At 40.7% G+C, this 72,089-nt stretch overlaps 1 protein-coding gene across 2 annotated transcripts; it reads right to left on the bottom strand.

Moving 5' to 3' along the window:
- Positions 1-52,515: 52,515 nt before the first annotated feature.
- Positions 52,516-69,909, bottom strand: AKAP4 (A-kinase anchoring protein 4). Of its 2 annotated transcripts, none has more exons than XM_004755120.2 (6): positions 69,766-69,909; positions 67,379-67,474; positions 66,273-66,323; positions 58,710-58,811; positions 53,887-56,025; positions 52,516-52,879 (listed from the first exon to the last, which is right to left on the bottom strand). In XM_004755120.2, the coding sequence occupies exons 2-6, from the start codon at positions 67,472-67,474 to the stop codon at positions 52,724-52,726; spliced, it is 2,544 nt and encodes an 847-aa protein (XP_004755177.1). In that variant the 5' UTR covers positions 69,766-69,909; the 3' UTR covers positions 52,516-52,723. The 2 variants fall into 2 exon arrangements, with proteins under 2 accessions (XP_004755177.1, XP_004755176.1); XM_004755119.2 differs by lacking the exon at positions 69,766-69,909 and adding an exon at positions 69,054-69,197.
- Positions 69,910-72,089: the final 2,180 nt, after the last annotated feature.

Below are 72,089 nucleotides of genomic sequence, written 5' to 3'. Positions count from 1 at the left end.
CTCAGTGGGCTAAGCCTCTGCCTTCGGCTCAGGTCAGGATCTCAGGGTCCTGGGATCGAGTTCCGCATTCGGCTCTCTGCTCAACAGGGAGACTGCTTCCCTCTCTCTCTCTCTCTGCCTGCCTCTCTGCCTACTTGTGATCTCTGTCTGTCAAATAAATAAATAAAATCTTAAAAAAAAACCCTGATGAAAGAAATTGAAGATGACACAAAGAAAGAGAAAGACATTCCATGCTCATGGATTGGAAGAACAAATGTTAAAATGCTATGCTACCCAAAGCAATCTATACATTTACTGCAATCCTTATCAAAATGTCAACAGCATTTTTCAAAGAGCTAGAATGAACAATCCTAAAATTTTTGTGGAACCACAAAATACCCTGAATAGCCAAAGCAACCTTAAAAAAGAAAAACAAAGCTGCAGGCATCACAATTCTGGACTTCACGTTATATTGCGAATGTGTAGTGATCAAAACAGTATGGTACTGGGACAAAAATAGACACCTAGATCAATAGAACATAATAGAAAACTCAGAAATGAACCCACAACTATGTGGTCAGTGAATCTTTGACAAAGCAGGAAAGAATACTCCATGGGAAAAAGTCTCTTCAACAAATGGTGTTGGAAAAATTGGAGAGCAACATGCAAAAGAATGAAAATGGACCACTTTTTAGACTATACACAAAAATAAATTCAAAATGGGTCAAAGGCTTAATATGATATTGGAAATCATAAAAATACTAGAGGGGAATATAGTAACCTCTTTGACATTGGCCATAGCAACTTTTTTCTAGATATGTCTCTTGAGGCAAGGGAGACACAAGCAAAAGTAAACCATTGGGACTACATCAAACTGAATAGTTTCTACACAATGAAAGAAATAGTAAACAAAATAAAAGGCAAACCTATGGAATGGGAGAAGATATTTCTAAATGACATATCTGGTAAAGTGTTAGTATCCGAAATATATGAAGAGCTTATAAAACTCAATGCCCAAAAAATAAATAATCCAATTTAAAAATGGACAGAATACATGAACAGACATTTTTCCAAAGGAGACATATAGATGGCCAACATAAGAAAACATGCTCATCATCACTTATCATTGGGGAAATACAAATAAAAACTGCAGTGAGGTTTCATCTCACACCTATCAGAATGGCTAAAACTGACAACACAAGAAACAACAGGTGTTGGCAAGGTTGTGGAGAAAAGGGGAACCCTCTTGTACTGTTGGTGAGAATGCAAACTGGTGCAACCACTCTGGAAAACAGTATGGAGGTTCCTCAAAAATTAAAAAAATAGAAGTTCTCTAAGATCTATCAATGGCATTACTAGGTATTTACCCAAATAATACAAAAACACTAATTCAAGGGGATACATGCACCCTGATATTCACAGCAGCATAATCTACAATGACCAAATTGTGGAAAAAACCCAAGTGTCCATTGATTGATGAATGCATAAAGAAGGTGTGATATATATATATATATATGAGTTTTATATATATATCTCACATATATACATACATATATATGTAAGTATATACAGTGGAATATTACCCAGCCATAAAAAGAATGAAATCTTCCCATTTGCAATGACATGGATGGAGCTAGAGAGTATGATGCTAGGTGAAAGAAGTCAGTCAGAGAAAGACAAATACCATATGATCTCACTCAATATGTGGGACTTAAGAAACAAATGAATAAAGAGGGGGAAAAAGAGAGAAAGAGAAACCAGGAAACAGACTCTTAATTATAGAGAACAACCTGATGTTACCAGAGGAGATGAGTAGGGGATGGGTTAAATAGGTGATGGGGATTCAGGAGTGCACTTGTTGTGATGAGTACCAGGTGATATATGGAACTGATGAATCATTATTTTATGTACCTGAAACTAATATAATACTTACTCTATGTTAGCTATATTATTACATAACACTTATTATATAATAATAAAATATTTAACACTTGTTATATAACACTAATATAACACTTATAGTATGTTAGCTATACTGGAATTAAAAAACATTATTGAAAAGAAGTAGGTTAAAAATAATGTGTAAGAGGGGTGTCTGGGTGGCTCAGTCAGTTAAATGTTTGTCTTCAGCTCAGGTCATGATCTCAGGGTCCTGGGATTGAGCCCCGGATCGGGCTTCCTGCTGAGTGGGGAGTCTGCTTCTCACTCTCCCTCTGCATCCCCCACTCATGTGCTAGCTTTCTCTCTCTCTCTCAAATAAACAAAATCTTAAAAAAATAATGTATAGAAAAAGACACACTGATCAAAAAAAAAAAAAAGATACACTGATCAAAAAAAGATACACTGATCATGGTTATACTAATATCAGATAATGTGGACTGGGCCAGCTTCTGGAAAAACATGCACTGTCAAAACTCACCCAAGGTGAAATAGATAATCTTAATAGTCCTACAGTGATTAGAAGACTTTTTTGTTTTTAGATTTTATTAATGTATTTGATAGAAAGAGTGGGCAAGAGAGAGCTGAGCAGGGGGCAGAGGCAGAGGGAGAAGCATGCACCCCACTGAGCAGAGAGCCCGAGGCGTGGCTCGATTTTTGGACCCCAGGATCATGACCTGAGCTGAAGGCAACTGCTTAACTGAGCAGCCAAGGCACCCTAACTAAAAGACTTACCATAATCTTTAAAGCTTTGGACAGAGATAGCTTCAAGCCCAGATGGCTTTTCTAGAGTATGAATCCAAACACGTATGGAAGAATTAACATCAGTTTTAGAAAACCTTTTCCAGAAAATAGAAGAGGGGGAAGTGCTTCCCAATTAATTTTATGGGGCTAACATCACTCTGATGTCAAAACCTAAGATGATGCTTTTTTTTTTTAAAAAGGAAGAAACCATAGATCAACATCCCTCAGAACATAGACACAAGGCTTCATAACAAAATATCAGCAAACAGAATTCAGAAATACATGCAAATAATTATACACCATGATCAAGTGTAGTTTATACATGAAATGCAAGGCTCATTCAATACTTGAGAATCAATTAATGTAATCCACCTTATTTACAAAGAAAAAAAATCATATAATTATATTAATTGATGCAGAGAATGCATTTGACAAAATTTAACATTCATTTCTGATAAAAACTCTCAGAAAACTCAGAATAAAAGAGAACTTCCTCAACTTGATAAAGAGCATCTATATAGAAACTATAGCTAATGTCATACTTAATAGTGAAATACTGAATGCTTTTCACCTAAGATCAGGAACAAGTCAAAGAAGTAAATTTTCATCACTCTATCTTATCATACTACTAAAAGTCTTAGCCAGTGATACAGGCATGAAAAGGAAATATAAGGCATATGTATAAGAAAAGATGAAATAAAATTGCCCCTTTTTGTAGATGACATGATTTACTATGTGAACAAACCCAAGTAGTCTACAAGAACTCCAAGAACTAATGAAGTTTAACACCATCACAAGAAACAAGGTCAACAAACAAAAAGTCAATCTATTTCTTTATACCATCAATGAACTACTGGCAACCAAAATTAAAAACACAATTCACTTACAAACATTTTGCCAAAAATAAAATAAAAAAGAACCTCAAACATACTTAAATATAAATCTAAGAAAACATGAGCAGAATCTGTATATTGAAAGCTATGAAACCTTGATGAAAGAAATCAAAGAAGATTTAAATAAATGGAGATGTGCCATGTATAGATTGGAAGGCTCTGCATTGTAAAGGTATTAAATCTCCCCAAACTGATTTGTAGATTCATTGGATTTTTTGTGGATAAAGACAAGCTTATCTGAAAACCTATCTGGAATGGCAAAGATGCTAAAATATTTAAGACAGTATTGAAATGGAGAAATAAAGTTGAAGGAATCTCACTGTCAGGTTTTAAGGCTTATTGTACAGCTACCATCAACAAGACACTGTGGTATTGGATGAAGCACAGACCCACAGAACTATGGAACAAAATACAGAACCCAGAAATAGACACACACCAATACACTCAACTAATTTTTGACAAAGAGGCAAAAACAATCCAATGAAGGAAGGATAGTCTTTTTAACAAATGGTGCTATAATAATTAGACATCAACCCCCCCCCAAATATGAGTCTCTATCTGACTCTCTTATCTTAAACAAAGATGAACTCAAATGAATCATAGATTTAATTGTAAAATGTAAAAGTGTAAAATTTTTTAAAGAGACCACAGGAGAAAATCTTTGTGACTTGCATAAGAGGAATAGTTCTTAAATATGACATCAAAAACACAATACATTTAAAAATAAATTGACCTTTTTTAAGATTAGAAACTTCTTCTCAGTGAATAAACCATGTTAGGATGATAACAAGACAAGCTGTAAACTGGAAAAAAAATATTTGCAAATCCCAAATTCAACAAAGGACTTGTGTACACAATATACAAATAATTCTCTAAATTCACCAGAAGGCAATCTCTCTGATTCAAAAATTGGCAAAAGACTTGAGCAGACATTTTACCAAAGGAGATGATATGGATCTAAAAACTCATGAGGAGATTTTTAACATCACTATTTATTAGTGAAATGCAAAATAAAATCATAATGAAATATCACTACACACCTATTATAATGACTAACATGAAAAACACTGACAATACCAAGTGCTGACCAGGAAAAGGAGCCATTGAAATTTTTATGCATTCCTGGTGGGAATGGAAAATGTTAGAACTACTCTGGAAAACAATCTGGCATTTAAAATATATATATATATATATATATATATATATATATATATATATAATTTATTTATTTATTTATTTAAGAGAGCTAGAGAGAGAGAGAGAGAGCGCACAAGCAGGGAGAGTGGCAGAGGGAGAAGCAGACTCCGCGCTGAGCAGGAAGCCTGATGTAGGGCTCCATTCCAGGACCCCAGGATCATGACCTGAGCTGAAAGCGGACACTTAACCGACTGAGCCACCCAGTTGTCCCTACTGATGGCAGCTTTATGTGTAATAATAGCCCCAAACTGGAAACAAGCTTCCTTCAATGGGTGAATGATTAAATGAATTATTATACATCCATACACTGAATTACTATTTAGCAATAAAAAGAAATAACTACTGATGCAGGCAAAAACAGGGATGGATCTCTAGGGACTCATGCTGAGTAAAAGAAAGGTAACCCCAAAAGATTACATACTCTGTGATTCCATTCATACAACATTCTCAAAATGACAAAATTATAGAGATGGAGAACAGCTAAGAACAGATAGGGGAGGAGAGGGAGTGTGTAATTATGAAGTGGCAGCCTAAGGAGTTCCTTTATTGTGACAGAACACGTCTGTCACTTGATTGTGGTGACGATTATATCCATCTGCATATGTGATAAAATGTAATAGATTAGACACAAAGATACACCAAAAAATGAGTATGTGCAAAAACTGGTGAAATCTGAGTAAGAGCTGTAGTCTAGATAATTGTATTGAGCCAATTAATTTCCTGGTTTTGATATGCACTTTACTTATATAAGATGGCACGATTAGGGGAAACTGGGAAAAGGGATGCAGGATCTCTCTGTGCTAATTTTGCAACTTCTTGTGAGCCCGTAATAATTAAGAAATAAGAAGTTAAAAAAAGGAAAAAACCTAGAGTTGTTTACTTAAAGCTATCCCCTAATGTTCTAGCACTCATATGGCCTTTGTTTGCTAAAGATTATTTGCCCAATGGTGACTTTCCAGGGTGTAAACCTTGCTGCAAATGTCTCCATAGAGCTCTTGATTTTGAAGAACTACCAGACTGAAGAAATGCAACATTGAATACTTTGGAAAATTCTTTCACCTAAAATAAAGGCTTTTTTTTTTTTTTTAAGGATTTTATTTATTTATTTGACAGACAGAGATCACAAGTAGGCAGAGAGCAGGCAGAGAGAGAGAGAGCAGGGGAGCCTGATGCAGGGCTTGATCCCAGGACCCTGGGATCATGACCTGAGCCAAAGGCAGAGTGTTTAACCCACTGAATCACCCAGGCGCCCCTAAATAAAATGTTTTTAACCTGGTTCACGGACCAGACTTTTCAAGTCTGGAGATGACTTCTTTGATATTTTAGAATGGTGTTTTGGGGTTTTACTTAGAAGCTATAAGCACACATGATAAAATATTTGTGAAGTTCCTTTTTTTAAGATTTTATTTAATTATTTGATAGGGAGAGAGAGAGAGAGAGAGAGAGAGAACAAGTAGGCAGACTGGCAGGCAGAGGGAGAGGAGGAAGCAGATTCTCCACTGAGCAAGTAGCCCAACATGGGGCTTGATTCCAGAAGGCAGTCACTTAACTGACTGAGCCACCCAGGCATCCCACGTGAAGTTCTGATAAATAGAATTTAAAATGAAAATCTCCTACTCCTAGAACTCTAGTCTTTCTTTTTTTTTTTTTTAGATTTTTTAAAAAAATTTATTTATTTGACAGAGAGAGATCACAAGTAGGCAGAGAGGCAGGCAGAGAGAGAGAGAGAGGAGGAAGCAGGCTCCCTGCTGAGCAGAGAGCCCGATGCGGGACTCGATCCCAGGACCCTGAGATCATGACCTGAGCCGAAGGCAGCGGCTTAACCCACTGAGCCACCCAGGCACCCCGAACTCTAGTCTTTCTATCCTAATATAATTTTACTTAAAAAAAAGATTTTTAAAATTAATTTATTTAGAGTGTGAATGGGGGAAGGCGAGAGGCTCGATCACATGACCCTGAGATCTTGACCTAAGCTGATACCAAGAGTAAATGCTGAGCCTACTGAGCCACCCAGGCACACATCAAATGTAATTTTACTTTTGGCAGTCTTTGTATATTGTCCAGGGAGAAAAAAACCTCACAAATGGTATCATACTATAGTCATAGTCTCTTGCTTTTTATGGTTAAATATCCATCACTGAGATCATATCATATCTACACTGCAGCTCTACCTCTTATTTTTAAATAACTTCTTACTGTTCTTTATTTTAGTTTTAATTTAAATTACAATTAATTAACATATGGTGTAATATAAGTTTTGGTGTACAATATAGTAATTCAACACTTCCATATGACACCCAGTGGTCATTATAACAAATGTGCCCCTTAATTCCCATCCCCTATTTCACCCATTCCCCCTCCCCCCCCAAATACCTGTTTCTTGGTTTGCCACTCTTTCTCCCCCCCCTTTGGTCATTTGTTTTGTTTCTTAAATTTCAGATATGAGTGAGATCATATGGTATTTTTCTTTCTCTGACTGACTTATTTTGCTTAACATCATACTCTCTAGCTCCATCTATATTGTTGCAAGTGGCAATATTTCATTCTTTTTATTGCTGATTAATACTACATTGTGTATATATATGTATATATACCACTTCTTCTTAAAGATTTTTAAAAATTTATTTGACAGAGAGAGAGATCACAAGTAGGCAGAGAGTCAGGCAGAGAGAGAGGGGGAAGCAGGCTCCTCGCTCTGCTCAGCCCGATGCGGGGCTCGATCCCAGGACCCTGAGATCACGACCTGAGCCAAAGACAGCTGCTTAACCCACTGAACTACCCAGGCGCTCCATACCACTTCTTCTTTATCCATTAATCAGTTGATGGACACTTGGGCTGCTTCCTTACCTTGGACATTGTGAATAATGCTGCTATAAACATCAGGGTGCATGTATTTTTTTGAATTAATGTTTTTAAAACAATTTTAATAGGTTTTATTTATTTATTTGTGAGGGAGAGAGAGCATAGAAGGAGAGGGAGAAGCAGACTTCCTGCTGAGCAGAGACTGTGACTCAGGTCTCGATCCCAGAACCCTGAGATCACTACCTGAACTGAAAGCAGACGCTTAACTGACTGAGTCACCCAGGTGTCCCTGAATTAGTGTTTTTGTAGTTTTTGGATAAATATCAAGTAGTGCGATTACTGGATCATAGGGTAGTTCTATTTTTAACTCTTTGAGGAAAGTCCATACTGTTTTCCATAATGGCTGCACCAGTTTGATTTCCCACCCACAGTGCACGAGAGTTTCTTTTTTTCCACATTCTCACCAACACCTGTTGTTTTTTGTGTTGTTGATTTTATCTATTCTGACAGGCGTGAGGTGGTATGTCATTGTAGTTTTGATTTGCATTTTTCTGATGATGACTGATGGTGAGCATCTTTTCATGTGTCCACTGGACATTTGGATGTCTTCATGGAGTTTGTTCATGTGTTCTGCACATTTTTTAACTGGATTATTTATTTTCTGGGTGTTGAGTTATATAAGTTCTTTGTGTATTTTGGATACTAACCCTTTATCAGATATGCCTTTTGCAAATATTTTCTCCCATTCCATAGATTGCTTTTAGTTTGGTTGATTGTTCCCTTTATTAAATAGTGGCTTTTAATTTTGATGTAGTCTCAATCACTTGTTTTTGCTTTTCTTTCCCTTGCCTCAAGAGACTAACCTAGAAAGAAGTTGCTACTGGGGTGCTTGGGTGGAGCCATCAGTTAAGCATCCAACTCTTGGTTTCAGTTCAGGTTGTGATCTCAGGGTCATGAGATCAAGCCCTGCATCAAGCTCTGTGCTGAGGGCTGCAGGTCTCACTTTGCCCCTGCCTCCTCTAAAATAAATAAATACATCATTAAAAAAGAAAGAAGCTACTACTACTGCCAATGTCAGAGAAACTACTGCCTATGCTCTCTTTTAGGATTTTTATATTTTCAGGTTTCACATTTAGATCCTGGATCCATTTTTAAAAAAAAAAATTATTATTGAAGATTTTTATTTATTTATTTTGGGGGAGAGGGGCAGAAGGAGAGGGAGGTCCAAGCAGGTCCCATGCCCAGCATGGAGCCCAATGTGGGGCTCCATCCCACAACCCCAAGATCATGAACTGAACTGAAATCAAGAGTTGGATGCTTATCCAACGGAGCCACCCAGGTGCCCCAAGGTCCTTGATCCATTTTGAATTAATTTTTGTGTATGGCGTAAGCCAGTGATTCAGTTTCATTCTTTTGCATTTCCTGCCCAGTTCACCTAACACCATTTGTTGGAGAGACTCTCTTTTTCCCATTGCACATTCTTTCCTCTTTTGTCAAAAATTCCATGTATATATGGGCTTATTTCTGGACTTTTTACTCTTCTGTTCATCTATGTGTCTATTTTTGATTACTACAGTTTTTAAATATAACTTGAATTCTGGAATTATGATAACTCCAGCTTTTTCTTTTTCGAGATTGTTTGGCTCTTTAAGGTCTTCTGTGGTTCCATACCAATTTTAGGATTGTTTGTTCTAGTTCTGTGCAGTGCAGGGCCCCCCGTTCCCCAGGATCTGGCGCTTCAAATCTATCTCTTATATGTGTTGCTTTCATCCTGATGTATCTGAGCTGCTTTTTCTTTCAGTCCAGCCATCAGAACTGACCCTCTGCCTGTTGTGGGCAATCTTGCTCTCCATGGTGTTAGGGAGACCGAGGCCATCTGGTTTGAAGGGAGCGTCACCACAGGAGGGCTCAGGGACAAGGCAGCAGTATTAGCGAAATAGGCCAGATTCCCTGAAATGTGGTGGCCAGAGGCGATGTGTGTATGTGCAAGGTGGCTGTGCAGGGCATGTGCACAGTGTTACCAAAATTTGGACTGGTCTCAGGGCCAAGGTTACCAGGCTTGGATTATGGCAGGTTCTTAGGAGAATGTGTGCTTGGGGTGGCTCTGTTTTCATGCAGGTAGGCAGAGGAGAAAAATGGCACCTGCAAGTTCCTGTGTTCCTGGAGAAGTTCCCAAACATGCTCTAAAATCATTATAAACGTATCTTCTACTGTTTTCCCCCTGTGTTGTGCAAACTGTGCAGGCACCTGGTGTCTCTTTAAGGGCAGGGACCCCACTATCACTTGCCCTCTAGACTTGGGCAGTGCTGAGTCAGCTGACTTTTAAAGTTCCATGCTCCAAGTTCCACTGGTTATACAAAGTCACAGAATTCAGGTTCTGGTTTTTAAAACATGACTTTATGGGGATTTGTCAACCCCTGTGGGCTCCCTGGTGGGAGGCCCTGTTTCTCTCCCCTCTCTGCACCTGCAGCTCCCTCCCTCCTGACGGCTGCTTCTGACCATGTGTCTGCCCTTTCTAACCTCTAAGATGGGGCTTCTTCTCTTCATTTAGTTGTGGAGTTTGTTCTGCCAGTCTTCAGCTTAGTCTCTGGTATATTTACACAGATGTGAGTGATATCTAGTTGTAAATATGGGAAAGAGTAAGCTTAAGGTCCTCCTACTCTGCCACCTTTCCAAGCTCCTCCCCTATTTTTAATCTACTTCTATCATTATATTTGAAATGAGTTTCTTGTAAACATCAAATAGTCTTAAAAGAAATGAAAAATAGAAAGTCCCAAGCAAAGAAATCAAAATATAAAGAAAAGTCAAATGGAAATTTTAGAACTGAAAAATATAATAACAAATTTTTTTAAATCTCATTATAATGACAGAATGGGGACAATAAAGAGAAGAATCATTGATCTAGATCAATAGAAATCATCCAGTAAAACCAACAGAAGCAAGACAGATTTTTTTTTTAAACGGACAGGCATGTGGACATGTTCTACAGACATGTGGAACAATGATAAAAGTTACAACATTCATATCATCAGAGTCCCAGAAGGAAAAGCTAACAGTGAAGCTGAAAATATTAGAAGAAATTAATGGCTGAATTTCTGCCCCCTCCCCAATTTTGCCAAAAGATACAGCATACAGATTCAAGAAGCTGAGAGAGAACAAAACAGGATAAACGCAAAGAAACTCATGGCCAGACACTTCATAATAAAACTTCTGAAAACTATGGGGCACCTGGGTGGCTCAGTTGCTTAAGTGTCTGCCTTCGGCTCAGTTCATGATATCAGGGTCTTGGGATCAAGCCCCACATTGGACTCCCTGCTCAGCAGGGAACCTGATTCTCCTTCTCCTTCTGCTCTTCACCTCACTTGTGCTCTCTCCCCACCCCCATAAATAAATAAAGTCTTAAAAAAACTTTAGAAAACTAAAGACAAAAAAATCTTAAAATCTATATAAGATCATAGATTCAAATGATAGTAGAGTTCTCATCAGAAGCCATGGAGGCCAAAGGAAGTGGCCTAATACTTTTTAAGTTCTGAATAAAAAAAGATGATCAACACAGAATTATCTATCAAAAGTATCCTTCAGGAGGGCACTTACAGTGATGAGCACTGGGTGTTGTATGTAAGTGATAAATCACTGACTTCTATACCTGAAACTAATATTACATTGCATGTCAACTAACTGGAATTTAAATAAAAGCTTGAAAAAGTATTCTTTAAGAATGTAGGTAAAATAAAGACATTTTCAGATAAGGAAAGTTAACAAAATTTGTAACTAGGGGAACTGTCTTTCTTAACCCGTATGCCAGATTAGTGCTCATTGCCTTGTCTATCTCAGTCAGTTGCCACTATCTGGTGAAAAAATAACATTTCTTATTTATTTATTTAATTTTTTGAATATATTTTTTATTTATTTTCAGCATAACAGTATTCATTATTTTTGCACCACACCCAGTGCTCCATGCAATCCGTGCCCTCTATAATACCCAGCACCTGGTACCTCAACCTCCCACCCCCCACCACTTCAAAACCCTCAGATTGTTTCTCAGAGCCCATAGTCTTTCATGGTTCACCTCCCCTTCCAATTTCCCCCAACTCCCTTCTCCTCTCTAACTCCCCATGTCCTCCATGCTATTTGTTATGCTCCACAAATAAGTGAAACCATATGATAATTGACTCTCTCTGCTTGACTTATTTCACTCAGTATAATCTCTTCCAGTCCCGTCCATGTTACTACAAAAGTTGGGTATTCATCCTTTCTGATGGAGGTATAATACTCCATAGTGTATATGGACCACATCTTCCTTATCCATTCATCCGTTGAAGGGCATCTTGGTTCAAAAAAAGCAAAAATAAACTTTTGGGACTTCATCAAAATCAAAAGCTTCTGCACAGCAAAGGAAACAGTCAAGAAAACAAAGAGGCAACCCACGGAATGGGAGAAGATATTTGCAAATGACAGTACAGACAAAAGGTTGATAACCAGGATCTATAAAGAACCCCTCAAACTCAACACACACAAAACAAACAATCATATTAAAAAATGGGCAGAAGATATGAACAGACACTTCTCCAATGAAGACATACAAATGGCTATCAGACACATGAAAAAATGTTCATCATCACTAGCCCTCAGGGAGATTCAAATTAAAACCACATTGAGATATCACCTTACACCACTTAGAATGGCCAAAATTAGCAAGATAGGAAACAACATGTGTTGGAAGGGATGTGGAGAAAGGGGAACCCTCTTACACTGTTGGTGGGAATGCAAGTTGGTGCAGCCTCTTTGGAGAACAGTGTGGAGATTCCTCAAGAAATTAAAAATAGAACTTCCCTATGACCCTGCCATTGCACTCCTGGGTATTTACCCCAAAGATACAGATGTAGTGAAAAGAAGGGCCATCTGTACCCCCAATGTTTATAGCAGCAATGGCCACGGTCGCCAAACTGTGGAAAAAATAACATTTCTGGTCCATGTTTATGGGTTCAAGAATGCCTGAAACAGAATGTTTGGATTTGAGTTGTTATAAAAAAGGAGGTCAATGGCATCATGCATTAAAAAATGACCAAAAGAAGTTCTTATATAGAAAGGAAATGACAATGAAAGAAAACTTGGAACATCAAGAAAAAGAAATACAAACAGAACAGGTAAGTATAATAGACTATACATCTTCTTCTGAGTCTTAAAAATTATGTTTAGAAATACTTTTAAGTTTTAAGAAATTGATATATTATTGAAAACAAAATTTTATTGTCTGATATGGTTCACAATGTATGTAAAGGATATTTAGGATAACTTAATTATAAAATGGGAGCGTAATTGGACCAAAATGGACCTCTATTTCACTTGAAGTGGTAAAATGACAATACTAGGGAAATACAAAACTATAGTTATTTGTAAACAATATGATTGTTTACATTAAAAAATCCAAGATAATCAACTGAGAAACCATTAGAACCAATCAAAAATAATTAAGCAAAGTGGCAAAATTCAAGAGCAACATACAAAAAAGCAATAGTGTTTTCATATGCCAGCAATAATCTGCTAGAAAATATAATGAAGAAAAGATGTCAGTTACAATAACTCTTAGAACTATCAATTGCCTAAAGGGAGAAAACTAGCAATAAATGTATAAAGTCTAGATGAAGAAAAATATAAAACTTTACTGATGGACATAAAAGAATATCTGTACAAAGTGATAAAAATAATGTATTTCAGTATGGTATAATCAATATTATAAAGATGCCAACTACCTTCAAAAGTTTATAAATTTAATCCCAGTCAAAATCCTAATGATATTTTTAACAGAGTTCAACACATTGATTCTAAAAATCTCTTGGGATGAATATTAATTTAGAAAAAATAATTAAAAATCCCTTGGAAGGGAAAAATGTACAAGAATACCTGAGACAATTTTGCAAAATAACAATGGCAGGAGACTTGCCCTACCAGATAATCAAAATATACCATAGAGGTGTAGTAATTAAAAAGATGTGGGGGCGCCTGGGTGGCTCAGTGGGTTAAGCCTCTGCCTTCAGCTCAGGTCATGATCCCAGGGTCCTGGGATCGAGTCCCACATTGGGCTCTCTGCTCAGTGAAGAGCCTGCTTCTCCCTCTCTCTCTGCCTGCCTCTCTGCCTACTTGTGATTTCTCTCTCTGTGTGTCAAATAAATAAATAAAATCTTTAAAAAGATGTGATAATGAAGCAAAAATTGACAAGCAGATCAGTAGATCAGAATAAAGAGTCCAAAAAAATTACAAGTATATATGGGAATCTAGTTTTTGACAGGGCAGAAAGGATAAAGTACTCCATGAATGGTATTAAGAAAACTGGTTTTCCATTTAAGAAAAAAAATTAGAACTTCACCTCACAACTTTTATAAATGTAAATTTATAAATAGATTGATGGCCTGAACATAAAATATAAACTTATAAAAGGATACATAGGAGAGTATTTTAAGCCTTAAGGTAGGATAGGCATAAGACAGGGATAGGTAAATAAATTTGACTGCGTCAAAAACATAAGATAACTTTAAGACAAAAATATGAAAACAAAAGTGCCTCATAGTGACCAAGGACTTCAGATCACCCAATATTTGTTATTTTATGAGTTGAATATTAAAAATGATTTTGACCGATTTTGTTTTGTTTTGTGCTTTGCGGCAATGAAGAAACAATCTTTGCCTTATATTTTAAGACATAAATTCCTCTTTATTTCAGAGCTATTTGAAAATTGCACTATTTTTATGGATAAAGAATCTTGTACAATAATGAATAAACAATTGTAGAGACTTTCAGAATGGTTGAATGGGGAGCTTGGATAACTCTCCCTACAAAAAACAATGCTTTGCTTCTCAAAGACAACTCCTTAGGGACTCAAAGGTGACCAAAGGCAAACAACAAATTGAGAAGCATTAATTTAAGAAAATGTGGAACCTTGGTTAAAACAAAGGGAATTTGGCAAATATCACATGTAATCTGAAATCTCTGTATAGGCTGGAGAAAGCAACAGACTGGCAAACCAGCCAGAAATATAACAGAGGGATCTGAAGAACAAGACAGGCAGAGTGGGCTTTCACAGATTCCTGAAGTCTGTAAGACTGTGTACTTGCACAGACCTGCACACATGCTCTGAAGACACCAGACAGGGCCCCATTTATCCCAGGATGAGTATGAGGTCCTGCACACAAAGGAAATAAAAGCTTGGGCTAACTTGTAAACTGCCTGAATGTCAAATGTGTTCCTCAAACCCCACCAGATTGATTTGCAAAGGGTGGAAGTCTTAATAGCTAAAAATGTTTAAGCACAACTTCTGATCAATTACAGGCTGACCATTAAGCTATGCTTACTCAGTAGTAGCCTCTATGAAACGAGGCTTAAAAAGAAAAACAAAAGTTCAAAAAAAAAAAAAAAACTCAGCAGATATCAGCAGCTACACACTGCAGGAAAGACAGACTACAAAATGCATCCAAACAAATCACTAAATAAATGGGCAAACAGCAATGACAATGGCTGCTAGGGGTAGGAATCAGAATTCAGATTTGATGCAACGTATTATCTAAAATATATAGTTTTTAGCAAATAAATATTCAGTTTTCCCTATCAATCTACCTATCACCTATTTATTTATATTTTATTTTAATTCCAGTGTAGTTAACATAAAGTGGTGTATCATATATACAGTGTATATACACACTGTATATAATACAGTTCCATTTTTAATATTCTGAGGAACCTCCATACTGTTTTCCACACTAGCTGCACCAGCTTCTGTTCCCACCAATAGTGCACGAGGATTCCTTTTTCCCCACATCCTTGCTAACATTTGTTCTTTCTTGAGTTTTTGATTTAGCCATTCTGACAAGTGTGAGGTGATATCACATTGTAGTTTTGATTTGCACTTTCCTGACAATGAGTGATGTTGAGCATCTTTTCATGTGTCTGCCAGCCATCTGGATGTCTTCTTCTGAGAAGTCTGTTCATGTCCTCTGCCCATTTTTAAATTGGAATATGTGTGTGTGTGTGTTGTTGAGTTGGGCCAGTTCTTTATGTATTTTGGATACTAATCCTTTATCAGATATATCATTTGGAAATAGCTTCTCTCATTCAGCAGATTGTCATAAGTTTTGTTGGTTGTTTTCTCTCTGCTGTGTTGAAACTTTGTAACATAGTTTCAGTAGTTTATTTTTGCTTTTGTTTCCCTTGCCTCAAGAGGCATATCTAGTAAGAAGTAAGGCCTATGTCAAAAAGATTACTGTTTGTGTTCTTTTCTAGGATTTTTATGATTTCTTATTTCACATTTGGGTCCTTAATCCATTTTGAATTTATTTTTGTGTATAGTGGTCCAGTTTCATCCTTTTGCATGTTGCTTTCCAGTTTTCCCAACACCATTTGTTGAAAAGACTGTCTTTTCCCCATGGAATATTCTTTCCCATTTTGTCAAAGATTCATTGACCATATAGTTGTGGGTTCATTTTTGAGTTTTCCATTCTGTTCTATTGATTTAGGTCTATTTTTGTCCCAGTACCACACTGTTTTGATCACTACAGTTCACAATATAACTTGAAGTCTAGAATTGTGGTGCCTAAAGCTTTGCTTCTCTTTTTTTAAGGTTGTTTGGACTGTTTAGGGTCTTTTGTGGTTCCATGCATATTTTAGGATTGTTTGTTCTAGCTCTGTGAAAAATGCTGGTGGTATTTTGATAGGGATTGCACTAAATCTGTAGATTGCTTTGGGTAGTATTAACATTTAAACATTTGCTCTTCTGATCCATTTCATGTGTCATCTTTAATTTCTTTCATCAGTGTTTTATAGTTTTCAGAATACAGGTCTTTCACCTCCATGGTTAAGTTTGTTTCTAGGTATTATAGTATTTTTTGATGGCTTTATAAATAGCATTGCTTTCTTAATTTAACTTTTGACTGCTTTATTATTAGTCTAAAGAAATGCAGTAGATTTCTATATATTGAATTTGTATCACGCAAACTTACTGAATTCATTTATCAGTTCTAGTAGTTTTTTCTGGCAGCTTTAGGGTTTTCTCTATATAGTATCATGTCATCTGCAAACAGTGACAGTTTTCTTTCTTCCTTACTAATTTGGATGCCTTTTATTTCTTTTTCTTGTCTGATTGCTGTGGCTAGTACTTCCAGTATTAGGTTCAATAACAGTGGTGAGAGTGGACATCTTTATCTTGTTCCTGACTTTAAGGGAAAGGATTTCAGTATTTCCCCATTGAGTATGTTGTTAGCTGTGGGTTTTTCATATAAGGTCTTTATTATGTTGAGGTATGTTCCCTGTAAACCTTCCTTGTTGAGTGTTTTTATCATGAATGATGCTGTACTTCGACAAGTGCTTTTTCTACATATTGAAATGATCATGTGGTGTTTATCCTTTCTCTTATAGATGTGATGTTTCACTTTGATTGATTTGCAAATATTGAACTACCCTTGTACCCCAGGAATAAATCCCACTTTATTGTGGTGAATTATTTTTAAATTTTTAAAATTTTTATATTTTTTCAGTGTCAAAAAGGTAGTTTTATTAAAACATGGGGACCAGAGGCACCTGGGTGGCTCAGTGGTTAAGCCTCTGCCTTCAGCTCAGGTCATGATCTCAGGGTCCTGGGATTGAGCCCCGCATCGGGCTCTCTGCTCAGCAGGGTCCTGCTCCCCCACCTCCCGCCTGCCTCTCTGCCTACTTGTGATCTCTTTCTGTCAAATAAATAAATAAAATATTTAAAAAGCAAACAAACAAAAATCCATGGGCAGAAAGAGCTGCTGTGAATAATTTTTAAAAAGATATTGTCAGATTCTGTTTACTGATGTTTTGTTGAGGATCTTTGCATCTTTGTTCATCAGAGATATTTGCTTTTAGTTCTCTTTTTTTGTGGTGTCTTTATCTGGCTTCATAGAATGAGTTAGGAAGTTTTCCTGACTCTTCCATTTTTTGGAAAAGTTTAAGAAGAATAGGTATTGCATCTTCTTTTAATGTTTGCTAGAGTTCACTTGTGAAGCCTTCTAGTCATGGACTGTTGCTGCTTGGGAATTTTTTGATTACTGATTCAATTTCATTGCTGTTAATCTGTCTACTCAAATTATTTATTTCTTCCTGCTTCAGTTTTGTTAAGTTGCATGTTTTTAGGAATTTATCCATTTCTTCTAGTTTGGTCAATTTGTCGGCATATAATTTTTGATAATATTCTCTTACAAGTGTTTGTAGTTCTGTGTTATTGGTCATTATTTCTCCTCTTTCATTTCTGATTTTGTTTATTTGAATCTGCTCTCTTTCTTAATGAGTCTGGCTAGAGAGTTATCAATATTGTTGATCTTTTCAAAGAACCAGCTTCTGTTTTCATTGCTTTGTTCTATTATTTTTATAGGTTCTATATCATTTATTTCTGCTCCAGTCTTTATTATTTCCTTTCTTCTGCTTATTTTGGATTTTGTTTGTTCTTCAAAGCAGTTATTTTAAATATGTTAAAGGAACCAATAGAAACCATATTTAAAGAATTAAAGAAAGTATGATGACAATGTCTCATCAAATAGAGAATATCAATGAAAAGGTAGAAATTATATATCCATCCGTATGTATGAACCAGTGGAAATTCTGGAGTTGAAAACTACAATATTTGAAATGGAAAGTTCATAAGAGGGCCTAAAGTGTAGATGTGAGTTGGCAGAAGAAAGAATCAGTGAATTTGAAGATACACTGATAGAGATTATGTAACCTGAAAAACAAAGAAGATAACCCCCAATATTCCTTCTGATGTACACCCCTTATATAGTCCTCTTTCCTCTAGTACAAGCAGAACATGTAAACATGATGGGACATCACTCCTGTAATTAGGTTAGTCTATATGGCAAAGATTAAGGAATTTTGCCACTGTAATTAAGGTCCCTATACAGTTGATTTTGGTTTAATAAAAATGGAGATTGTCCTGGCTTGGCCTTGTCTTATTAGATGAGCCCTTAAAAGAGATAATCCAATGTTAGTGTTGAGGAAGTAAGCTGCTATCTTGAGAGAGGGCCTGTGGAGGGGGCCACATGGCAAGAGGGCCTATTAAAGATGGCTCCTAAGAACTGAGAATGTCCCTGGCAGACAACTAGGAAGAAAACAGGAATATTAGCTCTACAATGGCAAAGAAATACATTCTGCCAGTGTGCTTGAAAGAAGACCTTGAGCCTTAGATGAGATTGTAGTGCCAACCAATGCATTGATTATAGCCTGGTGAGACCCTGAACAGAGAGACCTTGTTAACCCATACCCAGAGTCTTTACCCTCAGAAATAATGAGACAATATATAGGTGTTGTCTTGATCTGCTACATTTGTGGTAATTTGTTATAAAGGAATAGAAAATACAGCCTTGAACTTACATCTTTCTTATACTTAGTCCACACACTTGACCATTGCACTATACAGCAAAGTTCAGAACCTGGCTGTTCATGTGCTACAAAGGCCTATAGACTTTTTTCTTGTTTGGCTCAGAAAGTATTTTAAAACGTTTTCTAAAATTAGCTGCTGATGTTAAAAAATCAGAAGATTACACATATAAGTCACATTTCTTCCTTCTCTTGAAAAGTTGAAAGACATGACATCATTGGGCTCATATTGCCACCTAGCAAGAACTACCTTGGAGATGAAGAGTTCTTGCCTTGTTTAGACAGTGTCTGAGCTGTGTAGTTCAGCGCAAGCTAGCTCTACCTAATTGGCATCATTCACTTAGGTTAGGTAGAGTGTGAGGCCCCAGTTAGGTATTTGAGTGTGGAAGCCCCAATATACAACTTCAAAGCTAATAACTGATCACCTCAGTTTTTCTTCCAGTGCAGTCACTTTTTCCATTAGATCTATATCTCAAACAGTGCTACAAGAGTTCGGTTTATGAATCCTTTAGGAATGAATGCCCAGATCAGAATTATGCATTTTTTATGGATTAAAATTTAGTAGAGACGGGGAAGCTCATCTTTTCGTCAAACTTCTGAGTGTAAGATTTCAATTAAAAAAATAAAATAAATTCTTGGGCACCTGCATGGTTCAGATGGTTAAGTGTCTGCCTTTGGCTCAGGTCATGATCCTAGCGTCCTGGAATCGAGTTCCGCATCAAGATCCCTGCTCAGCAGGGAGCCTGCTTCTCCCTCTGCCCCTGCCTCTCTTTCTGTGTCTCATGAACAAATAAATAAAATTTTAAAAAATACATTCTTTTGGAATATAAGGTAAAACCAGCAGTATGTTTTGTTTTGTTTTTTTCTTTTCTACTGTGGGCTGTAGGGGGACAAAAAGCTTGAGGGCCAGCAGATAGAAAGTCAGGCTCCATTGAGATAGTAATGTACAGGGAATGAATGTTTACGTTTTTGAGAATGTTGTAAATTAACACAAAGTTTAAAGCACATTTTGGATGATGGCATACGTCATACCAATTGTGGTAACTCATGATTTTATTTTTGCTTTGTTTAGATTTCTATTAAAAGTTAATGCAAATGACCTACATGAAGTTTAACACATGATCTTTGGACCTAGTTGTAAGCAAGTCTTTTGGGAAAAAAACATGTGAGTGATATGAAATATTTTTATGTGTATACACATATCCATACTAGCTTAGAATGGAATTCCATATATGTAGTTGGTTTTAAGAAACTGTTTTGAGTTTTAGGATTTATAAAAGTTTGAAAATGTTTTACCATTTATATTTAATGTTTTATTGTGCTAAAATTACTTCTACAAATCAATACAAGAATACCAATATCCTAATGAAAAAGTGAACAAAGAATATGAATTAGAAACTCACCAAGTAGGAAATAAAAATGACCAAAGGAATATGAAAACATGTTTAATTTTAATACTGATTAATGAAAGTCAAATTATAAATAATGAGATTCTCCATTAGGTTTTCAAAAGATTGCTTATATCAAGTACTGGTGGTAAAGAGAAGTGGATATCATATCTCTGCTGGGTATGTAAATTGGAGCCATCCTGAAGTGCAACTTGGCAGAAACTACTAAATTTTATGAGAATGTATTTATGCATTACTTGTGGAAAAAAAGTTTTAAAATAAAGAGCTGATTCTTCTCTGTTTCTTCAAACATTCCCTTTGGCCACAGTGGTAGGTTCACAAATATGATCTTAGCCCTGGCCTAAGTCAATTAACACCTAACAGTCACTTGGCCATAGTGATTGATTCAGATGTAGGGTTAGGACATAAACTAGTCCAAAACTGAACTTCTGCTGGGGATGCGGGTGGGACATTAACTCTTTCTTCTAGCCACGAAGAAGGAAACATAGCTTTGGGAGCTGCTAGTAACTTTCTTAGGACCGTTAGGGAACAACCTTCCAGAAATGGAGTCAATGTTAGGAAGCATTGACTTACTTAGACTTATCTTAAGCCAGCTCTGCCTCTGTTCCTATGAGCCATACATTTTCCTATTTTGTTTAAACCAGTTTGTTTTTCTGTTACTTGCAATTGGAGGGATCTTGACTGATACAGTAATCCTTGACAAATTTCAGTTATTAGGGTCTGTTACAAATTTTGTTGATTGACTCACTCAGCATCCATTCCAAGCCCCTCATTGTGTCCTTTCCCATATTTTGGAGGTTTGAAAATGCAAACCTTTATTTCCCACACTTACTGGCAGTTGCGTTCTTGATATGATATAAGATCTGCTAATCAGAACTAGCTCAAGACTTGAATTTGGATGTGCGCTTAGTGGGGAGAGAGGCAAGACTCAGAATCAAACATTTACTGGTGCAGATCATAGCAAACATGGTGCAGTCTGGGAACCAGTTTGCTATGGTAGTAGCTCCCCAGTTTGACAGGCAGCTTCTTGATTAGAGTGGGAGTAGCAGCCACATAGATGGCCCAGTGCTGTGGTGTGAATTTGGGAACATTCCTGGAAGCTCCACCTAGATCTTTTTTCTTCATACCACCGATGATTCTATAAGCCATCACTTATAAATAAATCTCTTTCTGCTGAAATTAGCTGGAGAAGATTCTGATATTTGAAAAGAAACTCTAATCATATAGGACTCAGGATTGTGAGAGCCAGACTGTGTAGCAGAAATAAACCAAAAATCTTTAAAAAAAATTGTGCTGGTTTCAGATTTCACAACCTGAAACTAAGATTTTTTATATCCTGTATGGGGAAGTCCTAACCAGTCTGGTATTTTAGGAATAACTTCTGTATAGTTCCAATATCCCTTCCCTTTGCTTGTACTTTCCTTTCAACCTCCACCCTCAATGGTATAACGGACTCCTTGGTTGAGAAGCATCCATCACAGTTACCAGCGAAAAGAATTATAGAGGATGGGGGACCGAGGAGGATGTCTGTGGAATCTGAATGTTCTCAAGCATTGATGAGACCCAAGAAATGTCATCTCTGCTTGGCTAGAAAAGATGATGCTAAGCAGTTATTTACAGGAACACGAATGTAGAAGTTTTAGTAAATGACTCACACAGATGAATCTTCCCTGCCAGAAACTCAGCATTGGATCATGCTTTCAATTTAGATTTTGCTTCTTTGTACTCCAGGGTAGGATGCACAGTGAGAAGTAAATTCATGTTATCTTAGATAACTGAATTTTATACCAGCTAAAAGTTCTAGGCTGATGGGGCTGGGACAGAGCCAAACTCTGGGTTTAGCCAATAAGCTAGTCTCAGAAGGCAGTTGTAAGAACAAGGCCATGAGAGAAGGATGACTTTGATAGCCCCAATAAAAGCCCATCATTCATTCAACAAACATTTACCAAATGTCAGCCACAAAATATTGATGATGCTGAAATGAAAAACACACCATTCTTCTCACAAGGAGTTCAGTCCAATATTGGGAGACACACAAAAAACACCTAATTCCAATTGATTGTGATCAGCACTGAGATTTGCAGAGCACAGGGAAAGGAACCATTAACTCTACCTGAAAGAGGACTGAAAGTCAAAAGACAGGAGTCTGAGCCAGAAGGCCTGTCAGTATTGTATCCAGTGATATGATATCATTCACCTAGGGCAATAATGGGTTATCTGCATAAACAGGTGCCTAGGGCATCAGCAAAGCAGAGGCATCACAAAAACTGAAATCAATTTTACATTATGTATAAAATGTAGAAAAATCAGAAATTGGTTATATTTTATTCCATTTTCTTAATGGCTTAGTAACATTTTACTTTGAATTGTATATAGGGTGGGAAGTGAGAGACATTTTTCCTAAAATATATGTTTTGTAAAAATTAATAGATAAATAAAAAATGTATAAAACACACGTGTACAAGTAAAAATTATTATAAAGTAAACATCATGGGTTCACCACTCAGGCAGGGAATAGAAGAACATTGCCAGCAGCGTTCCTGGAACACCACTTAGGATGGCCAACTGCTTGGTTTACCTTGGACTGTTCCAGTTTTAGCACTGAAAGTCCTGAATCCCAGGAAACCCCTCCTTTGGGTGGGAAAAGTCTCAGTTTTTAGTGAATGGTACAGAAGATTGGAGAGGGAGAATATAAGCCCCATATGGTGACCCCCAAAACTGGAGATGAAAACAACATAGTTTTTAGTGTCAAATGATATGGTACAGATTATCTGTCTTCTTCTGTAGTTTTTGTGGCTAGTTTTTTCCCCTGACTGCTAATATGGACAAATGTGATTTTTGGTTCACAGTAATGGGTCATTCATTGCTGTATCACTCTGAATGATGCCACTTCAGTATGTAACTTCAGTGTGTTGTAATTGTGAACGCTAACAGTCTTTGACTTTCCCTGTGTATCTCCTGTTGTGATTTGTATCAAAATGGTGTTGGTTTTACCTTTAATGTCATGAATATTGTCATGATACGTCTCAATCTGCTTGGGATCCCGTGACAAAAATGGTACATACAGACTGAATGTCTTAAACAACAGAAATTTGTTTTCTCACATTCCTGGAGACTAGAAGCTATAAAGAGGTTTGTTTTCTTCTGAGGCCTTTCTCCTTGGCTTGTAAATGGCAGCCTTCTTGCTGTGTCCTCACATGGCCTTTTCTTTGTGTGCACACACTCATGGTACCTCTCTGTGTGTCCAAATTTCCTCTTGTTATAAGGACACAGTTATATCAGATTAGAACCCATCCTAACAGCCTCATTTTAACTTAATCACCTCTTTAAAGGCCCTACCTCCAAATATAGCCACATTCTGAGATCCTGGGGATGAAGGCTTCAACAAATGAGCTTTGGAGGGACACAACTCAGCCCATAACACCATATTTTGTAACAATGCAGATAAGGAAAATGAGAACCATTACAATACAATGCCAGAGTCATTGAAGAAGAAGGTTAAACTACTGGATTATTTTAATGACAGGTGAAGACCTCATACTACTAGACTAGGGAGGTAAATAACCCAAACGGAATCTCCTGAACAACATAGAGAAAATAATTTGTGATCAGGCATGGTAGAAAAGGATATATGAAGGCACATATGGAGACCGAATCTCATAAGCCCAGGATGAGACTGGCAAGTACTTCTAAATCAATAAAAGTCTTCCCACAATGGTGTTGATGCTCAGTTGTCAACAGTGGTTGCTGAATTAGCTTGGGCATACCACCCAAATGAACATGCATTATTGTGTTATTCCCTTGATTGCTTCACGAAACTGACAAAAGTTACATTTCCTGATTCAGTGGTTGCAATTTGGGGCGCCTGGGTGGCTCAGTGGGTTAAGCCACTGCCTTCGGCTTGGGTCATGATCTCAGGGTCCTGGGATTGAGTCCCCTGTTGGGCTCTCTGCTCAGAAGGAGGCCTGCTTCCCTTCCTCTCTCTCTGCCTGCTTCCCTGCCTACTTGTGATCTCTCTTTGTCAAATAAATAAACAAAATCTTTAAAAACAATGTCCTGTAGATGAATGAAAGGTGGGAATTTTGATAACAGATGCTGGTCCTTACAGCAGAGAGTTGATTCTGTTGGATGTTAGCAATGATCATGCTAACGTGTCTGAACGTGTCTGATTGCAGCAAGAAAAAAATCGTTCCCCTCACCTATTAGGTACTTTGATTTTTACAAAGTGGAGTCTCATACTGTCTTCTTGATTTCTATGAAGATGTTAATGAAATTACAGAAAACATGAAAAAATGCAACCCAGACATTGGTCATCTACATGTGTATTTAGCAAATAGTACAAATGTAAATTTTGAAATTCCATTCAGTCTCTAAACTTTGTACTAAAGAAAGTGGAAAGCTCTTACCTGTTAAACGTCCCACACACCTTATACACAACACTGATTAAGAGCAGTGTGTTTTCCAGGGAAGCAGAAACAATCATCAGAAGTTATTATCAACAGTTATATGCCAATAAGCTTAGCAGCCTAGATGAAATCGATGCATTCCTGGAAAACTATAAACTCCCAAAATTGAACCAGGAAGAAATCGGCAACCTGAATAGACCGATATCTAGTAACGAGATTGAAGCAGTGATCAAAAACCTCCCAAAAAACAAGAGCCCAGGACCTGACGGATTCCCTGGGGAATTCTACCAAACTTTCAAAGAAAAAATAACACCTATTCTCCTGAAGCTGTTTCAAAAAATTGAAGCAGAAGGAAAACTTCCAGACTCTTTCTATGAAGCCAGCATTATCCTGATCCTCAAACCAGGCAAAGACCCTACCAAAAAGGAGAATTTCAGACCAAGATCACTGATGAATATGGATGCTAAGATTCTCAACAAGATCCTAGCAAACAGGATCCAACAGCACATTAAAAAGATTATCCACCATGACCAGGTGGGATTCATCCCTGGGCTACAAGGATGGTTCAACATTTGCAAATCAATCAATGTGATAGAACAAATTAATAAGAGAAGGGAGAAGAACCACATGGTCCTCTCAATTGATGCAGAGAAAGCATTTGACAAAACCCAGCATCCGTTCCTGATTAAAACGCTTCAAAGTATAGGAATAGAGGGAACATTCCTGAACTTCATAAAATCTATGTATGAAAGACCCACAGAAAATATCATCCTCAATGAGAAAAAGCTCGCAACCTTCCCTTTGAGATCAGGAACAAGACAAGGATGCCCACTTTCACCACTCTTGTTCAACATAGTATTAGAAGTCCTAGCAACAGCAATCAAACAACAAAGAGAAATAAAAGGTATCCAAATTGGCAATGAAGAAGTCAAACTCTTTCTCTTCGCAGATGACATGATTCTTTATATGGAAAACCCAAAAGACTCCACCCCTAAACTACTAGAACTCATACAGCAATTCAGCAACGTGGCAGGATACAAAGTCAATGTGCAGAAATCAGTGGCTTTCTTATACACTAACAATGAAAATACAGAAAGAGAAATTAGAGAATGAATTCCATTTACTATAGCACCAAGAACCATAAGATACCTGGGAATAAACCTAACCAAAGAGGTAAAGGATCTGTACTTGAGGAACTACAGAACACTCATGAAAGAAATTGAAGAAGACACAAAAAGATGGAAGACCATTCCATGCTCTTGGATCAGAAGAATAAACATTGTTAAAATGTCTATACTGCCTAGAGCAATCTATACTTTTAATGCCATTCCAATCAAAGTTCCACTGGTATTCTTCAAAGAGCTGGAGCAAATAATCCAAAAATTTGTATGGAATCAGAAGAGACCCTGAATCGCTAAGGAAATGTTGTAAAACAAAAATAAAACTGGGGGCATCACGTTACCTGATTTCAAGCTTTATTACAAAGCTGTTATCACCAAGACAGCATGGTACTGGCATCAAAACAAACACATAGACCAGTGGAACAGAGAAGAGAGCCCAGATATGGACCCTCAACTCTATGGTCAATTAATCTTCGACAAAACAGGAAAAAATATACAGTGGAAAAAAGACAGTCTCTTCAATAAATGGTGCTGGGAAAACTGGACAGCTATATGTAGAAGAAAGAAACTTGACTATTCTCTTACACTGTACACAAAGATAAACTCAAAATGGATAAAAGACCTCAACGTGAGACAGAAATCCATCAGAATCCTAGAGGAGAACATAGGCAGTAAGCTCTTTGGTATCAGCCACAGCAACTTCTTTCAAGATATGTCTCCAAAGGCAAAGGAAACAAAAGCGAAAATAAACTTTTGGGACTTCATCAAAATCAAAAGCTTCTGCACAGCAAAGGAAACAGTCAACAAAACAAAGAGGCAACCCACGGAATGGGAGAAGATATTTGCAAATGACAGTATAGACAAAAGGTTGATATCCAGGATCTATAATGAACTCCTCAAACTCAACACACACAAAACAGACAATCATATCAAAAACTGGGCAGAAGATACGAACAGACATTTCTCCAATGAAGACATACAAATGGCTATCAGACACATGAAAAAATGTTCATCATCACTAGCCCTCAGGGAGATTCAAATTAAAATCACATTGAGATATCACCTTACACCAGTTAGAATGGACAAAATTAGCAAGACAGGAAACAACATGTGTTGGAAGGGATGTGGAGAAAGGGGAACCCTCTTCCACTGTTGGTGGGAATGCAAGTTGGTGCAGCCTCTTTGGAGAACAGTGTGGAGATTCCTCAAGAAAATAAAAATAGAACTTCCCTATGACCCTGCCATTGCACTCCTGGGTATTTACCCCAAAGATACAGATGTAGTGAAAAGAAGGGCCATCTGTACCCCAATGTTTATAGCAGCTATGGCCATGGTCGCCAAACTGTAGAAAGAACCAAGATGCCCTTCAACGGACGAATGGATAAGGAAGATGTGGTCCATATACACTATGGAGTATTATGCCTCCATCAGAAAGGAAGAATACCCAACTTTTGTAGCAACATAGACGGGACTGGAAGAGATTATGCTGAGTGAAATATGTCAAGCAGAGAGAGTTAATTATCATATGGTTTCACTTATTTGTGGAGCATAACAAATAGCATGGAGGACATGGGGAGTTAGAGAGGAGAAGGGAGTTGGGGGAAATTGGAAGGGGAGGTGAATCATGAGAGACTATGGACTCTGAAAAATAATCTGAGGGGTTTGAAGTGGCGGGGGTGGTGGGAGGTTGGGGTACCAGGTGCTGGGTATTATAGAGGGCACGGATTGCATGGAGCACTGGGTGTGGTGCAAAAATAATGAATACTGTTATGCTGAAAATAAAAAAAAGAGCAGTGTGTTTTGCTTGTCTGTAAAATTAAAGCTTTCATAATGAACGTTTTGGGTCATTTTCAATTTCTTCAAAGCTTGTAGTAGTACGTAAGGAGATTTTTACTTTATAGAAATGGAGGTAGATCACCTCCTTAGATATGTGCTTACATGATGCCTATCATTGTTGCTGGCTGTGGAAAACATGTTGAAAGGTCACCCTGTTATAAAATCATAATTTCAAAATGCAGGACAAGAAGAATATCTTTTCGTAACTTGGAAATACATTGAGAGTATGAATGGAGAAAACAAGTACAGGGAAACAGAGATTTATCTGCTGTTTCTCTGAAACTATTTGAAGATCTTTGAAGAGGTCACGTGAAGCCTAGAAAAAAATGAAGTGACTGTACCTGGGCTGTTGGATGTTATGTATACATTGCAATAAAAATTCATATGGCAAAAAAATGCCTCAGTTTTTGAAAGAAGACTACTTCAGAACTTAAAAAACATGTTCCCAGGAAACCATGGCCACATTAAACAGGACTTTCTCAATTTCTTTTTTTAAATTGAAGTGTAATTAACATAAAATGTTATATTAGTTTCAGGTGTACAATATAGTGATTTGACAATTCTATACATTATTCAGTGCTCACTAAGATAAGTGTAGTCACCATCTGTCATCGTACAACATTATTATGATGTTATTAGCTATATTCCCTATGCTGTACTTTTCATCTCCATGGCTTATTTATTTTATAACTGGAAGTTTGTACCTCTTAATCCCCTTCACCTTCTCTATTTCTTTTTTTTTTTTTAAAGATTTTATTTATTTATTTGACAGGGAGAGAGCATGCATAGGCAGAGAGGCCGGCAGAGAGAAAGGGGGAAGCTGGCTCTCCACTGAGCAGAGAGCCCAATGCGGAACTCGATCCCAGGACCCTGAGACCATGAGCTGTGCCGAAGGCAGAGGCTTAACCCACTGAGCCACCCAGGCACCCGACCTTCTCTATTTTTTAAATTAAACTGTAACTTATTTGAAGTCCAAATTCAATTTCACAAGTTAATATTATCTTGAGTTTTAGAACTATTTTTCCCAAGAAAGAGAGGTTTAGCTTATGACATCTACTTTGCTTCAGAGTATTTAAAAATGATTGGCATGTTAAAATGTGGAGAGCTTACATATGAATTTAAAGATGGCAAAGACCAGGTTGACAAGTAGCTGGTTTACCAAAACAAATTTGTATTGGTATTTGTATTTGTATTTGTATTTGTATTTGTATTTGTATTTTTTTAAGAGTTTATGTATTTATTTGAGAGAGAGAGAGCACGTGCACATGAGTTGTGGGGTGGGGGCCAGAGGGACGGAGAGAAGCAGAGTCCTCGCTGGACAAGAAGCCTGACAAAACATGGGGCTTGTTTCCCAGGACCCTGAGATCATGACCTGAGCCAAAGGCAAACACTTAACTGACTGAGCCATCCAGGCCCCCCTCAGACGTTATTTATTTATTTATTTATTTTTAGGTTTTGTTCATTTATTTGACAGAGAGAGAGAGGGAGGGAGAATACAGGTAGGGGGAGCAGCAGGTAAAGGGAGACTGAGAAACAGGCTCCCTGCTTAGCAGGGAGCCCCACATGGGACTCGATCATGTGAGCGTGGGATCATGACCTGAGACCAAGGCAGATGCTTAAGGACCAAGCCACCCAGACACCCCTTTAGAAGTCTTAATTTGGTTTTGACCTAGGGTGTGACAAGTGGAAGGTGAAGTGTGTGTTGAAATTTGTCTGGCTGGTAATCTCAGGAGGCAATTTTATACCCCTCTCTAGGAAGAGTCCTAGTTACAAGGGGGAAAACCAGGAGCTGGGAATCAATCCTCATAGCCTTGGGTTCTGCTACTCTTCGTCTGAGCTAACCTCTGAACTTCTGTGGATTCCATTCTTATATATTAGTCAAAGGCAGATCCATACTTCCTCTGAGAGTAGCAACGGGGGCTCAGGAATGTAGAAAAACATAGGGAGGGAGGAACAAAGTCACTACTCTCCCTTGCTCTTGGCCTCTTCCTCCTGGAGTAATATTTTTCCTGCTTTGAGAATCACTAGACATTTATTCAACAAGTCTGAAGTGGGGTGAGAGATTTCTTTTTTACTCCTTAGAAATCAAAGTTCTCATTGGGGAAGGGGACGAGTGTTTGTGTGTGTTTGCCTGTGAGGAGTGGGAAGAATGAGGTGGTTGGAGTTGGTGATTAATGAGGACTTGGTTTTCTTCGGAGGGTACCCAGGTTAGCTAATAGGAGAGTAGGTTAGTTTTTTGGGTTTTTTCTACAGGAGGGAAATAAATTCCAACTTCAGAGGAAAGCCACAACTCCTTGGAACCAAGAGTCAAAACATAGCTCTGGGCCTGAGTAGAAAGCCCTTCCTTGTCTGCGGTTCTCTGCTCCAAGCTGTTGTACTTTGACTCCGCAGAAAGAGGCAGATAGAACACTTTTGATATTTTGCTGCTCAGGAGTTGTTCTTTCCTCACTGTGTTGCAGACTATGAGGTGGAGAGGGGCACTGGCTGGGAAATCAGGAGACTGAGCTTTTCACTCCCTCCTTCCCTCCCTTCTTCCCCCCCTCCCTCCCCACCTAACCCCATCCCTTTCCCCTGCTTTGCTAAGAGATATAGCTGCAAATGGGGCTGATAATACACACTTTCCTGGGTTGTCCAGAAGATTGACCGCAGGCATGAGTGAAGCCACCTGCACACCAGACGCTCAATGTCTGTTGGCTCTATGGGAATCAACAGTAGCCAGGGCCAGGTTCTAGAAAACTAGGATGTTTTCCCTTATCTTAATTCACAATGAAAACAATAGTAAACATCACTTTATTTATAGCAACACGTTTTAACCCTTACAACAACCTTAATTAGGAACTATTATCTCCCATTTACAAGGAACCCGTGACATGGAACTTGAAGCAGAGAGTTAAACTAATTTTCCTAGAGTCACACAACCAGTAGGTGACGGAGTCACTGTTTGAACACAGGCAGTCTGGCTGCACTGTCTGTTCTCTGGGGGGATCCTGGGCTGAATGTACCTTCTGCTTTCACCCGTGTCTGCAGAGTTCACCCCCAGGATGTGGTAGCACCTCGGGAGTAGGAGCCTGCTGACTGCCCAGGGGCCCTACTTTGCCCACTGGTCCTTTCTGGGCAAGACAAACAGGCTTAGCCTCATTCCTACTGCTGCCCACTCACTAGGCCACAGCTAAACCAAGTTCTGGGTCCTGCCCCAGCCCAAGTTCACATTAAGGTCATAGGGAGGGAACCTCTGAAATCCACGTTCTTTGGGAGGAATGCACAGAGGGAGTGAGGTGGGACAAATGAGCCCCAAGAAGGCAATAATTGACCTCCACCTGTGCTAGACCATCCCCAGGGACACAAGCCGTCCACACTCTAGGGCTCCCAGCTCCCTTCACCGAGAAAATGGACATTGCAAAATAGACAAGCAGGTAGCAAAGGCAACCTGCAGCACCCAAATGACTTTGGTCACTTTGGTGACCCCCATGGAATGGCACAACTCTGCCTTCCCTCCTCCACCAACCCTCAAAGCTGCCTCCTCCTGCCCCTTGGCATTGTCCAGCCTGCAGGCAGATGTGGGACTCAAAAAACCTTTTTCTTTGAGAGAGACAGAGAAGGGGGAAGGGAGAGAGAGAGAATCCTTAAGTAGGTTCCATGCCCAGCACGTAGCCCAAGTGGGGCTCAGTCCCAAGACCATGAGCTGAAATCAAGAGTTGGACTCTTAACTGACTGAGCCACCCAGGTGCTCCTCCCCCATAATACTTTTGACAGCCAGCCACTGTAGGGGGAAGCAGAAGCACCCTGGCCAGGAGGGATGTGTTGCCTAGCAACCCTCCTACAGCACAGTGGCCCCAAGGAGTATTTGTCCCTTCTTTTGGTCTACTCCCCATACAAAGACAGAAAGGGAAAATGTAGGATGTGGGGGAGGGGGACTGGTGACAGGGTCTCTTCTTGACCAAACTTTAGTCAGGCTCCTCTCAACTACCTTCTCAACTAGGCTCTGGCTTTTGAGCTTCTGTGTTTGTCTCTGCATTGTCCAATTTTAGCAAAACTTTGCTAAGTCCATTTAGCCAGAATCCCCCATTCTTTTTTTTAAAAAGATTTTATTTATTTATTTGTCAGAGAGAGAGAGAGAGAGAGAAAGAGAGAGCCAAGCAGGTAGAGCAGCAGACAGAGGGAGAAGCAGGCTCCCCACGGAGCAAGGAGCCCAATGCGGGACTTGATCCCAGGGCCCTGAGATCATGACCTGAGCCAAAGGCAGATGCTTATCTGACTGAGCCACCCAAGCAACCTGAAGAGTCCCCCCTTCTTGTTATCTGATTACCCTTGATATCTGATTGGGTTCCTCATCCTCAGGTGATATCTGATCACTCTGGCCTGACTTCAGCAAGAACTCTGCTTCTAGTTATAAAATAAATAAGTCACGGGGATGAGAAGTACAGAATAGGACAAATAGTCAATAACAGAAAATTTTGTATGATGACAAACATTTTGTAATATATAGAATCGTCAAAGCACTACGTTATACACCTGAAACTAACATAATATCGCATGTCAACTGTACTTCAGTTAAATGTTTTTTTTAAGACTTTATTTATTTATTTGACAGACAGACATCACAAGTAGGCAGAGAGAGAGGAGGAAGCAGGTTCCCTGCCAAGCAGAGAGCCCAATGTGGCGCTCGATCCCAGGACCCTGGGATCATGACCTGAGCCAAAGGCAGAGGCTTTAACCCACTGAGCCACCCAGGGACCCCCAGTTAAGTGTTTTTAAAAAGAATCCTGTTAGGTCAGTTTAGCTAGAATCCCTTCTTTATCCCTGATGTTTCCATCACTACCACCACCCTACCAACACTGCCTCTGGGCTACAAATTCCCACTTTTCCTTGTTGTATTCTAAGTTGAGCTCAGTCTGTCTCCTCTCCTGTAAAACCCCATTGTAGTCATCCTCCTGCATAAAGTCTGCCTTACTGTCTTTAATAATTGTCATGATAATTTTTTCTTCAACAGTGGCATGATTGTTCTAAGACGAGGAACTGAAATTACCAGGTGCCCAGTGAAACTTTCCTTACAAAGAGCACCATTTAATTAAAGTTTGTATACGGTAAAATTATTTTTAACAACTACCAGGAGAAGCTTTGCTAGCCAGCTAGCTACATATAGCTGGCTCCCCTTGGAGCCCTTCTGTGGGCTTCCAGGCTTCTTGAAAATCCAGAAGCCAGGCTGGGTCTTTTCTACACATGTCCAGCTTTTTCTGTCTAAAGCTCTTGCTGGCCTTATTATACCATCGTCTTGACTGCAACATTCACCTTGTGCACTTTCCTACCAGATATGGATCTCAGTCAAGGGATGAGAAGAATAAGAATAAGAAACTTGTGTCTAGAATATATAAATAACTTTTACAGCTCAATAATAAAAAAATTAATAATCCAATCAATACATGGGCAAAGAAGTTGAATATATAATTCTCTAAATGAGATGTACAAATGGCCAAAAAGCAAATGAAAAGATACTCAAACATTGTTAGTTATCAAGGAAATGCTACTAATTAAACTCACAATGAGATACTACTTAACATCTACTAGGATGGCGAAAACCAAAAAATCAGATAACAAGTGTTGACATAGAAGATGTGGAGAAACAGGAACCCTCATACACTGTTGGTGGGAACATAAAATGGTGCAGGCACTTTGCAAAATAGTCTGATGTTTCCTCAGATGGTTAGATCTGGCAATTCCACTCCTAGGTATATATCCAAAAGAAATGAAAGCATGTGTCCATACAGAAATGTGTACAGAAATATTTATCACAACATTATTCACAATAGCATAACATGGAAACAACCCAAACATCCATCAACAGACAAATGGATAAACAAGGGGGGGGTATAGTCATACAATGGAATATTATTCAGCTGTAAAAAAAAAAAAAACAAAGTACTGATATATATACTACAACATGGATGATCCTTGAAAACATTATGCTAAGTGAAGGTAGACAGAAGACCACATGCTATATAATTCATTCATATGAATGTTCAGAATATGGAAATCCATAGGGACAGAAAGTAGGTTACTGTCTGCTTAGGCCTGGATAAGGGGATGAGGGAATATGGGGATGATAGTTAAATGGTTTCTCCTTGAGTGATGAAAATGTTCCCAAATTGATTGTGATGGTTACCACAATTTTTTCTTTATCCATTCAGCCATTGATGGACACTTAGGTTGCTTCCGTATCTTAGCTATTATAAATAATGCTGCATTGAACAAGAAGGTGCATATATCTTAGTGTTTTTATTTTCTTTGGATACATACCCAGAAGTAGAATTGAGGGATCACCTGGTAGTTCTAATTTTAGTTTTTTAAAAACTTCAAAAGAATTGATTCTCATATAGTTTACATGCAGTGCTCTATTAGTTTCAGGTGTACAATATAGTGATACAACACTTCCACACATCACCCGGTGCTCATCATGTAAGTGCTCTCCTTAATCCCCATCACCTGTTTCACTGATCTTCCAACCCTCCTCCACTCTGGTAAACCATCAGTTTGTTCTCTTTAATTAAGAGTCTGTTTCTTGGGGCGCCTGAGTGGCTCAGTGGGTTAAAGCCTCTGCCTTTGGCTCCAGTCATGATCCCAGGGTCTTGGGATCAAGCCCCACATAGGGCTCTCTGCTCCACAGGGACCCTGCTTCCTCCTCTCTTTTTGCCTGCCTCTCCCCCTACTTATGATCTCTGTATGTCAAATAAATAAGTAGAATCTTAAGGAAAAAAAAAGAGTCTGTTTTTTGGCTTCTCTCTCTCTCTTTTTTCTTTGCTCATTTGTTTTGTTCCTCAGATTCCATATATGAGTGAAATCATATGGTATTTCCCTGAGTGATATATTTCATTTAGGATTATACTCTCTAGATCTATCCATGTAATTGCAAATGGCAAGGTTTTATTCTTTTTTATGGCTGAATTTTCATTTTGGTGGGAACCTTCATGCTGTTTTCCATAGTGGTATATATATGCAATAGAATAGTACTCAGCTATATAAAAGAGTGAAATCTTGCCATTTGCAACAACACGGATGGACCTGAAAGGGCATTATGCCAAGTGAAATAAATCAGACAGAGAAAGACAAATACCATAGGATCACTTTTACATGTGGAATATATAAAATAAAGAAGTGCATACATACATACATAAAACCAAGCTCATAGAGAACAGATTGATGGTTTCCAGAGGCGGGGGTTGGGGAATGAGAGAAATGAATGAACTGTTTTTGTTTTTGATTTCAAAACAAATTTATTTAAACAATAAATTTGATTTTAAAAAATAAGGGGAAACTAGGTGAAGAGTATACATGAGTTGTTGGTACTGCCTTTGCAACTTCTATGTAAATCTAAAATTATTCCAAAATAAAGAGTTTATTAAAAATAAAAAGAGGAGGGGTGCCTGGCTGGCTCAGTCAGAGGAGTATGCAAATCTTTATCTCAGGGCCAGGAGTTCGAGCCCCATGGGGGATGTAGAGATTACTTAAATAAATAAAACTTAAAAAAGAAGAGGAATAGTCTCAAGATTCCTTTAACAGGATCTAAAGGATCTTAGTTCAACCATCTCTCCAAGACTTCTGTAGGGAGAGGCACTAATGCATAATGGCTGTAAGTTAACCCAGTCCCAGTTCTGCCGCTTATTAGCCAGGTGACCCTGAGCGAATGACTTAACTGCCTCCATGCCTCAGTTTACTCAGCTCTAAAATGAGGATAATAATAGAACTTACCGCATAGGTCACTTGTTAGTGAGGTTGATATTTGTTAATGGGTTAATATTTCAAAGTCCTTAGAACGCCCGGCACTAGTAAATGTTATTTAAGTGTTTGTTAAATAAAATATAAAGTAATACCACCACAGAAACTTCTAGATAGGCCCTACCTATGGGCCCTACCTACCCATCATATACCTCCATGCACTTGCATCTGGTTCATGTAATTTATCCAGAATACAGTTTAGGGCTATTTCTGAAACTATCAACCTGTGAGGTAGCCTTCACGATCCCCAGAAAGGTGACCAGAGAAGCGACTTTAGTATCCAGGGCTGCCTTAGGGACCTGGGATGGAGCTTGGCAGCTAGTTACAGATGATGGTACGTCAGGAAGCACCGTACTAGACACTGGTGTGCCCTAGGCAGCCTTTGTATTCCTTCCTCCTCATATTCACTTGGGTTGCTTTCTTCTTCCAGTGCTCTCCCCAGTCAATCTCTGATTAAGTAAGACTCTTATTTCTTTAACACCCAAGTTAAGTCCTACCTCAGCTATGAGGCCTCATGGGCTTGCTGCAGTCCTTCCTCTGAACTCAGACAGTGCCGGCTGGTGCCTTCACATGGCGGAGAGAACACACCGTATTATGTATTTCTTTCTCTCCTCTCTCGTAGCAGAAATACCTCCAGGGCAGGCACTGCCCCTGTACCCCTCACAGGACAGCATCCCCTGGGGAAGGAAAGCAGTAATTAGTATTTAAGACAAAATAGAAAGTCCACTCCTCCCTGCATTCATCACAGGCTGACTTATGAAGCCCTGGGCTTGGGGCAGAAGATCTGGAGGATGCAAGAGTGGAGTCATTGTCCTCAGGAAGCCAATCTTGGATTAAAACTTCACACACCAGATTCACAATATCGTTTGCTTCTGGTGGGGGTAGGGAAAATGGGACGGGGAGACAACAAAGGAGGCCTTGTTTGACTTGCTCAGCAATGTTCCTTAATACATAATTATCTGGAGAGAAAGGGGAAAAAAGGCTCCTGAGGGCTAAAAAATTGTGGCAAAAGTGAGGGGAGGGATATTTTTGGTAGTAGAGAAAGAGGAATTTGGAGTGTGGGGAGAACGCAGGACAGCGTGTGGGAGAGAGGCAGTAAGGGAGCGACAGGAAAGGGTGTCCCTTCCCCCAGTCTTTCCACTTCTTCGATAGATTCTACTCCCAGCCTCTAATTTTTTAAGAATAAAATCTTTGGTGTAATCGGATTGTGTGTGGGAACCACAGAGAGAACATGTAATACCAAATAAATGTGCCCCCACCGACTGGGGCTCAGCCACAGCGGCTCTGTGTCAACGACCTCCATCTCTCTGTAGGCCCCAGTCTAGGCCTGACACAGATAACACATAAGCCAACGAGTAAATACATAATTGAAAACTGTGATAACTGCTAGGAAGAAGAAATTCCAAGAGAAAGTAAGAGGGCAGATGATTTACTTTAGACCTGATACACAGAGAAGGCCTCTCTGAGGAGGGGATAGTTAAGCTGAGACCTAAAGACTAAGTTGCCAGCAGTACAAAGACTGGGCTGGGAGCTGGGGAGAGTGCTCCAGCTGAGGGGGGGCAATGAAAAAGCAGAAGATTAGAAAGAAGAAGAAGAAAGCATGAGGGAGAAATAAGTAGCAGGAGATATTATGTCCACTGAGACTCAAGGTAAATGACATGCTCAGGATTATACAAATGAGAAAAATAATGAACCCCATCCTGAGAGATAAAATGGAACAGAAGGCTCCTGGGGCTTCAGAGGAGCATCCGGCAAGGAGCAAAACAACAGGGACAGGGACTCAGAGAACTTCCCAAGATTCTGGAAATTTTGCCAATAATTCAGTGTCAGCGACTTTTGTTAATCCCTCTCTGTTTCCCCGAAGGGGTGGACATCAAAACCTTTGACTGAAAATCATGAAAAGTACCAGATGAAGAAAAATTTCCAGGTGCCGGGTCATGGCCCCCTGTCTTTGGAGGGCAGCAAAGAAGGGGAATCTGCAGACCTGGATCCCACACCTCAGTCAATCTTGGGGAAGCTGAACCCCAAGGCAGAGAGTGAAAGTTGACAATTCCTGAACGACAGAAAAGCAAGCTGAATGCCCGGGGTTGTGGAAGAATTCAAAGCAGGGTGGCTAAATGGCTAGAGACATGGTAGGGGGAATTAAAGGGATGGAGGGGGCTTGGCAGTTTATCAGAAGGCTCAGAGAAGCTATCTTGCTCAAGGTCACATAGCAAAGTTGAGTGGAACCCAGTTCTGACAGATCTCACAGCATTTCTTAGTAACTCGCCTAAGATGATTTTTCCCACACCTCCTCTTTAACGTTGCTGTTATGTTGCTTTGAGAATAATATTTTTATATTTTTAAAATATTTTAAAATATTTATTTATTCGAAGAGAGAGAAAGCATTAGCAGGGGGTAGGGGCAGAGGGAGAGGGAGAAACAGTCTCCCCACTGAGCAGGGAGCCTGATGCTGGCTTTGGGGTTTGATCCCAGGACCCTGGGATCATGATCTGAGCCAAAGGCAGACACTTAACCACCTGAGCCAGCCAGGCACCCTGAGAATAATTAAAAAAAAAAAAAGTATGAGTGTGTGTGTGAGAGAGAAGAGTGTGAATGTGTGTTGAGGAGAGACCAAATTAATAAGGATACGCTTCTGTGCTCTTATTTGCATATTTCCTCCATGTTTACCTATGACCTGGTGGGATTATTAGACCAATGTATTTCTTGTTGGGAAGGCAACCTAATTCCAGAATCAGGAAATCCCTAAACCTGAAGAGAGGAACCTGAGGAATAATGAGGATCCCCTGCTGGTCGGAACCTTTGGATTCTTGGGAGAGCTGAGCAAGAGTGAAGGGGAAGCATTCAATGGTGTCCACAGGCAGAGGTCATGAGTTGTAGGCTGATGCTTCATAATTGAGCTTTTATGGGAATATAAACCTGGAAGGAAGGTCAGACAGTGACAGAGGGAGACTGCTGTCTGCCGGTGTCAGGAGAGACACGGCAGTCAAATTTCAAAAGAGCGAGAACAGGATAAGAGGTCTGGGCAGCTTGCCATCTTTCCCCCCGAGTCATTATTTCACTGTGTGGATTCCTTCAGTTGCAAGTGCTATCAATTTCCAGTTTCTCGAACACAGTATAGATGTTCAGAGCCTGAGCACTGAAGTCTCTGGTAACCTTGGCAAATCACTTAACCTCTCTGAATCTAGGTTTTCCCATCTATACAAGAGGGATAACAATAGTATAGTACTCATCTCATGGGATGGCTGAGGAGATTAAGTGGCACCGAAAGTAATTGGAACAGAGCCCGGCAGGCAGGAAGGCCACCAGTGCGTGGTATATTTTATTTTCTCACATTGAATGCAAATCTAAAGGACTGTTGGATTATCCATGCTACGGTGTGCTTCTTAAAGTCAAATTATAGAACCACTGGCCTGGAAGGAATGTTAGATTACCTACAGCTCTTTCTTCATTTTACACTCGAGGAACCCAAGACTCAAGGGACGCAAGTACATTTGACAACAGGAGACAGGAAAAAGGTTGTGCACCGAAGGTAAAAAGAGAATGTGAAGGGGTTTTGAATGGCTGCAAGTCCGGGTGAATGAATGTGTTTATGAATGTGTTGGAGGTCGCAGGGAGAAAGGAGGAAGAGTGGAGGGTAGATAAGACTATAGAAGAAGCAGAAACAACACCAGAACACGCTCAGTTGCCTGGGTGGCTCAGTCAGTTAAGCATCTGCCTTTGGCTCAGGTCATGATCCCGAGGGTCCTGGGTTTGAGTCCTGCATTGGGCTCCCAGCTCAGCAGGGAGCCTGCTTCTCCTTCTGCCTGCTGCTCCCCCTGCTTGTGCTCTCCTGCTTTCATTCTCTCTCTCTGAAATAAATAAATAAATAAAATCTTCAACAAATATATATAATGTCAGCCACATAATCAATTTTAAATGCTCTATTAGCCACATTAAAAAGAAAAGAAGAAACAGGTAAAATAAACTCTAATATTTTATTTAACCCAACATATCAAAAATATCATCATTTCAACAGGTTATCAGTATGAACAATTATTAATTGCATATTTTGCATTCTTTTTTGAATACAAAGTGATTGAAATATGGCATATATTTTACACGTACAGCACACCTCAATCCGAGCTAGTCACGTCTGAGACGCTCAAGAGCCACAGGGGACTGGTGGCTACTGTATTTGTCAGAGCCAATCTAGGCAATAGGGAACCGCTGAAGGACTCTAAGCAGAGCAGTGCCAGGGTCTGGTGTGTGTTTTAGACCAAGACTTCTGGTGGTGATGGGAAAGGTGGGTTGGGACAGGGGCCACTTAGGATTGACAAGCATAGCAGTGCAGGTTGAATATGGTACAGGGAGCATGAATGGGAGCTGAAATCTAGCCCACATTCCACTTACCAGACCAAATGTTCTGGCCCAACACTGCCAGCTCAGACGAAAGTGAGCCTTTCCTTAACTGGTCAGTCCAGAGGCAGTGCCTGTTTTTCTAATCTTCACAAAGATTCTGTATGTGCAGCAGGAGCCCTGGAGAATGCCAGACTAATGTAGGAGGTATGCGCCTCAGTCCGCAACTCAGATGGATAAGAAATATCACATTTCTTTATAAACCAGAGTTAATTCCATCTTGAGTTCCCAATCCCCATAAGGCTGGAGAGAAACTCAACGTTAATTATTTGGGGGCCCCTCATTCAGAATTGTGCACGACTTATGGTATTTTATTTTATTTTTAAAGATTTTATTTATTTATTTGACTGATAGAGAGAGAGAGAGAGAGAGAGAGCAGCCTAAGGAGAGGGAGAAGCAGACTCCCTGCTAAGCAGGGAGCCAGGGCTCCATCCCAGGACCCTGGGATCATGATCTGAGCGGAAGGCAGACGCTTAATCGACTGAGCCACCCAGGTGCCCGACTTCCTGTATTTTGTATGTACCAGGGTCTGGGGTATGGACTGGAGGTCATCAAGTCTGGCTCACTGTGGTTAATGCTGAGATATCTGTTGACCCCTATGCAGGGTGCTTCAGGTCTGGCAGTGGTCTCTTGCTTTTGTGAGGAAATTTTGCTTAGGGTTTCAACTTCCTAGATTCCCCACTTCACTACTTCTCTTTGGGGCCCTCCCTGCACACCGCCCCGAAGCCAAGCCAGGCTCTGCCACTCTTTCTCTTCTCCTCTTGTGTTAGGGGAATCTCTTTTCAATCTGGGAAAATCTTTTGCACCTTTTTCATTCGAGGTGTTTTTTTTTTACTGGCGAACGGTTTCCTCCTCCCTCTGCGGCTCGATGATGTTGTTGCTGCTTCTTCTCTCCTCTGTTTTTCAGTTCCCTTGTACCCCAGTCATCAGGGAGGCCCACAGTGCGGGTGGCAAAGAGCAACAGGGAATGGAAAATGGCAGGAGCCCAAATGTGTACATTACCTTCCTCTCTGTCCAAGGGACCTGCAGTTCTAACATCGAGGGCCCAAACCCATTCCTTTCTTTTTGTCTCTGTCTCCTCCTCTCTTTGTCCCCTGCTACTCAGCCCCAGCCTCACGGCAGTCCTGGACATGGGTTATTACTAGCCCAGAGAACCAAAAGTCAGAGCCCAGAGAACTGGAAAAATAAGGGAGAGTGAGACGCACAGGAAAGCTGCTTGGTAAAGCTGTTTATGGACTCCAGGGTTAATTTAGTCTTGACCTCTACGTGCCTTGAACTGATTCTAATTAGCATAACGAAGACAGAACTGAGTGAAGTGGTCCTCCCTCCCTCAGGACCCAACTGTCTGACCACCGGTTGGCAAACACTAGGAAAGACCCGCTTAATGGTACAAAATGTTGAAAATCTTACCTGGCGGGCGCCTGGGTGGCTCGGTGGGTTGTGCCTCTGCCCTCGGCTCAGGTCATGGTCCCAGGGCCCTGGGATCAAGTCCCGCATCAGGCTCTCTGCTCAGCAGGGAGCCTTTCTCCTCATCTCTCTCTGTCTGTCTCTCTGCCTACTTGTGATCTCTCTCTCTGTCAGGTAAGTATATAAAATCTTAAAAAAAAAAATCTTACCTGGCATTGGAAACACAGCCTGCAAAAGGAACAAAACAGAAGTAGCATTCTCCATAGGTTGGGGAGGGGCGTGGGTGTGGCTATAAAGGGATCACAAGAGGGAGACTTTTGGGGTGACGGACCTGATCTGTATATATCTTGATTGTGGTGGTGGTTACACAAATCTATGCATGGGCCAAAATTCATCGAGCTGTAAACAAAATGAAGAAAAGTCAATTTGATTGAATAATAATTTAAAAAATAAAATCATTTTAAAAAGTGAGGGTTTTGGAGCCAGAACTGCCTGGGTTCAAACTCTGGTCCCCCCCCGCCCCCGCCTTACTAGCTGTGTGAGACCCTGAACAGGTTACCACCCCTCTGTGCTTCGGTTTCTTAGCCCATTAAACAGAGACCACTGGAGAGAGTTTGTCGCCATGGTTTAAGGATGCCATGTGCTTAGAACAGTGCCTGGCACGTAGCCCATGCTCAATAAATGTCTACGTCCAGAAGATGGCTATGTATGGGGGTCTGGGGCATGGGAGACAAGATGAGAAGACAGAGGGATTCACTATGTGAATCACCATGTCAATCACTGCTGCAGGGATTTCAGTGTTTGTAACCATAGGAAGAATAGCTGCTGTGACCTCGTATTTTTGAGCCATCCAACTTGCCCAGCCAACACCCTTCCTCCCTTCACTCCTGATCTCCTTCCAGTTTTTGTCTGGTTCCTAACCTGCCATTTTGACCTTAGGCCTGCCCTTCAGTTCATTGCCTGGTTGTGACATCTCCAAATTAAAGGACTCTGAAAGCTGTCCTGAAACCTGGCTGTAGGTCAAAATCTCTCAGACATTCTGCAAAACTACTAGCCTGCACTAAAAAAAAAAAAAAAAAAAAAAAAAAAAAAAAGTCCATGTCATGAAAGACCAGCAAAATGGCTGCCGAACTGTTCTAGCTTACAGGAGACTAGAGGATAACTAAATGCGTTTTATGTATTGTGGGTGGGACTGAAGGGAATGTCTATATAGGCCATTATTGGGATATTTAAAGAAAACTGAATATGAATTGTATGTGGAAGACTCTCTTGTTCCTAGGAGATAAACAATGAAATATTTAGTGTTGAATATCAAGAGATCTGCAGCTAAATTCCAAATGGTTCAGCAAAATAATAATTCTTATTTAACATAATAATTATATATACATGATTTTCTTTTCTTCAGTTGTGTGCTTAGGTAGATAGATCAAGCAAGGTGGCAAAACATTTGTCCAACAAATGTTGGACAAATGAAACTGGATGAAGGGTTTATAGGTACTCACTGTACTAATCTTGCAAGTCTCCATAGGTCCTAATTTTTTCAAAACATGAAGGGTTAATAATAGACCGTCATTTAGAGAAGATTTTTCCAAATATGCATGCCCGTGTTGCAGCCCCAAACTAAGGAATCAAGACTTTTCTTGGACAGGGCGTGGAAATCTGCATTTTAAAGTCCTAGGCTCTCCTCACCTCCAACCCAGTTCCCAACAAAGAAACATCACTGTGAGAACTTCTCAGACCCACCTCTGCTTCCTTTGGTTCTTGGTTTCTTTAGGAACCAAACCCTGGCCCCAGTTCTTTCTGGCTGCAGCTGGGCCATCTGCCAACCCTTTGCAAAGCAGGTACAGCTAGGGGGTGCTGGTGGTAAGAAGACAGTGAGCTGAAGATAGATCCTGGGGTCCTCCAACATGTATCAGAAGGACAGAGAAAGAGAAGGGAGGGTTAGGGGAGGAGTTTGGAGACCCCAGGAATATACTTGAAAGGAAATAGAGACATAGGCCAAGACAAGTGATACGAGGTATGCCTGGTTTTGAGATTGCATCAGGATGAGGAGGCCTGAGTTGCTGTATCAGTTCAGACGGGGACCATTCGGTGCTGGAGGAGATTTTCCTGGCCAACTGCCCCTTCCTTCCAGCAGACAGCCTGTGCCATGGAGCTGGCTGACAAAAGCACCTGAAATCTCTGACTGGAGAAATTTCTTTTCCAAAAGTAGGGTCTCTGGGAGACAGATGTTATCAAACCCCTGAGAGGAAGGTCAGCAGGTTAGGGTGTTTGTCTTTCCTTCTCTCTCTTGGTGAGTTCTGGGACAGGATTTATAGTTTCTGGGAGGTGTTGTGTGAGACCACTTCAGGGTCAGAGAAAATGCACCCATTTGTCATTTGGGGATAGAGGGAGCGTGGAGTGTGGGGTCTACCCCTCCTAGCATCTGATGCGAGTGAGAGTGTCAGTAACAGGCTGTTGGACAAAGTGCAGCCTTAGGGAAAGGAGGTGGAAATCTGCCATTCTCCCCTTCACCAATTGGCTCCACTACAGCTGGAGTTTTCTAGCCAGCCAGAAAGGGTGCCCATTACCTCCCCTCTCCTGACCCCCAGAGATATGTTGGCCCAGTTGTGGATAAATCTTTTCCACCTCCAGTAAAGCCCAGTGAAGATGGCATTTAAAACATGGAAGATGGAGTGGGGAATGAAAGAAATAAATGAAGGAAATAAATAACAGCCAAGTTGCACAATGCTTCTCCCAATCTACCCTTCCCACAACAGACTGAGAGAACATTCTAGAACATACATCTCACCAGAAACTGCCAGGCTCATTGACCTTAGGAGTGAGTCCAAAATTTTCACCATGATACATAAAGCCCTTCACAGTCCGATGCCAGCTGACATTTCCAGCTTTGTCAACCATGAACTTCCTTTCGCACAGCCTACACTCCAGCTACCATATGTCTGTCAAGTTCCTAAACGAGCACACTTCATTCATCTCTTAACTTTTGCACATGTATGGCTACCCACCAGCCACTTAAATCAAGCACAGTATTTCAGACTACAGGCTCCAGAATCTGGCTGCCAGTGCTGAATCTCAGGTATGAGCAAGTTTCTGATCTTCTCTGCCTTCATTTGTTTCAGTTGCAAAATGGGGTTACCAATAGGGGTGCAGCAAAGATCTGGTGAGAGGCCTGGCCCAAAGTCAGCACACAGCACACAGTACATGTTAGCTAGTACTCAACAAACATTGACTAGCTGGCTTCCCAGTAAGTAGGAGACTCATCTGTTGCATGCTACCTACAGTCTAGAAGAACGGCCGATCCAAAAATAGGGCATTGTCATGCTGAGGATTTAAAGTATGGATAGAGCTCTCTGAGCTAGAAGAGCAACTTGGGGGTTCCCTCCCTTCCACATTTTCCCTCAGCTATGGATTCACCTCAGATGTTACCTCAAATTTGATTTTTAGCCAGGCTCCAAGGCTTGAGGAAGATGGGAGGAAGTAGAGAATTTCCAGCCTAGGTCTGGCTGTTAAAATTTTCAAAATACTTTTGATACTGATTGGCAAATACCCTGAACACCTGGGTGTCCTGAACTTCTCCTTCCTGCTGTGCCTTTGTAGTCTGGCTCTTGGGAACACTGATTGGACACCATCAGGGACTGCCTTTGTTCCCTGCCAGCGCGCACGCGCTAGTTTGTTTGGCATTGTTCTTCTGCTCTGGTTGCCCGGCCCCCTCCCACCAGTGGTAGAGGCCCTGGGCACTGGGAGCAAATGTGGAGTATCATTTTGTTCCACGAGGCTGCATTTTAAGTACCACCTCTGCTTTGCACTTGGGAATATTGCCTGCTCCATGAGTCCCAGGAGCTGGCCCAGCTGCCTGCTGCCTTGGGGTAGTTTTTAGCCCCTTTCTGGGCCCAGGCCTATGCTTACAATACCCTTTGGAAACCTGTGCCTAGCCACCAGCCTGGACTCCTTCCAGGCAACCATTCACACCACTCCAGAGGTTTTTGTTGCCTCTGAGAAAGACCTACTCCATTCTCTGAGGATTACCTGCACTCTGCCGGGACTTATCCTTTATATGATGTGACGGACAAGGTCTGGGTATTCTATGAGGCAGTATAAAATGGGAGCTTCAGAGGCAGGACTATCTGTGCTTGAATCCTAACTCTACTACTTCCTCTAACTGTGAACTTGAGCAAGTTATTCCAGCTCTCTGGGCCTCAGTTGCCTCATCTGCAAAATGGGCTAATAAGAGTAGTTACCTCAGGGGGTTGGTGGGAGGATTAAGGTGGAAAGCACTTAAAAGAATGCCTGACACACAATAAATTTTAGAAAAGTTATTCTTAGTTTAAATATTATTTTGCATTAAATATTTACTGGGCACATTTAGGCGTATTTTCAAACATTTTCACCTTGCTTGTCTCTTTGATCTGCACAACACCTCCAGAGAAGTATATATGAAAGGTATTGGTTAGCACCCTGACTTTTAAGGTGAGGAAATGGACACTTGGCTATATTAAGATGATTAAGCAGCATTAAATTGCTGTGGTTAATGATGAATTTTCTGAGTCCCCATTTAATGTTATTTTTCCCCACCAGGGAACACCAACGTAGATGAATCACTATTTATTCAATAAACATGTATTGAATGGCTACTAGGCATCAGGCACCGTGCTGGGTACAGAGGACAGACACAGACAGACAGGTCCTTGTGCTCCTGGAGTTGCCATTCTAGTGGGAAAAGACAGTCAATAAGCAAGTAAATAATATCACAAAGGATAGATCAGTTTGGGTGATGGAAATAAGCTGGGTGTGATGTAGTAGAGAGTAGCTGTGGGAGATACTATAGTAAAGGAAGGCTTTTCTGAGGAGGAGACTTTCATAACAAGAAGAAGTTGAGCTGGAAAGCTTCTCACCTTGGATACATAGCTGGGGTCTGGGAGGGAAATTCTCCCAAAGACGGGGTTTCCAAGGCCTGCTTCAGGCCACCACAGCCAAGTGGAGGGGGCAGGAGGGAGGGCTGCAAGTTAAGGGTGGCTCAGAGACCAAAGTCACGAAGACTTGCTAAGTGGGAGACTTTCTGGAAAGAGGTGGAAGAACAGTAAACTTGTTAATGGTGGAAGGGATTGTTTTCCTACAGGTACTAGGTTTAAATATATTTAGAAACCAACTTTGTTGAAATATAATTTAGATAGGGGATTCTGGGTGGCTCAGTCTGTTAAGTGTCTGCCTTCAGCTCAGGTCATGATCCCAGGGTCCTGGGATCGATTCCCACATCGGGATCCCTGCTCTGCGGGAAGCCTGCTTCTCCCTCTGCCCCTCCCCCTACTCCTGTTCTCTCTCTCACTCTTTCTCTGTCAAATAAATAAATAACATCTTTTTTTAAAAAGAAATATAATTTAGATAGAATAATATTCACCAGTTTTAAGTGAGGAGTCTTGAGAAATGTATACATATGCCTTTGTTAAACACCTTTCCTCTCAAGGTATATAGTTAACATTTCCATAACTCTAAAATGTTTCCTTGTGACCCTTTGCAGTCAATTCTGGTCAGGTATTTTGCAAATGTCCCTCAGTTTGGGTTTAATCTGACGGTTTCTCTTGATTAGAATGGGGTCATAGGTTTTTGACAAGAATGCCTCAGAGGCGATGTGTTCTTCTCATGACATCTTCTCAGGAGGTTCATGGTATCGATGTATCTTTACTGATGATGTTAACCTCGATCACCTAATTAAGGTGTGACTGCTGGAGTCATCTGTTAATGAAATTATGATTTTTCCCTTTTCAATGAATAAATTTCTTGGGGGAGAGATACTTTCAGGGTATCTCATAAAGATTTAAAGTGGCATTATAGGAGACCTACATGTTGAATTAAAGAGTGATGTTTTAGTATGGAGGTTCCTCAAAAAGTTGAAAACAGAGCTACCCTACAACCCAGCAATCCCACTATCGGGCATTTACCCTAAAGATACAAACGTAGTGATCTGAAGGGGCATGTGCATCCAAATGTTTATAGCAGCAATGTCCACAATAGCCAAACTATGGAAAGAACCTATACATCCATCAACAGATGAATGGATAAAGAAGCTGTGTTATATATATACAATGGAATATTATGCAGCCATCAAAACCCCCTGAAATCTTGCCATTTGCAATGATGTGGATAGAACTAGAGGGTATTACACTGAGCAAAATAAGTCAATCGGAGAAAGACAATTATCTTATGATCTCTCTGATATGAGGAATTTGAGAGGCAGGGCAGGAGGTCATGGGGGGAAGGGAGGGAAAAATAGAACAGGTTGGGACCGGAAAGGGAGACAAACCGTAAGACACTCAATCTCAGGAAACAAATTGAGGGTTGCTGGGGGTTGGTGGGAGGCATAGGGTGGCTGGGTGATGGACACTGGGGAGGGTATATGCTATGGTGAGTGCTGTGAAATGTGTAAGCCTGATGATTCACAGACCTGCACCCCAGAAGGAAATAATACAGTATATGTTAATTAAAATTAATATGCTTTTGTATATTTTAAATGTTGACCCAATAGAAGTGTTTTGCCTATTAAAAAAAAAATACACACTTAAAAAAAAAAGTGATGTTTTATTTAGTTTTACCAGCCAGGAGCATGGTCTATTTTCCTATTCATCTGTTTTCCTTTAATTTTTCTCATCCATGTGTTTTCTTAAGATTTATTCATTTGTCAGAGAGAGAGAGAGAGAGAAAGAGAAACAAGCAGGGGGAGCAGCAGGCAGAGGGAGAAGCAGGCTCTCTGAGGGGGAAGCCAGATGGAGGGCTTGGACCCAGGATGCTGGTATCATGACCTGAGCCAAAGGTAAATGCTTAACTGTCTGAGGCACCCAGACATCCCTCTCATTCATGTTTTATAGTTTGTTTTTTAGTAAACATGGACTCTGAATTACTAGGATGGCAGTGTGATAGAATGGAAAGAACATAGTGTTTGACCTGAGGCAAACCTGGATTTGAATCCCAACTCTCCCACTTAGGGCCTAGAAAGAGGCCTTGAAGCCTGAGCCCCTAATTTCTTATCTGTAAAAACATCTAATAACAAACCGTCTCACTGAGGTTTTTGAAAGAATTAAAGCACTAGTAATGTCTAGTAAAGCAGTAGTAATGTAAGTGCTCTGTTAATGCTGTTTTTTGCCTTCCTTAATACCCAAAGGTTTAATAGTATTGTCACTATGGTAATTAGACTCTTCTCTTTTTGGCTGGGTGGCTCTGGGATATAGAAATTTGATAGGTTCTTTTACACTTTTTTCATGGTCTGATACCACAGAGACTTGAGTGCAGGGGAACTGCTGGATTTTTTTTTACATATCTCAGAGTCACTGGGGAGAAAGCAGCTGGAATTGTTTTAGTTGATGGCAAATTCCCACAGCTTGCAAGTATCTTCTATACCTTTGCAAAACTCCTTCAGTACCTCTGGTGTTTCAGGATTTGCTTTTCGTGGATGAATAAATATATCTTGTGCAAAAGTGGCATTTTTATTTCTGCCTCTCCTATATTCCTACTTTGTAGTTATTTTTCTTCTTTCATTATAGAACTGTTTTAAAGTGGAATTTTAATAGGGAAAATCTTATGTGGTTCCTGTTTTTAACCAGATTAATCTCATATGAGCTTTGGTTGACAACAATGTACTCTTAGGTTAAGCAAGAGAGAAAACCCTGCAACTCCCCTCTCCTCATCCCTGAATTTTTAAATATTTTTAAAAATTTTTATTTAAATTCAATTAATGTATAGCATATTATTACTTTCAGAGGCAGAGTTTAGGGATTCATCAGTTGCATATAACACCCAGTGTTCATTACATCAAGGGCCCTCCGTAAGTCCATCATGCAGTACTCCCATCCCCCACCCACCTCCCCTCTAGCAACCTTCCGTGTGTTTCCCCAAGTTGGGAGTCTCTTAGAGTTTGTCTGCCTCTCCAATTAAAAAAATGAATTTTTTAAAGTTTAAGTGAAAGTTTGCTTTGTTCCCCTTGATACAAATTTTATTTCCTCTTTCCCAAACATGTTGGACTTCTTATTTGTTCTCTTCCTAGGTTTTTTAGGCAGGCACTTAATTCACTGCTGCTTTTTTTTTTTTTTTTTTGGTACTGATACAGGTTTTTGGGGCAACATATTCTCTATTGCCTTGGAAATCTCCCAGAAAATGTTACTCCCATAAAATGTCTTGTCAATTTTTCCTTTTATCTCATGCTCCATTATGGTTTGGCACAGCAGTTGTTACTGATTTTCTGTATTATAATTTTATTTATTTTTAAAAAGATTTTGTTTGAAAGTTTTAGAGAGAGAGAGAGAGAGAGAGAGACAGAATGGTGGCAGGGGGAGGAGCAGAGGGCAGAGGGAGAAGCAGGCTCTCCACTGAGGAAGGAGCCCGATGTGGGGCTCGATCCCAGGACCCTGCAATCATGACCTGAGCCAAAGGCAGACACTGGACTGAGCCACCCAGGTGTAACAAAATATTGCAATTTTTGATATTTTGTTCAGCATGGATTTGGGGGGCATTAATTTCAGGTTTTTTTTTTTTAAGATACTGCATTAAAACACTTATTTTGATTACTGAGTTTTTGGTTCCCCCTTAAATTTTGTTCCTGAGGCGAGTGTCCATCTCACCTCACCTCAGCCTAGTCTTGGCCCTGCAGTAACCTCTCAGATGAGTTTTGCTCACAACTTCCTTTTGAAATGGAGGCCTGGTGTTCAGAGACACCACAACTGTCATATATTTCAAGCCAATTCGTCACCCGCCAGGAGACACTCATGTATTCCCTCCCTCTCTGCTCCTGTCATCCCTTTTCTACTACACGTGGGGTTCTCCGCTCAGGCAAAGTCCTTGTCTATTTTCAACTGCTGCCATTGAGCATGGCCACATTGCCAATAGGGTGCCTGGGGTCACTTCATTTAGAGAGGTGAAAGGCCAGGGCCTTGCCCTCCAGGAATAAACCCCAAGAACTGTTGAGCTCCTCCAGACCCTTGTCAGAGCCCTTTGTGGTCCAAAGCATTCCTTTCTCTGCTGGAGTCTGTCAGCTCTGGCAAAAATTAAGTTTCCTCACCCTAATCTTACCTCATCCACACAAGTTTCCTTGAGAAATTATGCAAGAGAAACACTTTCTTAGAATCCTCAAATGTCAGAACTGGAGGGGCCCTTAGAGACAGTTTTGCCCCAACTCCCCTCATTTAGCAGAACATATAACTTCCTTTGCTTCTATTTCCACGTTCCAAGAAATCCCCAAGGCCGTCTCATAATAAAAATCAGGAGGAAGTCAAGAGCCAAGTTAATCAAGGAAGTAAACTACTATGGGACCCAGCTGTGCTCAGGGAGGATGGAGTCATCAGAAATCCAGCCCTGGTCCCAGGATTTGTTTATTAAGGATTTTCTTCAAGGAGTAAGGAAAGGATCTGTGGTAGCTCAACTCCAAAGATTTTCATGGTGTGGCTGTGACTGGAAAAGGTTTGATTAGCTTTTATCCAGGTTGGGGAGTTCTGAAAGTCCTGCTCTGAAGAGGCCTGCCTTTACTTCTGGCCGGTCCAGGCATTGTGGAGAAGTGGGTAAGGTTTGCCTCTGTGCCGCTTACCTCCCCCCCAAAGTACTTCTCTCGGTCCCATACTCAGACAATCCTGCTTTCAGTTTGGAAGCATATCAAGAATACTTTAAACTATGTCAGGATGGGCTTTGCAGGGTACAGCTTCCTTCAGGTAGCTACATTTATAACAAGATACCCCGTATAAAGCATCCTCCCTTCCATAGTAAGGAAACAGGCTGGGTCTCAGTGACTCTTGTAAAGCCATGTGACTAGTAAGAGGCAAAAGCTTTGACTTTTGAATCCAGAAGGATCTCACATGCTCTGTTTGGTCCTATGAAGCCATGACACCTCAAAGGCACCAGTGTGTGCCACAGCAAACTAGCTGACAGAGGACCACATCTCTGAAACCGTTTTTTAAAAATTTTTAATGAAGATTTTGTCAGAGAGAGAGAGAGAGAGACCGAGCGCGTGCACAAGCCGGCAGAGTGGCAGGCAGAGGTGGAGAGAGAAGCAGGCTCCCCGCTGAGCAAGGAGCCCGATGAGAGACTCCATCTCAGATCCTGGGATCATGACCTGAGCCGAAGGCAGCTTAACCTGAGCCATCCAGGTATCCCTGAAACCATTGTTTTGACCTTGTTTGCAATAAATTCTAGCACTATGATTGACTTCTGAGGGGCATGCTCAAATCTAAGGATTTAGTGCTGGTCTCAAAAGAGGCATTGGGAGGCGCCTGGGTGGCTCAGTGGTTTAAGGCCCCTGCCTTTGGGTTGTGGTCCTGGGATCCTGGGATTGAGCCCTGCATTGGGCTCTCTGCTCAGCTGGGGGCCTGCTTCCTCCTCTCTGCCTGCCCCTCTGCCTATTTGTGACCTCTGTCTGTCAAATAAGTAAATAAAATCTTTTTTTAAAAGAGAGACATTGGGGGGGGGGTGCCTGGGTGGCTCAGTGGATTAAAGCCTCTGCCTTCGGCTCAGGTCATGATCCCAGGGTCCTCGGATCGAGCCCCGCATCGGGCTTTTTGCTCAGCAGGGAGCCTGCTTCCTCCTCTCTCTCTCTCTGCCTGCCTCTCTGCCTACTTGTGATTTCTGTCAAATAAATAAATAAGATCTTTTTTAAAAAAAAGACACACTGGGATTCACATAGGGTGACTGTGAATTTACCATCCTCTAGCTTTCTTAGAAGAATTTTCTCTCAGACTGAGGGAAGACAAGGAAATCTCATCAGTTGAAGTAAATGACTTCTCAGAAAGCTTTATTCACACATAAGAGGTTCAGATCCAATTGTGGTTCTGGGTAGTATTTATCCATGTGCAGTGAACAGTGAGGGTGTGTGTGAGGCAAGCTGGAGCAATGTCCCCCGCCCTTGCCTGGGTAATGGGTAATATACTTACTTACTTACTTCAGCTAGATTTCGTGTAAGATGGCCTACCTTCAGGCTCTTAATAAAAACCAAGAAGGCTACATCCTTGGGATTAGAAGGGGAAGTATCAAGTTAGGCAAGCAATTCTGAGAGAAACAGGGAGGCCACAGGTGGCAAAACTCTAAAGAGTTTGTCAGCTGAGATCATCTGTACAAACCAGATTACTTAGGGACTTGGGACATATATGCCTGTGTCTTGGGTGCTCAGAAAAGAACCCAGGGTGAGATCTGGACACAAGTCCAAGGACACAGTCCTTGGAATTCAACCCATTCTCCACCCTTGCTGCCAATCAATCTGATCAAGAAAACAACTCTTTTTTAAATTTTTTTAATTCGTGTTCTTGCCCAGCTTTTGGACCCCCTGTATTTGCACAGTCCAACTGCTCAGATGTATTAGGAAATACAGTCGTGTGGTATGCAGTTCACTGGCCTGATGGGTGGGGGCATTCAGGCTGGGATGGAATGCTGCTAGGGGGAGTAAATGGAGGGGAGTCAAAGGAGTTGTTAGCTCACAGATTAGTGAGCAGCCAGTCTAGCAGTTGTTTCCTAGCCATGTTTCCCACGGCTTCGTCCAGTTGTCGCTCCTTGGCGAACTTCATGACCTCTTGAAGAAGATCCCCTACACTGTACCCCTTCTCTGCTGCCTTAGCTGAAACTTCAGGAAGCTGTGGAGAGAGCCAGAGGTAGCTTTGAGTCACGTGATGCTTTTGGAGAAGGGGCCCAGTTGGATCAAGGGGGCCCTCCCCTGTCATCTTCCTACCCAGGCTTCTAAGATTAGAGTAAAGCCCGACACAGATCCAGGACTTCACGCTCCTGACCTGGCTTTTCTTTCCCCTTGTCCCTTCTCTAAGGACACAGTTCCAAATGCCACTGGACTTTTTGAGCTTTAGAAAAACTCTGGAATCAAATGTGTTCACCAAACACTTCTCAGACGTGTTAGATTGTTCAGTTAGTCTGTGATAATTGCTAGCTCAAGGTTAGGGGTTGCCATTCCCCAGCTTCCCTAAAAAAGTATGAGGTGGGAAGTAATGACAATCTCCTGGTCCTGAACTAAAAATAATCTGGTTCAGTATTTTATTTCTCTTAACTCTATCTGATGTAGAGAACACGGTTGTAGTGTGTGTGTGTGTGTGAGAGAGAGAGAGAAAGAGGGAGGCGAGAAGAGAGAACTTGTATGTGCATGAATGCTGACCTTTGTGAAACTGGAAGGCAAGGCCAGGACTAGGGCAAAGCTAGTGAGGTGCCTAGGACAAAAAGTTTAAGGAGGCAAGGTACTCTTGGGGCACTTGTAGGATGCATGTCTTTGCGGAAGAGCTCCCCTTTTTTCTTTTTTTTTCCCCTCTCTCCAATCCTGAGGGCCTTCAAACTCAAAACGTAAAACTTAAACACTGCTCCCTGATGTGTTACCGAATAGTTTGTTGAAAGGATCACCGATTCAGTGAGCTAACCTCACTCCTCCTCTTGGAAATGCACAGACCTTGAGGTATCCAGAGCCCCACTCAGTTAATGGTTCACCACTTTGTCTTTTTATGAAGTGCAAGCAGTTTGTGAAGTGCACAGTAAAGAGGCGGCTTGGGAAAAAATCAGACTACTCTCGGGCTTTAAGTACAATGCTGTCTCCCTCTCCCTGCCCATCCCAACCCTCTTTTCTTGCACCTGTTGCGTTGCTTACCTTCTCCAGTTGTCCATCATCATCTCCCATGAAGTAGAGCATGGGCACGTTAAACTGGGAGGCTGCAATCCACTGCAGGACAGCCTGGAGCTGCTTCTGCAAGCTGCTTGTTGAGCACTGATTATTAACTATAACTTCAGGCCCAGGAGAGTCTTGATGGTTCTGTGACATCGCAGCATCATGACTACATCTGGAGCCACCAGGCTGGTAATTGGAGTTGTTTGCCAAGGCTGCTTGTTCTTCCAGCTCAGCAAGGGCTGCCCCGTTATTACTATACTTAGCCATGATAAGGCACAACTTCATCACGGATTCTACCAGTTGATCTATAAACTGGCGGTTCACTTGCTTCATCCCACTGATAAAGTCAAGTTCTTGATTTTCCTGGCATTGTTCTTCCCCTCTGTCAGGCCTCTTGGACACGGAAGCTGCTTTGTTTGTCCTGGGCTCAGAAGGCTTGTTCTCACCTTCACATAGATCATCACAGTTGAAGGGGCTCTCATTAAGCAGCTTCTGAATCAGCATTAAAACGATGTTTGACATATCCAGCTTCTGAGAGTCCAGCTGTTGATTTTCCTTCAGGGAGGTAGATGGTCCTGGAGTTCCACGAGATTCTAGATGTTTCATTGAAAGTGCCTTTGCACTTTGGCCACTTCCAGACTTTTCGTATTGGGCACTCTGAGTCATATAGCCCGTGGCAGAACCAGGACACTCTTCTTCAAATGTGTCTTTGCCTTTGGCCTGCTGGGTCAGATGGTATTGGATCAACATAAGGGCAGACACAATCAAGTCTTTTGCCAGTGAATCCGTGGAAGGACTGATCTTCTCTCTTTTTTCCTCTTTATTGGTGCATACTTTGCTAGGCATCTTGCCTTGGTTTCCTTGCTTTTGGTTCCACATGGTCAGGCTCTCCTTGAGGATGTGTTCACTGACTTTCTCGGCGCTGGTCAACGACTTGCACTGCTCTGGTTTCATTTTGCCTTTGTCCTTTCCCTTCATCTCGGCTTTCATGGCTGAGAATTCAAGACTTTGGTTCTTGCATTTGGGATCTTGGGACCCAGCTTTCAAGGATGCATATGACAGACTCTGAGTTTTAGTCTCCTTCTTCTCGCCAAGAAGAGCACTGACCAGACGCTTCAGCATAGCCTCCATGATATCTGCAGCATTTTGTTTTCCATGGTTGAACAGATTCCTCTTGACAGCGGAGACAAAGTCCGAGTCGGTCATCAGGACCCCTGTGATGTTATGCAGGTTCTTCATGCAGGAGTCAATCAAATCAGACACAATTTCTTTGGTGTGTTTTAACAGCACCCTCTTCAAGACCACACAGGCTGGAATTGGCTTCCCAGAACTATGTACTTTCAAGGTCTTCATAACAGAGACCATCATGTCAGATGCCACCTGATTGGCATAAACCATGAGCCCTTTGCTGATAGAATCTGCAAATTCTTTACTATCTCTTTGGCACATCTGTTTGTCCCCAACCTTGTTCTTGTTGGATAATTCACCATACAGAAAGGTTTTCCGGCCACCTTCCCTGCCCTCCTCCCCAGTGCCCCGCATTTCTGCCGAGGTCAATTCTACAGCATCATGGGCCATTTCAGAAGCAATCTTGCTCACAGCACTGCGGGGGCTGTTTTTCCCTTTGTCCCCAGGGGATGGGTAGAGAGAATGGTGGAGGCATTTGCTTCCACCTTCCAACTTCTCCTTGATCTCCTTACGGGCCATCTGGATTACCAGAGAAGATAATCGGTTGACATAGAAGGAAAGGTCATCCATAGAACATTCACCATCAGGGGAAATCACTGTCCTCTGAGTGCTAGGAGATTTGGCTGGAGGAGTGGAAGGGCTCTGGTTATTGTTGGTGTTTTTGGCAGCTGCCATTTCTAGATGTAGGCATTGAGGTCCATTGGTCATATAATTCATGTTCAGTTGATCGGCATAGACACTGTAGCAGTTCCCAGAGGGTAATTTGTGATATTTGCCTTCTGTGTCTCCTACTTTATGTTTACAGCTAGAGGCTGAGGGGCTCAGTGCATGTTGAAAACCCAAAGCATACTTCTGGAGGTCATTGAGAAGCCAATTGAGGACGCTTATGGGATCAGAGGGAGCTTGTTTGAAAAGGCATACAGATCCCTCCGTCTAAAAAAAGAAGAACACCTATCCATAAGAGTTTGGGTAGGGTACTTCTTTCCCTTATTTTATTTAGAAGATACATCTTCGAAACTGCCCAGATTAGGGATTTGGTCTTTAGAATTTGCACAGGAACATACAATTATAACCATTAATACACATTCAAACACAAGGGGCAGCAGCAAAATCTCAGAGTATATGCATTTGTGCACTTAACTATATTTAAGAGTTATCAATATATTTGTCAATTTCATCTGCATATGTGTTCTTATCTTAATGTGTCAAAAATGTATCCTTGTATCCACTGTGTACATGTGCATATCAATACAGCAATTTGTAAGTGTGAATATCTCAACAGAAGTCAATGTGTCAGTCTGTTTTGTGAAATGTGAAAATGTGTCTGTGTACATGTGTATGTCAGTGTCCATGTGTGAGTGTGTGTAAGCATATGTAATAATATGCTGACATCAATACTCATTGCCTACTGTACAAGCCAACATGTACATGTTGGTGCATACATTTCATACGTGTGTGGGGTTGTAACCATGAGAGGGTGTATGTCAGTGTGTCTGAGAATATACAAATAAACAAGGGTTGATTGGAAACAATGTGCATATATTTATGATAGAAATTCAGTAGCATGTATCATGCAGCTATAAATGCATTTGTATATATTAGAGCATGCATTCACATATTAACATACAGATTCATTAATAAACATTAATGTATAATATATTAATACATGTGTATGTTAAAATATGAATTGCATGTGTAAATAGGTGATTGTATAATGACTGTGTAATCTATCAATAAATTGGGTGTCATTTATGTTATATTTATTTTTAAATTTTTATTATTATTTTTTAAGATTTTATTTATTTATTTGACAGAGATCACAAGTAGAGAGGCAGGCAGAGAGAGAGGGGGAAGCAGGCTCCCTGCTGAGCAGAGAGCCTGATGTGGGGCTTGATCCCAGGATCCTGGGATCATGACCTGAGTCAAAGGCAGAGGCTATAACCCACTGAGCCACCCAGGCGCCCCTTATGTTATATTTATATGCTGTGTCCGTGCTTGAGAATGTGTGTCAGCATTGCCCCCACCCCCGCATTTGAGTTTGTGTGTGAGTATGTGAGTGGGGATGTTACTGCATTTTGTCAGTGTGTGTATCAGTGCATACAAACAAGAGTTAGTGACTTTCTATCATTTTGTTTAAGTTTCTGTGTGTGTGTATCAACATGAAGTATATTTGTAAGTGTGTATGCCTATACCTGAGTCTGTACGATTAGTGTGTTTTGATCAAAGGCTATGGGTGTGTGAGTATATGTTTGTGCATGGTGTGCATGGGTATATATATGGATGTTTACATGTGTCGTATGTGGGCATGTGAAGGTATCTTGCTGTATACCTGAGTATCTCTGTGTATGTACGTCAGTCATTGTTTATCAATAAGTCAATGTATCTAAGTTTATTATATTAGTACTTGTGTGTTTGTCAATGTCACGTGTAGCGAAACACGCATATGTCTTTGCTTGTATAAATTATTTTTGTTAATGTATGTAAATGTATGTATCGATGTGCATGTCACTTTGTATAGATTTGTATGTTTGTGACTGTGTGTGCCCCTGTCTGGAGATGTGTAGATGTATTGTACACAACTTCTACTCAGCACTAAGTGTCATTGGCCTCTTTGACCCTTCCAGTGCTTCATCTCCTGTCTTTTCATAGAATTCCTGGAAACATGAGGTCATGAGAAGGTCAAATTTTTGTGAATGGGCTTGATACAATCAAGGATATCTGCCTTGTGTGCAGGAAATATGGACTGCCCTTTTAAAAATAAACACCAGGTATAATTTATCCCTTTCTTGAGTCTCCAAAATGGAGTTGACCACCCCCAACTGAACCCAAAACTAGAGAGTATTTGGTAACTGGCTTTTCCTTCCTTAGAGCCCACTCTCATTATTCCAAATGTGTCTGGGGCCAGAGATGTTGTTTCTCATTATGAGCCCAGGAAGACAGAACAAGAAATGCTTGACTCTTTTTCACTAAAGCAAAAGATCCTGTTCCAATACCAGCCACTCCAGGCTTGTAGGACTGTGGGGTGACTTCTCATGTGCTTTAATACCTACCCCAAACCAGGAGCCTAACAGATATAATTAAGAATACTTACACAAAAACAAAAGGATTCTGTATGTGACAGTGGCATGCAAGTGTAATTGGTTCTAATTTTATGGTACCCAACAACCTAGGTAATCTCTTAGACAACAGGGTAGGAATGAGGCAACTATAGTTCTTCATCATTGTGGCTTCTCTCTGCTCCATATTGTCATTCTTCCTTCTTGGTCTCCAGGCAACACAGGGCATACAAGTCTATTACAGGCCAGCAAAGAACATTGCAAAAGATCCTGCTTATAAGCCTGTATCTTTATTAGGATAAGAATAGCTATATTATATTTGGAGTAGGGCCCTGAAATCAGGAATGGGTATTCTGAGCCTCTGTGATTAGTGTCATTGTTAGATACCCAGGTATTGAACTTACCATGACTCTCAGCTTCAGACTGTGTTCTCTAGAATGTCATAGTGTTCAAATCTATGGGCCTGTTATCTTAGTTATCTTACCATCTCTGAACCAGACTCCTCAGACTCAGCACTGGGCTCTGAGAATTAGAAAGGGTGAGGTCAGAGGCTAAGTATACCTTAGACTGGTCTTGCTTCTCGGTATCCTTGATCACAATAATCTCTTTTTCTTCCAGGTTTCCCAAGTTCAAGTCACCTTCCGAACTGGAACCAGCAGCATCCTATGGAATTAAGGGGTAAGATTTTTATGAACAGTTGGTTTTTGAGATTTCTCTAGGCCACCCTCCTAGGCTACCACTTCAAAGTATGAGTATTATGTCCCCTATTATCCCTCTTCTTTCTGAAGGAGAGGTAGGACTGTGATGCTGGCTAGTCTTTTTTTTTTTTTTTTTAAGATTTTGTTTTTTATTTATTTGTTTTTTTATTTATTTTTTAATTTATTTAAAAGATTATTTATTTAGTTATTTGACAGACAGAGATCAGAAGTAGGCAGAGAGGCAGGCAGAAAGAGAGGAAGGGAAGCAGGCTCCCTGCCAAGCAGAGAGCCCGATGCGGGGCTCGATCCCAGGACCCTGAGATCATGATGTGAGCCAAAGGCAGAGGCTTTTTTTTTTTTTTTTTAATTTTTTATTTTTTATAAACATATATTTTTATCCCCAGGGGTACAGGTCTGTGAATCACCAGGTTTACACACTTCACAGCACTCACCAAATCACATACCCTCCCCAATGTCCATAATCCCACCCCCTTCTCCCAAACCCCCTCCCCCCAGCAACCCTCAGTTTGTTTTGTGAGATTAAGAGTCACTTATGGTTTGTCTCCCTCCCAATCCCATCTTGTTTTATTTATTCTTCTACCCACTTAAGCCTCCATGTTGCATCACCACTTCCTCATATCAGGGAGATCATATGATAGTTGTCTTTCTCTGCTTGACTTATTTCGCTAAGCATGATACGCTCCAGTTCCATCCATGTTGTTGCAAATGGCAAGATTTCATTTCTTTTGATGGCTGCATAGTATTCCATTGTGTATATATACCACATCTTCTTGATCCATTCATCTGTTGATGGACATCTAGGTTCTTTCCATAGTTTGGCTATTGTGGACATTGCTGCTATAAACATTCGGGTGCATGTGTCCCTTTGGATCACTACATTTGTATCTTTAGGGTAAATACCCAATAGTGCAATTGCTGGGTCATAGGGCAGTTCTATTTTCAACATTTTGAGGAACCTCCATGCTGTTTTCCAGAGTGGCTGCACCAGCTTGCATTCCCACCAACAGTGTAGGAGGGTTCCCCTTTCTCCGCATCCTCGCCAGCATCTGTCATTTCCTGACTTGTTGATTTTAGCCATTCTGAGTGGTGTGAGGTGATATCTCATTGTGGTTTTGATTTGTATTTCCCTGATGCCGAGTGATATGGAGCACTTTTTCATGTGTCTGTTGGCCATCTGGATGTCTTCTTTGCAGAAATGTCTGTTCATGTCTTCTGCCCATTTCTTGATTGGATTATTTGTTCTTTGGGTGTTGAGTTTGCTAAGTTCTTTATAGATTCTGGACACTAGTCCTTTATCTGATATGTCGTTTGCAAATATCTTCTCCCATTCTGTCAGTTGTCTTTTGATTTTGTTAACTGTTTCCTTTGCTGTGCAAAAGCTTTTGATCTTGATGAAATCCCAATAGTTCATTTTTGCCCTTGCTTCCCTTGCCTTTTGCGTTGTTCCTAGGAAGATGTTGCTGCGGCAGAGGTCGAAGAGGTTGCTGCCCGTGTTCTCCTCAAGGATTTTGATGGATTCCTTTCGTACATTGAGGTCCTTCATCCATTTTGAGTCTATTTTTGTGTGTGGTGTGTGTAAGGAAATGGTCCAATTTCATTTTTCTGCATGTGGCTGTCCAATTTTCCCAGCACCATTTATTGAAAAGGCTGTCTTTCTTCCATTGGACATTCTTTCCTGCTTTGTCGAAGATTAGTTGACCATAGATTTGAGGGTCTATTTCTGGGCTCTCTATTCTGTTCCATTGATCTATGTGTCTGTTTTTGTGCCAGTACCATGCTGTCTTGATGATGACAGCTTTGTAATAGAGCTTGAAGTCCGGAATTGTGATGCCACCAACGTTGGCTTTCTTTTTCAATATCCCTTTGGCTATTCGAGGTCTTTTCTGGTTCCATATAAATTTTAGAATTATTTGTTCCATTTCTTTGAAAAAGATGGATGGTACTTTGATAGGAATTGCATTAAATGTGTAGATTGCTTTAGGTAGCATAGACATTTTCACAATATTTATTCTTCCAATCCAGGAGCATGGAACATTTTTCCATTTCTTTGTGTCTTCCCTCAATTTCTTTCATGAGTACTTTATAGTTTTCTGAGTATAGATTCTGTGTCTCTTTGGTTAGGTTTATTCCTAGGTATCTTATGGTTTTTGGATGCAATTGTAAATGGGATTGACTCCTTAATATCTCTTTCTTCTGTCTTGCTGTTGGTGTAGAGAAATGCAACTGATTTCTGTGCATTGATTTTATATCCTGCCACTTTACTGAATTCCTGTATAAGTTCTAGCAGTTTTGGAGTGCAGTCTTTTGGGTTTTCCACATATAGTATCATATCATCTGCGAAGAGTGATAATTTGACTTCTTCTTTGCCGATTTGGATGCCTTTAATTTCCTTTTGTTGTCCTGATTGCTGAGGCTAGGACCTCTAGTACGATGTTGAATAGCAGTGGTGATAATGGACATCCCTGTCGTGTTCCTGACCTTAGCGGAAAAGCTTTCAGTTTTTCTCCATTGAGAATGATATTTGCGGTGGGTTTTTCATAGATGGCTTTGATGATATTGAGGTATGTGCCCTCTATCCCTACACTTTGAAGAGTTTTGATCAGGAAGGGATGTTGTACTTTGTCAAATGCTTTTTCAGCATCTATTGAGAGTATCATATGGTTCTTGTTCTTACTTTTATTGATGTGTTTGTATCACATTGACTGATTTGCGGATGTTGAACCAACCTTGCAGCCCTGGAATAAATCCCACTTGGTCGTGGTGAATAATCTTTTTAATGTACTGTTGAATCCCTATTGGCTAGTATTTTGTTGAGTATTTTCGCATCTGTGTTCATCAAGGATATCGGTCTATAGCTCTCTTTTTTGGTGGGATCCTTGTCTGGTTTTGGGATCAAGGTGATGCTGGCCTCATAAAATGAGTTTGGAAGTTTTTCCTTCCATTTCTATTTTTTGGAACAGTTTCAGGAGAATAGGAATTAGTTCTTCTTTCTTTAAATGTTTGGTAGAATTTCCCCCGGGAAGCCGTCTGGCCCTGGGCTTTTTGTTTGTTTGGAGATTTTAAATGACTGTTTCAATCTCCTTACTGGTTATGGGTCTGTTCAGGCTTTCTATTTCTTTCTGGTTCAGTTGTGGTAGTTTATATGTTTCTAGGAATGCATCCATTTCTTCCAGATTGTCAAATTTATTGCCGTAGAGTTGCTCATAGTATGTTCTTATAATAGTTTGTATTTCTTTGGTGTTAGTTGTGATCTCTCCTCTTTCATTCATGATTTTATTTATTTGGGTCCTTTCTCTTTTCTTTTTGATAAGTCGGGCCAGGGGTTTATCAATTTTATTAATTCTTTCAAAGAACCAGCTCCTAGTTTCGTTGATTTGTTCTATTGTTTTTTTGGTTTCTATTTCATTGATTTCTGCTCTGATCTTTATGATTTCTCTTCTCCTGCTGGGCTTAGGGTTTCTTTCTTGTTCTTTCTCCAGCTCCTTTAGGTGTAGGGTTAGGTTGTGTACCTGAGACCTTTCTTGTTTCTTGAGAAAGGCTTGTACCGCTATATATTTTCCCCTCAGGACTGCCTTTGTTGTGTCCCACAGATTTTGAACCGTTGTGTTTTCATTATCATTTGTTTCCATGATTTTTTTCAATTCTTCTTTAATTTCCCGGTTGACCCATTCATTCTTTAGAAGGATACTGTTTAGTCTCCATGTATTTGGGTTCTTTCCAAACTTCCTTTTGTGGTTGAGTTCTAGCTTTAGAGCATTGTGGTCTGAAAATATGCAGGGAATGATCCCAATCTTTTGATACCGGTTGAGTCCTGATTTAGGACCGAGGATGTGATCTATTCTGGAGAATGTTCCATGTGCACTAGAGAAGAATGTGTATTCTGTTGCTTTGGGATGAAATATTCTGAATATATCTGTGATGTCCATCTGGTCCAGTGTGTCATTTAAGGCCTTTATATCCTTGCTGATCTTTTGCTTGGGATGACCTGTCCATTTCAGTGAGGGGAGTGTTAAAGTCCCCTACTATCATTGTATTATTGTTGATGTGTTTTCTTTGATTTTGTTATTAATTGGTTTATATAGTTGGCTGCTCCCACATTGGGGCATAGATATTTAAAATTGTTAAATCTTCTTGTTGGACAGACCCTTTGAGTATGATATAGTGTCCTTCCTCATCTCTTATTATAGTCTTTGGCTTAAAATCTAATTGATCTGATATAAGGATTGCCACTCCTGCTTTCTTCTGATGTCCATTAGCATGGTAAATTCTTTTCCATTCCACCCCCTCACTTTAAATCTGGAGGTGTCTTCGGGCTTAAAATGTGTTTCTTGGAGGCAACATATATAGATGGGTTTTTGTTTTTTTTTATCCATTCTGATACCCTGTGTCTTTTGACAGGGGCATTTAGCCCATTCACATTCAGGGTAACTATTGAGAGATATGAATTTAGTGCCATTGTATTGCCTGTAAGGTGACTGTTACTGTATATGGTCTCTGTTCCTTTCTGATCTACCACTTGTAGGCTCTCTCTTTGCTTAGAGGACCCCCTTTCAAGATTTCCTGTAGAGCTGGTTTGGTATTTGCAAATTCTTTCAGTTGTTGTTTGTCCTGGAAGCTTTTAATCTCTCCTTCTATTTTCAATGATAGCCTAGCTGGATATAGTATTCTTGGCTGCATGTTTTTCTCGTTTAGTGCTCTGAAAATATCATGCCAGCTCTTTCTGGCCTGCCAGGTCTCTGTGGATAAGTCAGCTGCCAATCTAATATTTTTACCATTGTATGTTACAGACTTCTTTTTCCCGGGCTGCTTTCAGGATTTTCTCTTTGTCATTGAGACTTGTAAATTTTACTATTAGGTGACGGGGTGTGGGCCTATTCTTATTGATTTTGAGGGGGCATTCTCTGAACCTCCTGAATTTTGATGCTCGTTCCCTTTGCCATATTGGGGAAATTCTCCCCAATAATTCTCTCCAGTATACCTTCTGCTCCCCTCTCACTTTCTTCTTCTTCTGGAATCCCAATTATTCTAATGTTGTTTCGTCTTATGGTGTCACTTATCTCTCGAATTCTCCCCTCGTGGTCCAGTAGCTGTTTGTCCCTCTTTTGATCAGCTTCTTTATTCTCTGTCATTTGGTCTTCTATATCACTAATTCTTTCTTCTGCCTCATTTATCCTAGCAGTGAGAGCCTCCATTTTTGATTGCACCTCATTAATAGCTTTTTTGATTTCAACTTGGTTAGATTTTAGTTCTTTTATTTCTCCAGAAAGGGCTTTTATATCTCTCGAGAGGGTTTCTCTAATATCTTCCATGCCTTTTTCGAGCCCGGCTAGAACCTTGAGAATTGTCATTCTGAACTCTAGATCTGACATATTACCGATGTCTGTATTGATTAGGTCCCTAGCCTTCGGTACTGCCTCTTGTTCTTTTTTTTGTGTTGAATTTTTACGTCTTGTCATTTTGTCCAGATAAGAGTAAATGAAGGGGCAAGTAAAATACTAAAAGGGTGGCAACAACCCCAGGAAAATATGCTTTAACCAAATTAGAAGAGATCCAAAATCGTGAGTGGGGAGAAAGGGGATAAAAAGAGGTTCAAAAAGGAAGAGAGAAAAAAGAAAAAAAAAAAAAAAAAAGAATTTTAAAAAAAAGAAAACACCTAAGAAAAATGTAAAAAAAAATATATATATATATATATTAGATAAACTAGTAAAAAATCGTTAAAAAAGAAAAAGGTAACAGTTAAAAAAAAAAAATTTTTTTTTTACCCGAAGGCGAGAAAAAAAAGAAAATAAAAAAAAAAAATGAAAAAGAAAAAATTAAATTAACTGCAAGACTAAAAAAAATCACAGGAAAAAAGCCATGAGTTCCGTGCTTGGCTTTCTCCTCCTCTGGAATTCTGCTGCTCTCCTTGGTATTGAAACCGCACTCCTTGGTAGGTGAACTTGGTCTCGGCTGGATTTCTTGTTGATCTTCTGGGAGAGGGGCCTGTTGTAGTGATTCTCAAGTGTCTTTGCCCCAGGCGGAATTACACCGCCCTTACCCGGGGCCGGGGTGAGTAATCCGCTCGGGTTTGCTTTCAGGAGCTTTTGTTCCCTGAGCGCTTTCCGTAGAGTTCCAGAGGACGGGAATACAAATGGCGGCCTCCTGGTCTCCGGCCCGGAGGAGCCGAGAGCCCAGGGCCCCACTCCTCAGTGCGCCCTCAGAGAACCGCGCCCAGTTACTCCCGTCTGCCTGACCTCCGGCCGCGCTCCGAGCTCACCGAGCCTGCGACCGGTTCAAGGTAACACGGAGCTGCGAGCTTACTGTCGGCTCTGTCTCTGCAGCCGGCTTTCCCGTTCCAATACCCGCAAGCTCTGCGACACTCAGACACCCCCGATCCTTCTGTGACCCTGCGGGACCTGAGGCCACGCTGACCCCGCGTGGGCTTCGCCCCGGTTTAGCCTCTGGAGCGATGTCCCTCAGCGGAACAGACTTTTAAAAGTCCTGATTTTGTGCGCGGTTGCTCCGCCGCTTGCCGGGAGCCGGCCCCTCCCCCCGGGGTCTATCTTCCCGTCGCTTTGGATTCACTTCTCCGCCGGTCCTACCTTTCAGAAAGTGGTTGATTTTCTGTTTCCAGAATTGCTGTTCTTCTTCTCTTCGATCTGCCGATGGATTTTCAGGTGTTTGCAATCTTTAGATAAGCTATCTAGCTGATCTCCGGCTAGCTGAAGCAGTCTCAGCTTGCTACTTCTCCGCCATCTTGACTCCTCCAAGGCAGAGGCTTTAACCCACTCTCTTTTTTTTTTTTTTTTTAAGATTTTATTTATATATTTGACAGGCAGCGATTACAAGTACGCAGAGAGGCAGGCAGAGAGAGAGAGAGAGGAGGAAGCAGGCTCCCTGCTGAGCAGAGCGCCCAACGTGGGGCTTGATCCCAGGATCCCGAGATCATGACCCAAGCTGAAGGCAGAGGCTTAACTCACTGAGCCACCTAGGCGCCCCTAGCTAGTCTTTGAAGAATGATAGAGTTCCCACCACAAATTACTATTCCCCTTGCCCCAGCCCCACTGAAGGTATTCACAAAACTGTAAAACTGTCAGTCTCAGGAACCGTATCTCATTAATCATCAAACTCTTGGACAGGGTTTTTTTTTTTTTTTTTAAATTTCACTTCTCTGATATGCAATTTTCCATGCTTTCTTTTAGCCCTACCAACAAATTAAGTGGCTTCTAAAATGAGACTTGGTACCAAGAGTGACAATAAATTCTGAACCAGAGACCCTGGGCTTCCAAGAACAGTGGCTTTCCACTTGAGGCTCCTTCACCTTTCTGTTCTCTGCCACAACCTTTCCCTCTCCTCATGCTGTCTCTAATGACCCTTCTCAGCGGTTTCCCATCCATTCCAAGTGAGGGGAGCAGAGAATACCCACCTTGCAATCTTTATCTTCCACATTCAGGGTGGACACGTCAACAAAGCATATCTGCATTAAATTAGGAGTGAATTTAGAGAAACTCTAAAGACTGTAATTTCTTTCTGGGAGATGGCAGTACCTACCTTAAAGGGTTGTGAGGACTGATTGAGATACTGAATGTAAAGCTTTTAGCAGAGTGCCTGTGCATAGTAAGAACTCAATAAATGTTAATATGATTATTATAAGGCAGACAGAATCTTAGCATTACTTTATCTCCTTAATGAGAATACCTACCTGTCAGAGAGAGGCCCAAAATATAATACCCATATATATTGAGAAACCTAAGAAGAGAGGTGGCTTGCCCAACTGACACAAACTCAGAGGTGGAATTTCATTAGAAGTTGATTCCCCTGCCTCCCAGTTTAGAGACCTTTCTGCTATAGTGTTCCCAAAGTGTGGTATTTTTACTGCGGATGATAGAGAATATTTCCAGTGGTACATAAATAGATGTATTTAATAGGTGCATTTGTTGTTGTTTATTTGGAAAATATGTCCTAAAACGTCAGACCTGTGGTATTGCAGACGATACTACTTAGGATGATGGTAATTTTTAAATGTATTTGAATTTTAAATTTATTTTAAAAACATTGCAAAAATACATATTAAGTAAATCATGGTATGAGTGGCACTTGAACATGATAAAAAATGTGAGGTACTATGTAAATCACTCAAAATTTTGGAAACAGAGCATGAAGTATTTTGTCCTCCTGAGGGAGTCCCACTTTAGTGTAACTTACTGGTAGCTAGGTGACATTGTGACTTCAGAAGGGTTAGTTAGGTAATAAGGGCTGGTAACTAGGTAACCACCACTCCCCCCCCCCCCCCGCAAGCTCCCCTCTAGCTCTCCCTCCCCAGGTCCTCTACATCACATCCGGTCCTGCCTCTCCCTTAATTCATCCTTGTGTGATGTATAAAGCACACTGATCCTCCCACAGACCTCCTTGAGCTTGGTTGCTTGGAGACATCACAGTATTGCTCTCCATTAATCTATCCTGAGCTCCAGGATATCTATACTCACATGAGGATCCTTTCCACTCCTAGGTAGGGGTAATTTTGTATCTTACCACTTTCCGGTCCTGATCTTGCTGTCCTGTTGGGCTGTAGAGATCTACCTTGCACACGCCCCTGCGGCTGTGTAACCAGTCAATATCATCAGACATCTGTAAAGAGAAAGGAAAGAGATCTGAATATATATATGGTTAGTTTTTAGAGACTGGCTGAGTTTGGATAAGAATTTCCAAAGGGCTTCCTGAAACCCATCTCTGTGTTTCAGTTTCAGCTAGGGATTGGTGGGGGTGAGCAAAAGGGGAAGGACACTATGAAATGTTTGAACTTGATTATCTTTTAGCACAATCCATAGTCTCTGTTAGTTTAAAGTCCTCACACCAAGTATATGGAATCATGGGAGTATCACTTGTGAGAAAGCCAGTCAGGAAAAATGGCAGGTTGGGAAGCAAACCAAAAGGTCTAGAGACTGTGGGAATTAAATTTAATGACTTACTTCTACCCATACTCACTAAATCTCATCTGTCTCCACTTTTGTTTACTCACTCAGGTACCACAAAGAATAAAGCTTACCTCATCCTTTTTAACTGAATCTTCGTTAACTCCAGTTCAACCAGAATCTTTCTTATTACATTAAAGAAAGTGAAATTGGGTAAATTGCTCTAATACTTATTACATAAGGCCATTGGAAGAGACTAGGGTCAATACTAGTACAGTGAATAAATAGCCCTTCTTATCAAAACAACATATAAGATTCCAACATATAGAACAAGTTTCTGAATGTTGGGAAAATCCAATAGATATAAATATAACCAAGAGAAAAATGTCTGAGGGAAGGCCAAACCCTGATGTCATAGACAAAGGTTTTGCAATGTAAGACCTCAGATCTATGTTCAGGAAGATACAGTTAAGAACTCGGGAGAATTGTTTCAGTTTCTGGGGCTTCAATTTGATTTCATTTTAAAATTTAACAAGAGAAACCTTTTTTGCTAAATTATTAGAGGGCTGTTGGATTCCTTCCCCCCAACTTCCTTCAAAATTGACACCCCTTTTAACCTCTAGTTCCCTCTCTCCCTCTCTCCCTTTCCTCCGTTCCCCCTCCCTCCCTCCTCTCCTTTCCTCCTCCTCCCTTCTCTCTCCCCCTCCTTCCCTCCATTTTCCCCTCTCTCTCCTCTTCCATTCCCCCCTCCCTCTCTTCCCCCCTCCATGCCCCCCTTCCCTCCTTTCCACCGCTTTCCCTTCTTTCATTCCCCCTCCCTCCCTCTCTCCTTTCTTCCTCCCTTCTTCCCTCCTTTTCCCTCTCTCTTTTCTTCCATTCCCCCTCCTTCCCTCTCTTTTGCCCCCTCTCCTCACTCCCTCCCTCTCCGATTCCCTCCTCCTCCCCTCCTTCCTTCCCTCCCTCTCCCTCTCCACATTTTGATAACATCTATCCTCTGATGGTCATCTTTTCACATAGTACTACATTTCTACTCTTTGCCATTCCCCCTCTCCCACAGATCTTCTTGGGTTCTTCCTTCAATAATGTCTACATTTTCCTGAAAAAATTTTAGGAAAGGACTTCTCATACCCATTTAGAAGAAAGAGTTTTTCTTTTCTTTTTTTTTTTAATGCTAGAGATAACTAGCCTAGAAAAAAAGAAGAGGAGTCATAGAGGTCCCTCATATGATTTGGATACAACCTCAGTCCAAATCCTAAAGAATTAAAAAAAAAAAAATAAGTTTGCGAACTCATTACCTTAATAATGAAGTTATTTTAGACTTTTGTTTGAAACTGTGCCACCAAGAAGGGAGATGTGCCCCTTTAGATGGAACTGGGCAGTGCCAAGTTCTTGGGCACCTGCAGCTGGCTGCCACCCCCGTCAGCTGTTGGACGAGACTGATGGGCCAGGCTTATCCCTGCTGTCTCTGACCCTGGCATATGACAAGGGAGTTTGTTGGGTCACAATGCCTGAAACTAGCAACCTCAGCAAAGGCGTGGCCTTCTGGCAAACTCAGTAGCCCTTCACGTCAAAAGCACATCCGTCTGTCTGCTGTACAACAACACTTTTATGTTCTCTCTGGGAGGGTACACATATTTATTTCACATTTTCTCCATTTTGTGGAGGGGGAAGTCCCTTGAGACTTCCTTTCTCTATCATCTTCTTGTTTTCAAACAATCTAATCATTGTTAGTTACTGGTTTGGTGGGGGTCTGTATTTTTCACATACAGAATTACCACAAGCCTTTATGAATAAGACAGTACTAATTTTCCCATCTTAGCTTATTTCTCTTTGGGTTTCCCACTAGAGTCAGAGTTATGCAGCAAGAGATCTTTGGATTTAAGTAAAGACAGAAAAAATGGTAAAGACCTATCTGGTTATCCTGAATAAAAGCAAAAATACCAAGTTTCACCTCACTATCAAGATATCCCCTTAGCAAGTCAAAAAGAAGTCAGAAGATGCCCCTACCTTTGTAGTATCAGAGTAAGATATTTTGTAGGACCTTGGAATGATTTTCTTCTTGTTAATTGGGATGCTGTGATGACCCTTCCAGTCTGACCCAAGATGTTGCTTCTTTGCTCAACCCTCCATACCCTGCTAAAGCCTTCACTGCCAGCTGGTACTAGAATTTCTACTTCATGACATCACTGTTTCTATAGAGAACAATGACAACACAAAGTTGGGGGCTCCATTCTTAGGATTCTGGATGTCTAAGTGGTCCAGCAAGCTATAGTCTTCATCATGAGACATAATTATCCCAGAAAAAAAGGCCAATCTACTTGGGACAAGGCTAGCCTTGCACAGACTTTTTTAAGCTATGAAAGGACCTAAGCCCCACTTATACTTTATCATTATATGGCCAGTGCTGGATTGCTGGCTACTGTATTCTTTAGAGGATTATCCATTAGACTTTGAGATGCCTTTAATTTTGCCCCAGTTTGGAAACATTAGCCCATCACAAAATAGCTCACACTGTGCCTAACACTTGTCTTCTGCTTCTCCTTCCTCTACGTATTTCCACTTTAACCTCATGCATGACAATAAAAGCATCTGAATTAAAAATAAGTTGGGATGATCCCCTAAATAATAGTTTTGTATTCTTGGTCTACTTCAATTTCTTCTTTCCCGTGTTACCCCTGAGATTGCATGTCTTAACCGTGCTGTACAATTTTGATCTTGTTAGCTCATGGCATCAAAGAGAAACAGAGCTAGACATTTTTTAGAAGTGGCAAGACAGATTTTATTCAATTGCAGTAAGGAGGAGAGTCTTCCTTTTTTAACAAAGGATTTTATTTATTTGAGAGAGTGAGTAAGAGAGAGAGAGCGTGTGAGAGAGAGAGATTGAGAGTACGAGCAGGGAGAGGGGCAGAGGTAGAAGCAGACTACCTGCAGAGCAGGGACCCCTGATGTGGGCTCAATCTCAGGACCCTGGGATCACGACATGAGAAAAAGGCAGATGCTTAACTGACTGAGCCACCCAGGTGCCCAGGAAGAGAGTCTTCCAATGAACAGAGCTCAACTCCACTGAAAGAAGAAGCAGAAGGCTTTTTAAATGCTGGGATGTACTAAAGGAAAAACTGCTGAGGTTTTAAATGTGTGTATGTATGTGTGTGTGTTTGGGTAGGGGTGATCAGTGTGTTTCGGGCAACTGTGTGTGCAAACTGATCAAAGTTAGGCTCCTACCCTTTCATGGAGATTAAGAGACTGGGGTCCTTCTTTCTTGATAATTATATTTCAAAGGGATGGCTCCCAGGTCCTTGAGAAAAACATTTCTGGGTTGTATAAGATACATCTCAAGGAACGGAGAAAGGATTTACAATGATAGGTTTTCTAAAGTAAATGTTCTAAGAAAAGGGAGGTCAGGAGCCTATAATCAGGTTTTGGCTGAAACAAGCAGTAAATTCTTCTGGTAATGTTGAACTTTCTTAGGCAGACCTATTAAGGAGGCTGGGGTCATCATTTTAGGGACATGGCCTTGAGCTGATAGAAACTAGTGTTAGTGTTTGTTCAAGTCTCTTAATGTAGGAAAAGGATGATATTGTTTGTGCCCAAAGTTGCAGTTCTGTATGCCAAGGTTGCGGCCTAGTTGAGAAGTCTCAGAGGAGCCTGACTATATCAAATCGTCACGTTGTATACCTTATATATATACAATTTTTATTAAAAAATAACTTTAGGTCAAGAAGGGGGTCTTTGTTGGTGGCAATGAGCTAAAATATATTACACAAGACTTGTTTTTCCTAGATTACCTTTTTGTCAAGAACTTTTGACAATTAAAGAAAAACCTGGCTCATGTCTGTAGAATAAGAAGCAAAGAAAGAAAACATGCATTTATTCTCCAAGCACAAGAATTTATACCCCTAAGATTAAAAAAACAAAAAGCCTCTATGTCTCCCAGCCCAGAAGGGAACAACTATGACTATGCTCTGGGCCTGGAAAACGTTTTACCAAATCCCCTGAATGACAGAAAGAGAACTATTATGGATGATTAGAGCCCTGTCCCATGGCGCCCCAATCCTGTCATCCTGGAGGCTAACCAGGAGCAAACAAGAGCAGCATTTGGATGGGAAACCAATAACAAAAACGTGAGGAGGCTCAGTCATAGGCTACAGTATATCCTCTGCCTCTTCTTTCTCGTAAACTGCTGAGATTCTCAGACCAGCCTATACTGACGAGAGGTGGGAACAGATGGGTGGGAAGAAGGATGTTCAGAGAATCAAAAGGAATATGCCATGTTAGTGTGTGAATATGTGTGAAGTACTATGCACTCAGATTAGCCTTTAAGAGGCAAACAT

The sequence above is a fragment of the Mustela putorius genome, unplaced genomic scaffold (assembly GCF_011764305.1).
Source record: "Mustela putorius furo isolate JIRA1106 unplaced genomic scaffold, ASM1176430v1.1 tig00003903_pilon_pilon_pilon, whole genome shotgun sequence".
Lineage (NCBI taxonomy): Eukaryota > Metazoa > Chordata > Mammalia > Carnivora > Mustelidae > Mustela > Mustela putorius.
Note: the sequence above shows the minus strand (reverse complement) of the source record. Positions and strands in the feature narration are given on the sequence as shown.

What these genes read in the sequence shown, in the direction of transcription:
- AKAP4 (XM_004755120.2), bottom strand. Translation starts at nt 67,474, where the DNA reads ATGTCTGATGATATTGACTGGTTACACAGCCGCAGGGGCGTGTGCAAG. An exon ending in AAGATCAGGACCGGAAAGTG is followed by an intron (nt 66,324 to 67,378) that starts GTAAGATACAAA and finishes AATTTAATGCAG; the next exon opens with ATATGCTTTGTTGACGTGTC. An exon ending in ATGATGGACAACTGGAGAAG is followed by an intron (nt 52,880 to 53,886) that starts GTAAGCAACGCA and finishes CTCTCTCCACAG; the next exon opens with CTTCCTGAAGTTTCAGCTAA.